The 72,089-nt window shown below is 41.0% G+C and overlaps 1 protein-coding gene across 1 annotated transcript; it reads left to right on the top strand.

Moving 5' to 3' along the window:
* The first annotated feature begins 13,587 nt into the window (after positions 1-13,587).
* Positions 13,588-65,994, top strand: LOC106582302 (ras-related protein Ral-B). Its single transcript, XM_014165252.2, has 5 exons — positions 13,588-13,778; positions 62,726-62,946; positions 63,314-63,522; positions 63,869-64,046; positions 64,241-65,994. Exons 2-5 carry the CDS (start codon positions 62,833-62,835, stop codon positions 64,364-64,366), a joined length of 627 nt encoding a protein of 208 aa, XP_014020727.1. The 5' UTR covers positions 13,588-13,778; positions 62,726-62,832; the 3' UTR covers positions 64,367-65,994.
* Positions 65,995-72,089: the final 6,095 nt, after the last annotated feature.

The raw sequence follows: 72,089 nt of genomic DNA, 5'->3' as shown, positions 1-72,089 counted from the left end.
GCCGTAGTTGAATGGAACAGCACTTCACCATAGTGACTGTGACATAGTGACTCTGCTTTTATAATACATATCTGTTTATTTTACGTGATGATACAAGGCTCATATATCACAAATATTTTTGGACCAATATTTTTTGCACTTTTTTATTAAAAAATTTTGTTTGTTGGAATTGCATTTTGTTACTTTGTATATAGTTATTTGCACAAAAAATGTACCTTTTTTTGAGAAATATTTTTTGACCAATATTTTTTGCACTTTTTTATCAAAAAATGTGTTTGTTGGAATTGCATTTTGTTACTTTGTATATAGTTATTTGCACTAAAAATGTACCTTTTTTTGACCAATAATTTCTGACCAATATTTTTTGCACTTTTTTATTAAAAAAATGTGTTTGTTGGAATTGCATTTTGTTACTTTGTATATAGTTATTTGCACTAAAAATGTGCCTTTTTTTGACAAATATTTTCTGACAAATATTTTTTGCAATTTTTTATAAAAAAAATGTGTTTGTTGGAATTGCATTTTGTTATGTTTTTATATAGTTATTTGCATAAAAATTTATAAAAAATATAAAAAAAACTGCTGCATTTTTATAAAGTGTTTTTTTTTGTGTTAGAATTACATATTGTTATGTTGTATATAGTTATTGGCATAAAAATGTATCACTTCACCAATTCGGTCACTTGGATACATGTGGGCAACTTGTGTGGGACACCTGGGTGACTTCATGCTAAATGTCATGTAGCTCACTCATTCCTGAAGTTATCAGTCTGAAACTTTTCACAACTACAGTTGCCCTCTTGTGTTCTCCAACTAAATTGTCCCCAGCATCCTATCTGACTGTTTGGCATTTGTTGTACATTGAAAGATGATGCTACAACAATCACAAAACATATGCTATTTCTTTCTCTTTTCTTCTACCAGATCTATTGTGTTATATTCTCCTACATTCAAATTAACATTGCCACAAACTTCAGAATATTTCCATTCAAATGATACCAAGAATATGCATATCCTTGCTTCTGGGCCTGAGCTACAGGCAGTTAGATTAGGGTATGTCTTCAGGCGGAAATTGAGAAGAAGGGGGGGATAGCCTCAAGAGGAATGTGATGAAAGAAATAAAAGCTGAAATAAATAATTTTCTCTACTGTTATTCTGACATTTCACATTCTTAAAATAAAGTGGTGATCCTAACTGACCTAAGACAGGGAATTTTTACTAGGATTAAATGTCAGGAATTGTGAAAACTGAGTTTAACTGTATTTGGCTAAGGTGTATGTAAACTTCCGACTTCAACTGTATATTTGTACGGTTCCCCTTTCCCATTTCGTATCATAAAGTGTAATGGATCTATAGTATTGTTCAGTTGGGGGCGGTAATGCAACATATTAGAAGACAACCGCAGTTGAACCTCACGAAGTAGAAGTTTAATTACAACAAGAAATCTTATGATATATCTCTGACTATCTCTGGATAGTGTCAATACAATACTGAGATATTCACAATGAGGCCAGGGCAATGAAACACAGTACAATACAGTAAATGCTACTATTAAACTGTAAGAAAATGATTTCTACTGTATTTTACTGTAATTACAAGGGATTATACCAAGCAGGTTAGCTGTAGGCATTTGCATATTAATTGATACTAGGTGTTTTATATCACTTGCACTTCTAGAGGCCTAAACAAAGGCTTCCCAACTGGATGTGATTATTTTATTTTTATTGATGCAGTTCACAGCAGCACTGACAGATGTGTTGACATGACAACTGCGTCTGAGTTTTGAACAACCCTTCCCCCCCTTTTGTTCCATGCTGGCTGAAGACCTAGCTAGCCATTAACTAGCTAATACCAGACACAGATGAAAGGGGAAACATATAAGTATGTTTGCCATAGATGAAGTGTAACTTTTAATTACGTTTGCTGACACCCTACAGTCAAATTTTGGCACCAGTAGAGTAGCTATCTAGCTATATAAACTACGACCCCTCTGCAAACATGCCTTCTCTGATGTTGCTTACAAGGCAGTACTTATTTAAGTTAGGTAATATAATATCATGTTACCATTGGTGTATTAAAATAAGAGTTAGTGTGATGTTACCCTATCCCCTTAAAAATCCCACCTTCAGAATCCAAGTGTTTGACATGGGGGACGGGATCAGTAACTTTATGATTAAACTTTATCTGGTTTCATCCAAATATTATCCAATTTCAAGAAAAACATGATTTTGACTGTTCATGATCTTTTGTGAACATCTTCTTCGGCGGTGAAGTTTAACGGCGGTCGTCATACTATATTTATGGTGCCACCATCTGTACAGGGGGGAAAAAGGAAACTCCTTAAGGTAAATAAGGAAATGCCATACAAAAAAATGACTTAACAAACCTATATCACACTCCCTCATTTCTTCAATAGCTCCCTCCCCACGCTCTGGGGCCTGAGAGGGTATCACTGCTCGTGACAGAGCCTCATGTAATCCCTTCCTTAAGAAATATTTTAGCCCCAGGAACCGCTCTGCCGCATCCACAATAATGTCCATCTTCATGGACTTTCCCTCCACTTTAGCATGACATTGATCACCATTACTATAAAAATCACAAAGTCCACCTTCTTTACACGTAACCTCCCTGGATCCTGCTGGTGGGAAGCAAATTCTGCAGCCTGCATTGAAGGCCTTCCCAACACCATGGAGTCCTCAAGAGTACATTTCGTTCCCTCCACCCTTTTGACAGCTTTTGCAAATGAAATGCTCTGGATGGCCCTTCTGCTTCTTCTTCTTTGGTATTATGGCAGTCCGCAAACAAATGTTGTAGGTGCATGCCATCACTTACTGTATTGGCTGTGTATCAACCTACTCTTTTGCCTGGACTGCCCTGACTTTGGCAAACTCTGTTAGGGATCTACTACCACACATCACTTAAAGCTGTAATGTAACTTTTTGGTCAACCTGACCAAACTTACATAGAAATGTGGGTTACAGATCTGTCATTCGCAATGAAAGCAAGTCTAAGAAGTGGCAGATCTGTTTTATGTGTGCTATTTCTATACTTCCCGTTCTAAAGTTTAGTTTTTGTGTAATTTACTTTTGGTTTTCTACACCAGCTTCAAACAGCTGAAAATACAATATATTTCACAGCGGTTTAGACGGTGCAATGATACTCTACAGTATACTTTCTTGTTTTATCATAGATACTGAAATATAATTTTTCCAACCAGGAAATGGTGAAGTGATTTCTGCATAGTGAATCTTTAAATTGGTACACGACTTTCGCTAACGGGTGAAACAAATATAGCCACTTACTAGGCATGCCTTACGATATGTTAATAAGACAGCAATTCTTTCTCCTCCCACAATATTTCTCCACAATGCACCATCATTTACAGTATGCTGCAGTAAATATATAGCAAAACAGAAATACAATAATTTATTGTTGAATTGTATTGAAAATAAAATCAGTAATTGCTAATAGTGAATATTTAATTATATATTACAGTAGCAGTTCCACGGTTGTGGGTTTGATTCCCACGGAGGACCAGTACGAAAAAAGTACAACAATTATTTTATAAAGTCAGACAGTTCCCAATGCGCTGGGCATCGTTCCCACTTAGACCATTACAATAGTCCCCCAGTTCAGTCAATAGCTTCTCTGAGCTACTTAATGTCTCCAGCTCTATAGTGCCCTCTAGCTCTGAGGAGGAAGGGAAGCATTTGTTTTTGAATGGCCATAGATTGCTGTCCAGGCTGTTTCTGATGGTGATGCTGGGAGTCAGGGCAGTGCTGGTGGTGGTGGTCACAACAGGCTGGTAGCTGGGGCCTAGGCCAGCACAGCAGTGGTAGATCCTGTGGGGTGTTGGATTGAAGCTGGGTAGCACGGCTAGCTTTACCCAGGACCGGGTGGTGAAGCTGTACTTGTGGTGAAAAAGCATCTGCTAAATGGCATACATTATATTATTATATCATATATTTAGTATAACTTGCTTCAGCAAGCACACTCTAGATCTTTGTTTCATGAGCTGAAATAAAAGATCCCAGAAATGTTCCATACTCACAAAAAGCTTCTTTCTCTCATATTTTGTGCACAAATTTGTTTACATCCCTGTTAGTGAGCATTTATCTTTTGCCAAGATAATCCATCCACCTGACAGGTGTGGCATATCAGGAAGCTGATTAAAACAGGCCACTCTAAAATGTGTAGTTTTGTCACACAGCACAATGCCACAGATGTTTCAAGTTTTGAGAGATCGTGCAATTGGCATGCAGACTGCAGGAATGGCCACCAGAGCGGTTGCCAGAGAATTGAATGTTAATTTCTCTACCATAAGCCACCTCCTACGTCATTTTAGAGAATTTGGCAGTACTTCAAAATGGCCTCACAACCGCTGAACATGTGTAACCACGCCAGACCAGGACCTCCACATCTGGCTTCTGCACCTGCGGGATCGTCTGAGACCAGCCACCCAGACAGCTGATGAAACTGTGATTTTGCACAAGCAAAGAATTTCTGTACAAACTGTCAGAAACCGTCTCAGGGAAGCTCATCTGCATGGTTGTCGTCCTCACCAGGGTCTTGACCTGACTGCAATTCGGCGTCGTAACCGACTTCAGTGGGCAAATGCTCACCTGCGATTGCCAATGGCATGCTGGAGAAGTGTGCTCTTCATATCAACTGTACTGGCTAGATGGCAGACAGTGTTAGGGGTGTGTACGGGGGCGAAGTCAGGTGCAGAAGATCAGAGTGTAGTAAACAGGCACACTTTAATTCCGGTCCAAAAAACAACAGCACATAAAAACATAAACGTGCCAAAAACACGGAATATAACAAAAGTATGGCGCCTGACAATATCCACATAACAATAAACAATTACACACAAAGACATGGAGTGGAACAGAGGACTAAATACATGCAGTGTGATTATGGAATGAAAACCAGGTGTGAATGGAACAAGACAAAACAAATGGACATATGAGAAATGGAGCAGTGATGGCTTGAAAACCGGTGACGTTGATCGCCGAACGCCGCCCGAACAAGGAGAGGAGCCGACTTCGGCGGAAGTTGTGACAGACAGTGTATATGGTGTCGTGTGGGTGAGAGGTTTGCTGATGTCAACGTTGTAAACAGACTGCCCCATGGTGGTGGTGGAGTTATGGTATGGGCAGGAATAAGCTGAGTGGCCTACCAGCTTAGAGGGGCCTGACTTGTATAACACATCCACAGGACGGACAGAGAGGAAGGAAGGAAAAACAAACAATGGTGTTGTTTACATGGACGATACATTGGAAATAATATAAGACAAGTACTGGAAACAATAGAACACAATGAAAAATCTGGGAAACCAGGCCTGCTATTCATAGCTGACTTTGAAAAGGCCTTTGATAAAGTACGACTGGAGTTTATATATAAATGCCTGGAACATTTCAATTTTGGAGAATCTCATAAAATGGGTTAAAGTCATGTATAGTAACCCTAGGTGTAAAATAGTAAATAATGGCTACTTCTCTTAAAACAAGGTTGTCCACTATCGGCATGTCTATTTATTATGGCCATCGAAATATTAGCTATTAAAATCAGATCCAACAATAATATCAAGGGGTTAGAAATCCATGGCTTAAAAACAGGTGTCATTGTACGGTGATGATTCATGTTTTTTATTAAATCCACAATTTGGATCCCTCCACAGCCTCATAGAGGATCTAGATACTTTTTCTAACCTCTCTGGATTACAACCAAATTATGATATTACGTATTGAATCACAAAAAATACAACTTTTACATTACCGTGTAGTTTACCAATAAAATCATCTGATGATGTGGACATACTCGGTATACATATCCCTAAATAAATAAAATATCTCATTCCAATACATTTTAATAGAAAGTTAGCAAAAATAGATAAGATCTTGCTGCCATGGAAAGGAAAATGCCTTTCTATTTGTGGAAATAACAGCCTGATTAACTCAGATTACACCTAGCAAACAGTTATTTAAATTATATGAGAAAAAACGATTCCATTTTATTTGGAACGGCAAGCTAGACAAAATTCAACGGGCATGTTTATATCATGAATATTAATTCGGGGGGCAAAAATGATTAAATATTTAAGCATTAGACCTCTCTTCAGTCATTCAAAAGTTATACTTAAATCCAAACTGATTCCCTAGCAAATTAATAAGAATCTCGCTCCATGTTCAAGAATGGCCTTTTTCCCTTTATTTAGATTACAACCTTGCACTTTCAGTTATTTGAAAAGGAAATCTCCCAAATATCGCTATTTTTAAAACAAGCCATAGAAAGTTGGTTGCAATTTAATTTAATCCACCAGAAAAAAAACAGAACAAATAATACAACAAATATTGTGGTTAAACTCAAATATACTACATAAAAATAAAATTAAAATAAAAAAAATAAAAAAATGAATAATCTTTGTAAATGATATCATAAATAGAACTGGTGGAGTTATGTCACACATGCAGCTAACAAAAATATGTGGACATTTCTGCTCTACCCAAAATTACAACCAACTAATTGCAGCATTACCGCAAAAATGGAAGAGGAATGTGGAAGGGGGAAAGTAAGGAACTTGTCTGTCGGCCCTGTATTAAAGACCATAATTGGTTAAAGAAAATTGTGATAAATAAAAAAGCACACCAGTTTCATTTAAGGGACAAAAAAATTACAGCTGTGCAATATAGATTGTAAAATAGTTGGGAAGAGATTTTCGACGTACTGATTCCATGGCACATGGTTTATGAACTGATACACAAAATGACGCCTGATTCAGAACATATAATTTTTCATTTTACATGATTATACAAAATTCTTGCAACCAATAGAATGTTATATGGGGGATATAACCTTCCCAGCTCTGCAGATTTTGCAACAAAGAGACAGAATCATTAGATCATTTGTTTTGGTACTGTCCATATGTAGCTTGTTTTTGGTTACAGGTCCAGGAATGGCTGAAGAATTGGAACATTTACCTGGAGCTAACTGCAGATAGCACTACTGGGTGATCTAAAAAGTCATAATCATTCAATCAATAATATAATAGTACTTTTATCAAAAATGTTTGTTCTTAATTTACAATCTGAAATTATGAGAATGGAAAGGTTCAGAACTTTTGTGAAACATCACAGCACAGTTTAAAAATATATGGCAAATAGAAATCCAATATGGATGGTGTTAAGTGATATATGGGAGGGGTTGGATGGAGCTGAAGGTTGGGAATAATAACAACTAATAACAACAACATAACTAATGTATAACATACTGTGCCTATAAAACTTATATAGGTTCAGAACTTCTGTGAAAGAAATAGATGGGAGAGGTTGAGGTTAGTGGAGTAAAAACAAACAAAATATAACTATTGTAAAATATTCTGTTCCCGTAAAATGTATATAGTATGTACAGTGAGGGAAAAAAGTATTTGATCCCCTGCTGATTTTGTACGTTTGCCCACTGACAAAGAAATGATCAGTCTATAATTTTAATGGTAGGTTTATTTGAACAGTGAGAGACAGAATAACAAAAAAAAATCCAGAAAGAGACATGTCAAAAATGTCGGCTGTCATTGGGCTGTGACTCTCTTTAGGAAAAATGGTCACTGACTGATAACTGGGGATGAAGAAGACACAACGGAAGTTGTGTATCAGCCACTAGCCACTACTGTATGCATGTCATTGCTGACTAATGATGAAAAAGGTACAGCAGTCACACTTCTGTAAGCCATTTATTATGGGGTTCTGATGTCATTTTCAGAGGGGAATGGAAAAGTTCCCTGGATTATGAACGGCTACTCTGTCGTTAGGTGTGATAAATCCGGTGTGAAGAGACACCTGATATCAGAGACACCTGATATCAGAGACAATGCACTGCAGCCCCAAACAACACCATTGGTCAGGACACAAATAGTCGGCCACCCCCACACTCCATTTTGTCGCCAAAGTATGGCAGTCCTACACAGACACAGTTGCCAGGGCAGCATTTGTTGTTGCTGCTGAAGTATGCTTGTGTCCTTTGGGTGCTTACCTTGACAGCACCCAACTCTGAATTGACCATGGAGCACCTGACTGAGTGGGGAAGTCAGTGGGGAAACCCACCCTCTGCAGGCAATTAAAACATATCAAGGTATCATTTATAACTCCTCTCACTCCTCTTGTGACTCCATACGGGCTTGAGCCTAGCTCTGTTTTGTTGTCTTGCCAAGTCGTATGTTATTCTCAGGCCAAACATAGACAGCACAAACAGATCTGGGACCAACTGAAATCAAGTATGTTTCCATAGTTAGCTGCCCAATAAGACCTTTTCAGTGGTAATTTTTTGCCATGTATCATAGACTTATAAGATAAAACGGGCACCAAAGAATAGTTGATTTTCCAAATTACAATGGACAAACCACTTAGGGTGATTCCTCACGAAACTAGAACAAAACAGGACCATGATTTTTGTAATTTTCACTCAATTGAATCCATAGAAGGGTCTTTTGGAGGAAGGATTGTTGACATATTTGACATTTGTACCTTAAAGCAATTGAGAAATAATTCATTGAAGTTGGACATTTTGGCCTTATCCTGTCCTCCTTTAAGACTCCATAATGTTTCATCTGTATGTGCTACAAAGGACAAATTGGTGTCATATGAAGCTTTACTGCTTGCTCTGTAATATGAGTAGTATTTTGATTTCAATACCAATTTTCTTACATTATTATATACATATTGAAAAATATAAACATGAATATTGAAAATATATTTGTATATATTGTTGAAACTAATATACTCTACTGCCATATCAAAGTTCCAGAGTGGGATCTTTGCTAGTTTTTGAGTTATGATCCCATTTGTAAACATTACAAATGCAGTTAATGTAAAAGTGCATTAAAATTGGTCACCCTCTGCTGGTTTATATTTTTCTATATATGTCAGAAGATTGTTATTGAAAGCAAAATACTACTCATATTACCGAGCAAGCAGTAAAGCTTCATATGACATCAATTTTTCCTTGGTAGGACATATGCTGCGTTTAGATGGTACGAGGTAGACGGTAGGCAGCAAACCAGATGTCATTATTTTGAATGAGAGCATCACGGTCATTGTTGCCAACTAATTCTCAGGGGAAGTTGCTAGAGGCAGGTGGATTTGTTGCTAAAAGTTGCTAAATGACGTTGTGATGTCATTGGGTGATGATGTCATTACGTAATAACGTAAAACTGCATCATTACGTAGAATACACAATAACGTTACTCAAATTGACTGGCCATCTCAGCGAAAAATATGATTTGACAATTGTTAGTTTAGATTTGTTTTTTCTATTATCATATATTTTTATTTGGAAAAGTAATATAAACACAACACATTTTATATGATCAGATGTTTTTAAACACAACACATTGAATTATTAAACAATTACACATTATTGAACAATTACATTTTATTTATTTTCTTTTCAACTAGTAAACCTACACATTCTGAACAATTGTAGTTTTAAGCAGTGTATTGGTAGTTAACATGCTACCTAACTGATCAACAATTATAGGTACAAGCTAATAACAAGCTATATATGCTATCTTATTGAACAAGCAACTTAACTCAAATAATGATGTGTGCGCTAGGCATCTCTCTCCAGTTCTCTCCAGGTTGTTGTGCTGCTTGGCTGGCTAGCTGCTCAATGGTTTCCTCCAGATATTGCCACTGTTCTCGCACACAAGGCAGTACACACTGCCACCACCGCACCAGGTGTATGGAGTTGAGAGTGTGCAGTGACATTCTATTTCTTAACTTTGACTTGACCACACTCATTTGGCTGAACAGCCGTTCAACCTCCGCATTTGAGTGTGGCAAGAAGAGTGCCTGTGTGAAGGCCTGCCCTATACAAGAAAGGCTACGGATATTTACACTTAACAAAAATATAAACGCAACATGCAACAATTTCAAAGATGTTACTGAGTTACAGTTTATATAAGGAAATCAGTCAATTTTAATAAACCCATTAGGCCCTAATCTATGGATTTCACATGACTGGGAATACAGATATGCATCTGTTGGTTACAGATACCTTTTTTTATGTAGGGGCGTAAATCAGAAAACCAGTCGGTATCTGATGTGACCACTATTTGCCTTATGCAATGCGACATCTCCTTCACATAGAGTTGATCAGACTGTTGATTTTGGCCTGTGGAATGTTGTCCCACTCCTCTTCAATGGCTGTGTGATGTTGCTGGATATTGGCGGGAACTGGAACAGGCTGTAGTCCAGAGCATCCCAAACATGCTCAATGTTCTTATGGAAGAACTGGGACATTTTCAGCTTCCAGGAATTGTGTACAGATCCTTGCGACATGGGGCTGTGCATTATCATGTTGAAACATGAGGCGATAGCGGTGCATGAATAGAATGATTATCGGCCTCAGGATCTCATCAAGGTATCTCTCTCTGTTCATTAAAATTGCCATCAATAAAATGCAATTGTGTTCGTTCTCCGTAGTTTATGCCTGACCGTACCATTACACCACCACCATGTGGCACTCTGACCAAAAGGACATGGCAAAATGTTCAACCGTTTAAGGTTTAAGACTTGCTGCCACTCCAATCTGTCCAGCTTATATGGTGCACTACAATCACATAGGAGTTAAATTGGTGCAGCATTCTCACTCACGAGTGCAACAAATATAGCCTCTTACAAGGCAGGCCTTAAAATATGTTAATGAGCCAGAAACAACACTACCATGCACACAGTAGTGGTCAAAAGGTTTTTGGTACTCCAACAATATGGTACGGTACTGTATTCTGTGGGTTGGAATTATAGTACAATTTGAAATGTAGCAATTACTTTCCCTGCCCACAACATTTTCACACAATGTACCAGAATTATAGTATGCTGCAGTAAAATGTTTCAGAGTATTTTATAGTTGATAATACCCAAAATGACTGTATAATTTACATGTTTTCCAACACAGTGTACATTTCCCTACTAAATCAGTACTATAACCTAGTCAGTAAAATCTCAAGATGAAGGACAGGCTACTTACTGTACACATCTCCTTTGCCAACAGGCTACTACATTATAGTAAGTGCATTTTACCGAAGTGAAACCCAGAAACTTTTCACAGATCAAGATGAGATCAAGAGATGATTTGCATTGCCTACTCATTACATTGCAATCATTTTTGCTTTATAATGTCGTCATATATTATGATTTTAAAATAGCTTACTAAACAACACAATTTCAATAGCCTAATAAAAACATATTACATTTTATTTTTATTTTAGGCTACATTTTACATAGCCTAGGCTACTGTAACGTCTGCTTCCAACTCACACTCTCAAACACATAGATCCCCTGAACGCAGCTCACTCTCCAGATCCCAATCACCTGAATTCTGATCACCTGTTCACATACCTGTATGTCATTATCACACACTATTTAGTTCAGTTCTTTGCACCCCATTACTGTGAGGCATGGCTTGTTTTGTGGCACACTGCTTTTGGAGTGCTGGGTTTCCCCTGATGTTCTCCTCCCCTGATGTTCTCCTCCCCTGATGTTCTCCTCCCCTGATGTTCTCCTCCCCTGATGTGCTCCTCCCCTGATGTGCTCCTCCCCTGATGTGCTCCTCCCGTGTATGATAGTTTTGGCCTGCCTCACTAACGACACCTATTCCCTGCCTGTACTTTAGCCTATTGGATTTCCAGTTATCTACCTATTGCCTGATATCCGGGACTACGTTACTAGCCTTTTCCCTGCCTGTACTGTTGCCCTTTTGGACCCCCTGTGTATGACCTTCTGCCTGCTCCTGGACCCAGCTACCTGCCTCCTCCTGTGGTCCTTTACAATAAAAACCTGCTGCGCTTGAAACCAGCTCTCTGTCTCCCCTCGTGTTCATTACAGCTACACAGCTCAAGCTGAACCCACTTACTGCATCGTTGAATAACCTATACATTAATACTTTAGTTTTAAGTTAGATAATAGAGAGCATACTTACGGATTTGATACTTGATATCCCATCTGTTCCTCTTCGTTAGGTTTTGCTGCTCTTCTGTGATCATCCAGGCTTTTAGAACATTTCAGAAGAAGGGGCATGTTGTAGTTTGAGCAGGAAGGGTGGGTGTCTCTCAATTGAAAATGAGAAACCATTGCTCAACACTGAAAAGCATGTGATAGCCTACAATTTACAGTTGCATATAGTCAAATGGACATGTTGCCTGTAAGTGTAATTCACTTTATTACTATATAGGCTATAGAAAAATATGTCCATGACATAAAAGGAAAAAGACAACATAGGCTTTTAGCCAATCCATCTGGACTTTAAACACTTTAAACACTTTGAGAAGCGTGATTATTTACGATACTGAAATATTCCATTCATCATCGGCCTTGACCCTATAAAAAGAACTATATGACAATTATGCTACTCTGATTCATCTTCCTTATCAAATCATCAGTCAATCAAATTTCAGTCGAATATCTTCTGTCATTGTAAAACTATCAAAAATAAATATTTCTAAAATAATTTGTGAAATCTTATCTGTCATCTCCATAACTTGAATTCAAATCAAATTTGATTAGTCACATGCGCCGAATACAACAGTGAAATGCATACTTACAAGCCCCTAACCAACAATGCAGTTTATTTTGCCGCTATAATTTGTGTAAATATGCCAATTAGAGACAAAGTGCTGCTTAATGCAATGTTAAATAATTATAACACATTATTTTCTTGGAGTGATAGAGTGTGATAATTATTTTTTATTATTCCCCATAATAGGTCATGGCATTTTTGTCTAATTTCCTTTGACATGTCAGTCTATTCTACTCTAAGATTCTATTCTATTCTAATATTCTATTCTAAGATTCTATTCTAAGATTCGATCCTATTCTATTCTTATCAACAGGTGGCACTATAATACAAATGTATAGGCCTAGGCCAGGGCTCTCCAACTCTCCTTCAAAACCTAAAGGAGGGTAGCTCTCCAGAAACAGGGTTGGAGAGCCCTTGCCTAGGCAATCTCAGCAGATACATCTACACATCTTATTCAATCATCTACCATATGTAATCCATAAAGAAAGACAGACAAAATATAACCGATCATTTTTGAAGACACAAAAATATATGCAGAATTATTTATACACACAAACAAAGATAACTAATATCAATATTCATACAACAGAGTGCTGTGTGACAATTCAAACGCTTTCAAACACAACACTCACTTCCATAAAATAGATAGATTGGTGAAATTACATTTTTAACCCATAGCCTTGACCCATCCATGTCACGCCCGATCAGAGATAACCGTACTACTTCAAGTAATTAGGGAAGGAAGGATGTATCTAACCTATTGAAACGGGCCCATTTGGAGAACGCCAGCGCCTGGGAGCTAGTTTCCAATAATTACCACAGCCACAAAATTGGGTATATCGTAAAAATTCCAGAAAACTAAAAAACAAATGTCTCAATTTAAGGTTAGGGTTAGGCTTAAGTTTAGCAGTGTAGTTAAGGTTAGGGTTAGGTTTAAAATCTAATCTTAAGAAGATAAATTGTGAAAATAGGCGGGGTTTATGACTTTGTGACTGTGGTAACTACTGACGATGATAGGCTCTCGACATCATATCCTGTCGGGTTTCTTCCTCCGTGCACGTCCGGAAGGTGGGGTTTTGTGTTGTAGCGGACAGTTAGTCGTTCTGTGTTAAATCAGTGGTATTTAGCAGCCCTATGCCTCGGTATGCACCATTAACGCGCTTATCAAGATAGCAGCAAGAAAGGAGAGAGGTCAAAATCCTGCTTTGGTAAGCTTTCATAAATATCTCATAAATATAAATTTATTACAGAATATTTATTTAGCTATAGGCTTTGGCTACTTCTCTCTACTTACAGAGTGAGAGGGAAGGAAGGGAGGGAGGGAAGGAAAGAAAGAAGATCTGCCTAGATTGAAATCTGAAAATCTTTTGATTTACAGACTATATAATACATGTCCGTATTTGTGACTGCTCTTTGAAACGAAGAAAATACAATAATTAAAAATAGTGGTAGGGCCTTTCCCAGTTGCACTGATCCAGCTGAAAGCACACTCCCCGAGGCAGGCGGTAACGGATATGTGGCACGAGTATAATAGACGTCCTTTGGAGACAGTCAAAATGTCCTTGTATTTTGATACATTGTTGCAGTCGGCGGTATTATGGACTAAAGCGAACAATATTGCTATAATATTGCTCTTGTAACAAGGCCTAAACAACGATCATTGATGGGTAGGCTACTCTATCACTGCAATATTTTCTTATGTTTATTTTTTTGTCTGGTAGTCAGCTGTTTTAATAACCTCAACTAACAAATTATATTAATCATAGTCTACAAATGTTATGTTGATTGATGCTTTCCCAGTGACGCTCTCAGTGGCCAATACAGCCTTCATCCTGTAGAGGTCACTGATATATTTTCCTTTATATAGCCTACGGTAACAGATGCAGTAGGCCTATTAACTAGGCTACACATTAGATACAGTAACAGTGTGTTTGGCAATTCTATCTCTGATGACTTCCCCAGTTCATTCTTCATCTCTCCTAGGGTCTACCATGGATGATTTTAACTGACCATGCTGTAGGTAAACACTGTTAACACTTATTTAGGAAAATTCTGACTTCATCTACCCGAGAATCTGTAGAAGTGGACACTTCACAGCTTGTTCCTTATTTGCCTTATGCACGTAAATGCTGTGCTGCCGACATGGTTTGTATCATGTATACATTGATATTACCCATGTCTAATGAGGTGGACACACCCAAGGTAGCTCACATGCATGTGTGTTTAGTGAAATCTGACCAGTCAGCAAAACTCCATTTTGCTCGTCTTGTCTGTACGTTAGGACACACCTATTAATCATGGCTTAGTATCTTGGCTCTCTGAAAAGGAATGATGTGTACTGCCTGGTCAAAATATGTCACCAGGTCAACAGAGCAAGGCTACTTAGGCCCTTTAAGTAATGGCATTTTAATTTGGTACTGAAACCGAGGCAGAGTATTTATGGTCCTAATGGTGAATTATGTTAGGTGTTAAAAGTATGTAGGCTAATAATAACACAGATCCTTCCTGGGTATACTCAACAACAATCATGTCATGTAACCTTTAGGAAGTTTAGAAATTACTTCAATATAGCTTTTTTGTTGTGTTTTGATCAGTGCATGCCTGTTATTTTGCAGCTGCTTGTTACTGTTGTTGTTAGGATTACACCTTTACATGTGGCCTTTATCACATGACATGACAGTCTGAGGGACCGTATGGTGTGGAACACCACACCAGGGTGTGAGAGGGGCACACACACACATATATATATATATATATAAAAACACACACACACACACACACACACACACACACACACACACACACACACACACACACACACACACACACACACCATGATATGGTAATATAAGACGCTGAGCTGTGTAATAGTAACATTACCATACGTGGCTCAAGGTGGAGAAAGTCCTAGTTTAATTTGGTCCCTGAAGGAATACAGCCTGGAAAAACCCAGACATTTTTACTAGGTCTGTTCTCTCATGTGCTAGTGCCACATTGGACTCTGGAGCGCAGCAACCTTAAAGGATACTCCACCCCAAAAACTATATATGTATATATATAAAATCAAGTTTTCAAGATATGTAACTTTTAAAATACAGAAATCATCCCCATGTGATGCGTTTTGCTGACACTATTGCATTTTTTTGTGGTGACTCGCGGAACTCTGGAGATCCTCAAGGTACCCCTGGAGTTACTAAAGAAACCATTGCTAAGCTGAGGCATGGCTTTACGATAGATCTTTTTTGGCTGCCCGTTAGAGTTAATGTAATTCCTGTTCATCTGTTCTGTTGTATTGTCATCACATGTTTAAGTTATGAAGATGAGTCTGTGATGGTAGGAGTGCAATTTTTGGAGAAATTGGACCCCTGCCTTTCAGCCAGCTGATCCATTTTTGGTTTCAGGGTTGGAATTCAGTGCAGTGTAATCGGAGAAGGTAACCCGAAATGGTCCTGTGATAATTGTTTGTGTTTCTGCTGGTCAGAGGGAGCTGGCGCTCTGCGCCAAGCGAATGGAGACGGGATGTGACTTGTTTTGCTCTCAAGAAAAGGGCGCCATTTAAAGGAGTGATTACTGGGGTAGTGGTAAATGTGAAAGCGGACCAACTGAAGGGGAAGATTCCCTGTGTTTGTGATGCTCGTCGTTTGGTGCGACGCAGACAGGGTGTCGTGAGTGGTGAAACAGAAGAGTCAATGTCTGTTCTTTTGAGTTTTGATGTTGGTTCTTTGCCTGACAAAGTGATGTTAGGATATTTCAGCTATCCTGTACGAGCTTTTGTGCCGAACACATTGTTGTTACAGGTGTCAAGCTTATGTGCATGTGACAGCAGTCTGTAGGAAGGAGGTTCCTAGATGTGAAAAAATAAATAATAATAAATCAATATTGATCAGTATAAGGGAGTTATACTCCAGTCTAGTTGGTGGTGGTAATGCAACATTTAATATATTGGATGCCAACCGCCGTTAAACCTCATCGAAGAAGAAGAACATCTTAAGGTTGAACACTGACAGTTTTGTAGCTTCAATGAGGCACGAGTTCCTCAAGAGCCTATGCAAATCTATTACTCTATGTAATCAGCAATATGAATATTATATTAGAATATGTAATATGCATAAATATTCAAGGTACATTTTTAATTAGCAGTGTACAAACTTAACATGATGAACGGGAATTACATTAATGCTAACGGGTGAACAGAAATAACTATCTCAAAGCCACGCCTCAAATAAGCCACACCGCAAATATGAAAGGCTGCCACCTCTACAATATATTATTAAAAAGGTAAAACATTTAATCCTTACAATCACATAAAGGTTCCGGTATGAATCTTTACACAGGCGTTCCTCAAATACCTTTTTCAGAGGGATTCCTCGAGGAACCTTCTCAACTGGAAAGGTTCCGCTGGTGTGGTATTTAAGCTTTGACCAATCCCCAAGGTTTATAAGACCCTGGGTTTAATAATAATTAGGCAAAGACTCATCTTATGCAAAAGGTCCGTACAGTTTATTCAGAGAATGTTCTAAAGTCAAAAAAGGCAAAGACATGTCTTTTTATAACTCTCACCCCCACCTATGCCCACACAGACAAACAAACAGTAGGTGGGATGTATCTTTCCCCACAGTCCACATTCCTTGTTTATCACTACCAGGCTGGCAGTTCTATCCTCCCGAGATTAGAGGGACCTTGACAGGACTCCCTTTCCTGTCGTAAGTTTCTTAGAGTTCCAACCAGGTCAGGTCATGTATAGTTTAATTGTCTTCTGTATTTTCTTAGACACACACACATATTTCTCTCCCTTACTGGTCTCGAACAAACCTTATTGGACTTAAGTTTAACACTCTAATTATTCATTATACATGTTACATAATCTAATAATTACTAATAGTTATGTTTGTCTAATTATTCATAATACATGTAACATAATCTAATAATTACGTTTCAGGGTGGAATTCTTTAGTCATTACCTTAAACATATAAATTCCCTTATCACAACCCAAAAGGTCCTTATAGGCACCTCCTTCGGGCTCCCGAGTAGCGCAGTGGTGTAAGACACTGCATCTCAGTGCAAGAGGTGTCACTGCAGTACCTGGTTCAAATCCAGGCTGCATCACTTCCGGCCGTGATTGGGTGGCACACAATTGGCCCAGCATTGTCCGGGTTTGGCCGGGGTAGACCGTCATTATAAATAACAATTTGTTCTTAACTGACTTGCCTAGAAAAATCCAAAGTAATAGTGTAGGAAATAAAGGAATCACAATGAAATTAATGAAATCAGAATTGTATCTGGCTAGATATTGCATATGTAAACAGGCCTACACTGAACACATATAAACTCAACATTTTTGCCAATTGCACGCTCCCTCAAAACTTGAGACATCTGTGGCATTGTGTTGTGTGACAAAATTGCACATTTTAGGGGCCTTTTATTGTCCCCAGCACCTGTCCCCGGCACCTGTGTAATGATCCTGTTTAATCAGCTACTTGATATGCCACACCTGTCAGGTGGATGGATTATCTTGGCAAAGGAGAAATGCTCACTAACTGGGATGTAAACAAATTTGTGCACAACATTTGAGAGAAATAAGCTTTTTATTCATATGGAACATTTCTGGGATCTTTTATGTCAGCTCATGAAACATGGGATCAATACTTTATATGTTGCGTTTTATATTTTTGTTCAGTATATTAGTACAGGTGGTGTCGTCTTGCGCTTTCCCTTCCTTGTGTTCTCTATGTTTCAGAAAGCACCCAAAATAAGGTTGCATTCTGAGCATTCATCTATCTTTGAAGGCGGAGTGTAGAGGCTGCACTATCAGATCCTCATTTAGGTCCTCTTAACAAGATAACACATCTTTTTACAGCAGGTGTCATGTCTAGTCTTAATTCACATCTTTTGGAGTAACTTCAGACAACCAGTCTGACAAGGCATTCACATTCTCATTCCCACAGCTGGTGTGTTCGTGCTAGGTTTGTTTGTCCCTACCTGAATAAACAGTTTTGTTTACGTCCCATTAAAGTTAAAGGATTATGAATGTCTTATGACAAGGATTATGAATTGGTAATGGCCTTGGGTATGCATGGTTGTCAGAAAGGAATTACTTTTTCAGAAGAGAAACTGTCAAGAATTTGGACTTGACATTCTGCTGCTGTTCTGCTGCTGTTCTATCTCAGAGAAGCCGCTTTATTTCGCTGACTGCTTGTGAAGGACTGGCTGCATCTCTGTTTTTAAGAGGTGGAGAAAGGTCCTGAGAATGGGACTCGACTGGTCCTGAATTCCTTCTCTCCCCCTGACCCCAAGGCACTAACTCAGTTACTGGATGTTTATTTTCACCATCTCTGAGCTGTCTCTTTCGTTTAGAATGTTACTTTCTAATGTAATCCCTATGGTTACTTTCTGTTAAAGCAGAAAGAATATGAGTATTATCTGATATACAAGTAGCAGGAGAGCCAAAACGATACGTTTCCTCCAGGGTGCTTTCTTTCCAGTTTAACCAAACCATGGTTCAGTTAGCTCCGATTCGAGACCAGGAACCTCATGCCCTTTTAACAATCTTCCTAGAGACCTTAGATGGCTTACTCTGGCCTGTTTTCCAAAAAATAATTCAGAATGTAATGTCATCTGAGTTAGAAGACCATCTGCTAATGGTCTAGGCATTGAAGGTTGGGTTATACTGGCACCGATATACAGGTATTTTATGACATCTTGGGATGAGCTCCATTTTTCAGAGACTGATTCAGAAAGAGACCGTTCATTATGCCATCAATCTACTGCTCTGGTCGGAGGGAATGCTGCATATTCTCTCTGCAGGAGTGTCAGCTCCTATCAGTGACCTGGTGATTAATGCCCTGTTGGCTGCCCCTTGTGCCTACTAGAGAGAGGAGAGATAGGGGTCTTGTGGGTACCATCTACACCTGGGTGCAAATACTATTTGAAATTCAAAATACTTTAGCTGTGCTCGATTGGGCTTGAGCTTGGCGAAATGTAACCAAACCCCGCCCGCCTGGTACTCCAGGTAGACTAAAGCAAATGCTCAGTGTTTTTTAATGATTTCAAATATAAATTGACCCCAGGTCTGGGTCTTAGTTGGTACTAGAGGTCCACCTATTATGATTTTTCAACGCCGATACCGATTATTAGAGGACCAAAAAAAGCTGATACCAATTAATCGGCCGATGATTGATTTAATTTATTTATTTGTAATAATGGCAATTACAACAATACTGAATAAAAACTTTTATTTTAACTTAATATAATACATCAATAAAATGAATTTAGCCTCAAATAAATAATGAATCATGTTCAATTTGGTTTAAACAATGTAAAATCAAAGTGTTGGAGAAGAAAGTAAAAGTGCAATATGTGCCATGTAAAAAAGCTAACGTTTAAGTTCCTTGCTCAGAACATGAGAACATATGAAAGCTGGTGGTTCCTTTTTAACATGAGTCTTCAATATTCCCAGGTAAGAAGTTTTAGGTTGTAGTTATTATAGGACTATTTCTCTCTCAACCATTTGTATTTCATATACCTTTGACTATTGGATGTTCTTATAGGCACTATAGTATTGCCAGTGTAACAGTATAGCTTCCGTTCCTCTCCTCGCTCCTACCTGGGCTCGAACCAGGGACACATCGACAACAGCCACCCTCGAAGCATCGTTACCCATCGTTCCACAAAAGCCGCGGCCCTTGCAGAGAAAGGGGAACAATTACTTCAAGGTCTCAGAGCGAGAGACATCACCGACTGAAACGCTATTAGCGCTCACCCCGCTAACTAGCTAGCAATTTCATATCGGTTACACCAGCCTAATCTCGGGAGTTGATAGGCTTGAAGTCATAAACAGCTCAATGCTTGAAGCACAGCTAAGAGCTGCTGGCAAATGCACGAAAGTGCTGTTTGAATGAATGCTTATGAGCCTGCTGCTGCCTACCACCGCTCAGTCAGACTGCTATATCAATTATCAAATCATAGACTTAATTATAACATAATAACACACAGAAATACAAGTCTTAGGTCATTAATATGGTCAAATCCGGAAACGATCATTTAGAAAACAAAACGTTTATTCTTTCAGTGAAATATGGAACCGTTAGGTATTTTATCTAACGGGTGGCAACCCTAAGTCTAAATATTGCTGTTTCATTGCACAACCTTCAATGTTATGTCATAATTATGTACAATTCTGGCAAATTAATTACGGTCTTTGTTAGGCAGAAATGGTCTTCACATAGTTCGCAACAAGCCAGGTGGCCCAAACTGCTGCATATACCCTGACTCTGCTTGCACGGAATGCAATAGAAGTGACACAATTTCCCTAGTTAAAAGAAATCCATGTTAGCAGGCAATATTAACTAAATATGCAGGTTTAAAAATATATACTTCTGTATTGATTTTAAAGAAAGGCATTGATGTTTATGGTTAGGTACACATTGGTGCAACGACAGTGCTTTTTTTGCGAATGCGCTTGTTAAATCACCTGTTTGGTGAAGTAGGATGTGATTCGATTAGAAATTAACAGGCACCGCATCGATTATATGCAACGCAGGACAAGCTAGGTAAACTAGTAATATCATCAACCATGTGTAGTTAACTAATGATGATGTTAAGATAAGTTTAATGCTAGCTAGCAACTTCCCTTGGCTCCTTGCTGCACTCGCGTAACAGGTAGTCAGCCTGCCACGCAGTCTCCTCGTGGAGTGCAATGTTATGAAAACTTGAAGTCAACCCTAATTAATCGGCCATTCCGATTAATCGGTCGACCTCTAGTTGGTACCAGCCCTTCACTCTCTCTGCCGCATAAACATGTCTACTAGCAGAGCCTCTCTAGGGAGGCTGGGCTGAGGCAGACTCTCCTCTCCCCATAATGTACCCCTGTCTGTCACCTAGTCAGCTCCTCCACCTCTCCTCCAGCTCTGCTCAAATTCACCTAGAGCCCAGACCAATCATGGTCGACTGACTTTGATAAGGAAAAAGTAGGCCTACATGAGGAAAAAGGGTTCTTCTAAATTGTCTTTTTGGCCCTGCTTAACTTATCCGCCAGCTACTTTGTAGTTGTTGTATCCATCTTGCCTTCTTTCCCCCTCTCCCTTCTCTCCTTCATTTCATATCTTTCTCTCTCTCTGGGTGAAGCTGAGAATCTCTTTACAAAATGCTTGTTTTCAATTCAATTTCAGTTTTAGGGCTTTATTGGCATGGGAAACGTATGTTTACATTGCCAAAGCAAGTCAAATAGATAAAACAAAAGTGAAATAAATAAACAAACAATTAGCAGTAAACATTACTTACAAAAGTTCCAAAATAATAAAGACATTTCAAATGTCATGTCTGTGTATATATACAGTGTTTTAATGATGTGCATATAGTTAAAGTAAGAAAGGGAAAATAAATAAACAAATATAGGTTGTATTTACAATGGTGTTTGTTCTTCACTGGTTGCCCTTTTCTTGTGGCAACAGTTCTCACATCTTGCTGCTGTGATGGCACACTGTGGTATTTCACCCAATAGATATGGGAGTTTATCAAAATTTGATTTGTTTTCAAATTCTTTGTGGGTCTGTGTAATCTGAGGGAAATATGTGTCTCTAATATGGTCATACATTGGGCAGGAGGTTAGGAAGTGCAGCTCAGTTTCCACCTCATTTTGTGGGCAGTGTGCACATAGCCTGTCTTCTCTTGAGAGCCAGGTCTGCCTTCGGCGGCCTAGATCTTCTGCACAGATTCTGTCAGACCTGGGCCCTGACAGTAAATCTCAGTAAGACAAAAATAATGGTGTTCCAAAAAAGGTCCAGTTCCCAGGACTACGAATACAAATTCCATCTAGACACCGTTGCCCTAGAGCACACAACACTGTGAATGATCTGAGAGACAAGGCAAGAAGGGCCTTCTATGCCAATTAAAGGAACATAAAATTCGACATACCAATTAGGATCTGGCTAAAAATACTTGAATCAGTTATAGAACCCATTGCCCTTTATGGTTGTGAGGTCTGGGGTCCACTCACCAACGTTTGTACAAGGAGGATATTTTTGCAGAATCCTGCATGCAGAGTCTCAATTTGGTGTTTGTCCCATTTTGTGAATTCTTGGTTGGTGAGCGGACCCCAGACCTCACAACCATAAAGGGAAATGGGTTCTATAACTGATTCAAGTATTTTTAGCCAGATCCTAATTGGTATGTCGAATTTTATGTTCCTTTTGATGGCATAGAAGGCTCTTCTTGCCTTGTCTCTCAGATCATTCACAGCGTTGTGTGCTCTAGGGCAACGGTGTCTAGATGGAATTTGTATTCGTAGTCCTAGGAACTGGACCTTTTTTGGAACAACATTATTTTTGTCTTACTGAGATTTACTGTCAGGGCCCAGGTCTGACAGAATCTGTGCAGAAGGTCTAGGTGCTGCTGTAGGCCCTCCTTGGTTGGGGACAGAAGCACCAGATCATCATCAAACAGTAGACATTTGACTTCAGATTCTAGTAGGGTGAGGCCGGGTGCTGCAGACTGTTCTAGTGCCCTCACCTATTCATTGATATGTATGTTGAAGAGGGTGGGGCTTAAGCTGCATCCCTGTCTCACCCACCGGCCCCGTGGAAAGAAATGTGTGGGGGGTTATTGCCAATTTTAACCGCACACTTGTTGTTTGTGTACATGGATTTCATAATGTCGTATATTTTTCCCCCAACACCACTTTCCATCAATTTGTATAGAAGGCCCTCGTGCCAAATTGAGTCGAAAGCTTTTTTGAAATCAACAAAGCATGAGAAGACTTTGCCTTTTCTTTGGTTTGTTTGTTTGTTTGTCGATTAGGGTGTGCAGGGTGAATACGTGGTCTGTTGTACAGTCATTTGGTAAAAAGCCAATTTGACATTTGCTCAGTACATTGTTTTCGCTGAGGAAATGTATGAGTCTGTTGTTAATGATAATACAGAGGATTTTCATAGGGTTGCTGTTGACGCAATTCAATTTCAACACTTTATTGGCATGGGAAACATATGTTTACATTGCCAAAGCAAGTGAAATACATAAACAATAAAAATGGACAGTAAACGCTACACTCACAAAAGTTCCAAAGGAATAGAGACATTTCAAATGTCATATGTCTATATACATATTATGTCTCTCTCTCTCATTTTCTTTCTTTCCTTCCTTCCACGTATATCTCTCTGACTGAAGCCGGGATGTATTCACAAAATGCTTGTTTTCTCACTGCGTGTCCCATCAAGCCCTAGGAGGTGGCTGGTCCCCCTGAGCCAGTGCTCCTAACACAGGACGTTAAGACTAAGCATAGGCTCACTACCATGGGAACAGGGTTCGACAAGAATCAGACGTGTCCTCCTTAGCCCTAAATGGTATGGAATCCAATGTTTGGAGTCTGTTTTTAACCTTTTTTGTGATTATTTTCATTTTAACACCAAGCAATATTACTAAAAAGCAAACGGGGCTGTATTTTGAAGTAGGTTGTTGCAGAACCGTCGTTGTGAAACAAGGCTAGCTGTAGCTCTACCATGCTACACTCTAATTTCTCAATGAACAACAATGTCCCATGGTCTCAAAGCCTAGGCCCACCTTTACATTTTAGTCATTTAGCATAGGCTGTTATCCAGAGTGACTTACAGTCATGAGTGCATACATTTCCATACTGGTCCACCATGGGAATCGAACCACAACCCTGGTGTTGCAAGCACCATGCTCTACTAAGTGAGCCACACGGGAGCCATGCCTCTGTCCTCTGCCATCAGTCTGTCCCTGACTGTGTGCTTTGTTGAGGTAGGCCTCAATCACATTTGTACAGTGAGGGAAAAAAGTATTTGATCCCTGCTGATTTTGTAAGTTTTCCCACTGACAAAGAAATGTTCAGTCTATAATTTTAATGGTAGGTTTATTTGGACAGTGAGAGACAGAATAACCACAAAAAAATCCAGAAAAACACATGTCAAAAATGTTATAAATTGATTTGCATTTTAATGAGGGAAATAAGTATTTGACTCCCTCTCAATCAGAAAGATTTCTGGCTCCCAGGCGTCTTTTATACAGGTAACGAGCTGAGATTAGGAGCACACTCTTAAAGGGAGTGCTCCTAATCTCAGCTTGTTACCTGTATAAAAGACACCTGTCCACAGAAGCAATCAATCAATCAGATTCCAAACTCTCCACCATGGCCAAGACCAAAGAGCTCTCCAAGGATGTCAGGGACAAGATTGTAGACCTACACAAAGCTGGAATGGGCTACAAGACCATCGCCAAGCAGCTTGGTGAGAAGGTGACAACAGTTTTTGCGATTATTCGCAAATGGAAGAAACACAAAAGAACTGTCAATCTCCCTCGGCCTGGGGCTCCATGCAACATCTCACCTCGTGGAGTTGCAATGATCATGAGAACGGTGAGGAATCAGCCAAGAACTACACGGGAGGATCTTGTCAATGATCTTAAGGCAGCTGGGACCATAGTCACCAAGAAAACAATTGGTAACACACTACGCCGTGAAGGACTGAAATCCTGCAGCGCCTGCAAGGTCCCCCTGCTCAAGAAAGCACATATACATGCCTGTCTGAAGTTTGCCAATGAACATCTGAATGATTCAGAGGACAACTGGGTGAAAGTGTTGTGGTCAGATGAGACCAAAATGGAGCTCTTTGGCATCAACTCAACTCGCTGTGTTTGGAGGAGGAGGAATGCTGCCTATGACCCCAAGAACACCATACCCACCGTCAAACATGGAGGTGGAAACATTATGCTTTGGGGGTGTTTTTCTGCTAAGGGGACAGGACAACTTCACCGCATCAAAGGGACGATGGACGGGGCCATGTACCGTCAAATCTTGGGTGAGAACCTCCTTCCCTCAGCCAGGGCATTGAAAATGGCTCGTGGATTGATATTCCAGCATGACAATGACCCAAAACACACGGCCAAGGCAACAAAGGAGTAGCTCAAGAAGAAGCACATTAAGGTCCTGGAGTGGCCTAGCCAGTCTCCAGACCTTAATCCCATAGAAAGTCTGTGGAGGGAGCTGAAGGTTCGAGTTGCCAAACGTCAGCCTCGAAACCTTAATGACTTGGAGAAGATCTGCAAAGAGGAGTGGGACAAAATCCCTCCTGAGATGTGTGCAAACCTGGTGGCCAACTACAAGAAAAGTCTGACCTCTGTGATTGCCAACAAGGGTTTTGCCACCAAGTACGAAGTCATGTTTTGCAGAGGGGTCAAATACTTATTTCCCTCATTAAAATGCAAATCAATTTATAACATTTTTTATATGTGTTTTTCTGGATTTTTTTTAATGTTATTCTGTCTCTCACTGTTCAAATGAACCTACCATTAAAATTATAGACTGATCATTTCTTTGTCAGTGGGCAAACATACAAAATCAGCAGGGGATCAAATACTTTTTTTCCCTCACTGTATGTTAGACTGTCTCTCTTTGTGCCTGCTTTGTATGGTAGTGTCTCTGTGCCTGCCTGTGCTCTATTGAGGTAGTTGGCCTGAATCCCATTTGACTGACTCTGGCTGTGTATCAATGTCTCTGTGCCTGCTTGTGCCGGGGGACGCTGCTCGTGTGCCTCTCAGGCTGATTACAGTACATGCCACTGCAGATGTGTGACATTCTCCCGGTCATGTCGAGCGCCAGCAGCCCCTCTCTATCTTGGTAATGGAACAGTGGTTTATGGTGCCAGAGCTGCACTAGCAGCGTGTTATAAAGCAGTAGTGGGAGATAGAGAGACAGGGGTCTGGAGTCTGCTCAGTGCTATGAGAGCCCAGACAGAGAGACAGGGGTCTGGAGTCTGCTCAGTGCTATGAGAGCCCCGGCTGTGTCAGTGGGATGTGGGCCTGATATGTCTGTTTCCATCACCATTGCTCTCACTGGGATAGTTTGATTTTAAGCCACTATGGCCACATAGCATCTGAGTGAGTGGGATGTGTGGGATAGATTTGAGTGTCACAATCAGATGTGGTCAGAGAGAGAACTGGCATTCATAAAAGGATGCTTCCCCTGTAGATCTTGTAGCACCATAAGGAAATGTAACTTTGTATGTCCTCAGACTTCTAGGACCTATGAGATTAGTCATGTATAACTTACACTACTAACGGAATTATTTATATGTTACAGTATTCTTGTAATAAGATTTATATTGGAAAAACATCCAGCGCCTTGAATGTACGTCTTGGAGAGCATAAATTCACTATTAGATGTCAATATATCACCCTTCGCCAGTTGCGAGACACTTTATAGAACAAAATCATTCTATTAATTAATTGCGTTGCATCAGGATCGAAAAAGTTCAACCACCACGTAGAGGAGGTGACTATGACAACAAATTACTCCAAAGAGAAGCCATATGGATATACACTACCATTCAAAAGTTTGCGGTCCCTTAGAAATGTCCTTGTTTTTGAAAGAAATGTCCTTGTTTTTGAAAGAAAAGCAAAAACATTTGTCAATTTTTAAAATAACATCAAATTGATCAGAAATACAGTGTAGACATTGTTAATGTTGTAAATGACTATTGTAGCTGGAAACGGCAGATTTTTATGGAATATCTACATAGGCGTACAGAGGCCCATTATCAGCAACCATCACTCCTGTGTTCCAATTGCACGTTGTGTTAGCTAATCCAAGTTTATCATTTTAAAAGCCTAATTGATCATTAGAAAACCCATTTGCAATAATGTTAGCACAGCTGAAAACTGTTGTCCTGATTAACGAAGCAATACAACTGGCCTTCTTTAGACTAGTTGAGTATCTGGAGCAACAGCATTTGTGGGTTCGATTACAGGCTCAAAATGGCCAGAAACAAAGTACTTTCTTCTGAAACTCATCAGTCTATTCTTGTTCTGAGAAGGCTATTCCATGCGAGAAATCGCCAAGAAACTGAAGATCTCGTACAACGCTGTGTACTATTCCCTTCACAGAACAGTGCAAACTGTCTCTGACCAGAATAGAAAGAGGGGAGGCCCCGGTGCACAACTGAGCAAGAGGACAATTACATTAGTGTCTAGTTTGAGGAACAAATCAAAATCAAATTTATTTATATAGCCCTTCTTACATCAGCTGATATCTCAAAGTGCTGTACAGAAACCCAGCCTAAAACCCCAAACAGCAAGCAATGCAGGTAGAAGCACGGTGGCTAGGAAAAACTCCCTAGAAAGGCCAAAACCTAGGAAGAAACCTAGAGAGGAACCAGGCTATGAAGGGTGGCCAGTCCTCTTCTGGCTGTGCCGGGTGGAGATTATAACAGCACATGGCCTAGATGTTCAAATGTTCATAAATGACCAGCATGGTCAAATAATAATAATCATAGTAGTCGTCAAGGGTGCAACAAGTCAGTAACACAAGAGTAAGTGTCAGTTGGCTTTTTCATAGCCGATCTTTGAAGGTATCTCTACCGCTCCTGCTGTCTCTAGAGAGTTGAAAACAGCAGGTCTGGGACAGGTAGCACGTCCGGTGAATAGGTCAGGGTTCCAGCAGGTCTGGGACAGCAGGTCTGGGACAGGTAGCACGTCCGGTGAATAGGTCAGGGTTCCAGCAGGTCTGGGACAGCAGGTCTGGGACAGGTAGCACGTCCGGTGAATAGGTCAGGGTTCCAGCAGGTCTGGGACAGCAGGTCTGGGACAGGTAGCATGTCCGGTGAACAGGTCAGGGTTCCATAGCTGCAGGCAGAACAGTTGGAACTGGAGCACGGCCAGGTTAACTGGGGACAGCAAGGAGTCATCAAGCCAGGTAGTCCTGAGGCATGGTCCTAGGGCTCAGGTCCTCCGAGAGAGAGAAAGAAAGAAAGAAAGAGAGAAAGAGAGAATTAGAGAGAGCATATTTAAATTCACACAGGACACCGGAAAAGACAAGAAATACTCCAGATGTGACAGACTGACCCTGGCCCCCCGACACATAAACTACTGCAGCATAAATACCGGAGGCTGAGACAGGAGGGGTCAGGAGACACTGTGGCCCCATCCGATGAAACCCCCGGACAGGGCCAAACAGGTAGGATATAACCCCACCCACTTTGCCAAATCACAGCCTCCACACCACTGGAGGGATATCTCCAACCACCAACATACCATCCCGGGACAAGGCCGAGTATAGCCCACAAAGATCTCCGCCACGGCACAGCCCAAGGGGGGCACCAACCCAGACAGGAAGACCACGTCAGTGACTCAACCCACTCAAGTGACGCACCCCTCCCAGGGACGGCATGGAAGAACACCAGCAAGCCAGTGACTCAGCCCCCGTAATAGGGGTAGAGGCAGAGAATCCCAGTGGAAAGAGGGGAAACCGGCCAGGCAGAGACAGCAAGGGCGGTTCGTTGCTCCAGCCTTTCCGTTCACCTTCACACCCCTGGGCCAGACTACACTTAATCATAGGACCTACTGAAGAGATGTGTCTTCAGTAAAGACTTAAAGGTTGAGACTGAGCCTGCGTTTCTCACATGGGTAGGCAGACTATTCCATAAAAATGGAGCTCTATAGGAGAAAGCCCTGCCTCCAGCTGTTTGCTTAGAAATTCTAGGAACAATTAGGAGGCCCGCGTCTTGTGACCGTAGCGTACGTGTAGGTATGTACGGCAGGACCAAATCGGAAAGATAGGTAGGAGCAAGCCCATGTAATGCTTTGTAGGTTAGCAGTAAAACCTTGACGCCTCACAAGTCCTCAACTGGCAGCTTCATTAAATATTACCCTCAAAACACCAGTCTCAATGTCAACAGTGAAGAGGCGACTCCGGGACGCTGGCCTTCTAGGCATAGTTGCAAAGAAAAAGCCATGTCTCAGACTGGCCAATAAAAATAAGAGATTGGTAAAAGAACACAGACACTGGACAGAGGAACTCTGTCTTTTCTTTTTATTGGCCAGTCTGAGATATGGCTTTTTTATTGCAACTCTGCCTAGAAGGCCAGCTTTCCGGAGTCGCCTCTTCACTGTTGACGTTGAGACTGCTTTTTTGCGGGTACTATTAAATTAATAAACTTTCTCCCCAATTTCGTGGTATTCAATTGGTAGTTACAGTCTTGTGTCATCGCTGCAACTCCCTTATGGACTCGGGAGAGGCGAAGGCCGAGAGCCGTGCATCCTCCGAAACACGACCTAGCCAAGCCGCACTGCTTCTTGACACAATGCCCACTTAACCCGGAAGCCAGCCCCACCAATGTGTCGGAGGAAACACTGTACACCTGGCGACCGTGTCAGCGTGCACTGCGCCCGGCCCGCCACAGTAGTCAATAGTGCGCGATGGGACAAGGACATCCCTGCCGGCCAAACCCTCCCCTAACCCGGATGATGCTGGGCCAATTGTGCGCCGCCCCACGGGTCTCCTGGTCGGAGCCTGGACTCAAACTCAGAATCGCTAGTGGCACAGCTAGCACTGCGATGCAGTGCCTTAGACCATTGTGCCACTTGAGAGGCCCCTGTGACCCCAAACCTTTGAACGGTAGTGTATACATTAAATTCTGTATCTCCACAGTGTTTAACCTCTTACATCTAGACGTTCCGCTAGCGGAACACCTGCTCCAATATCCAATGATAGGCGTGGCGCGAATTACAAATTCCTCAAAAATACAAAAACTTCAATTTTTCAAACATATGACTATTTCACAGCATTTTAACCTGTTGGGGATAGGGGGCAGTATTTGCACGGCTGGATAAAAAACGTACCTGATTTAATCTGGTTACTACTCCTGCCCAGTAACTAGAATATGCATATAATTATTGGCTTTGGATAGAAAACACCCTAAAGTTTCTAAAACTGTTTGAATGGTGTCTGTGAGTATAACAGAACTCCTATGGCAGGCCAAAACCTGAGAAGATTTCAAGCAGGAAGTGGCCTGTCTGAGAAGTAGTGTTTCATCTTGGCTCTTTTTATTGAAGACTCAGGATCTGTGCAATAACGTGACACTTCCTACGTCTTCCATAGGGTCTCAGAGCCCGGGAAAACGTTGAACGATATCGAGGCAGGCTCTGGCTGAAACACTTTATCGCTTTTGGCAAGTGGCCACTCAGAGTACTATGGGCTTAGGCGCGTGCCCGCTTCGACCGAATGGTTTCTTTTCCTTTGTCTGTTTATCTAAACGCAGATTCCCGGTCGGAATATTATCGCTTTTTTATGAGAAAAATGGCATAAAAATTGATTTTAAACAGCGGTTGACATGCTTCGAAGTACGGTAATGGAATATTTAGAATTCTTTTGTCACGAATTGCGCCATGCTCGTCACCCTTATTTAGCCTTTAGGATAGTGTCTAGAACGCATCGAACAAAACGCCGCTGTTTGGATATAACAATGGATTATTTTGGACCAAACCAACATTTGTTATTGAAGTAGAAGTCCTGGGAGTGCATTCTGACGAAGACAACAAAGGTAAGAACATTTTTCTTATAGTAAATCTGACTTTGATGAGTGCTAAACCTGCTGGGTGTCTAAATAGCTAGCCCTGTGATGCCGGGCTATCTACTGAGAATATTGCAAAATGTGCTTTCACCGAAAAGCTATTTTAAAATCGGACATATCGAGTGCATAGAGGAGTTCTGTATCTATAATTCTTAAAATAATTGTTTGAAATCGGACAGTGTGGTTAGATAAAGGAGAGTCTTGTCTTTAACCTCTATGGGCTAGGTGGGACGCTTGCGTCCCACCTACTCAACAGCCAGTTGAATCCTGTGGCGCGTTATTCAAATCCTTAGATATGCTATTACTTCAATTTTTCAAAAATATGACTATTTTACACCATTTTAAAGATAAGACTCTCGTTAATCTAACCACACTGTCCGATTTCAAAAAGGCTTTACAACGAAAGCAAAACATTAGATTATGTCAGCAGAGTACCCAGCCAGAAATAATCAGACACCCATTTTTCAAGCTAGCATATAATGTCACATAAACCCAAACCACAGCTAAATGTAGCACTAACCTTTGATGATCTTCATCAGATGACAACCCTAGGACATTATGTTATACAATACATGCATGTTTTGTTCAATCAAGTTCATATTTATATCAAAAACCAGCTTTTTACATTAGCATGTGACTAGCATGTGACTAGCATTCCCACCGAACACTGTCGGTGAATTTACTAAATTACTCACGATAAACGTTCACAAAAAGCATAACAATTATTTTAAGAATTATAGATACAGAACTCCTCTATGCACTCGATATGTCCGATTTTAAAATAGCTTTTCGGTGAAAACACATTTTACAATATTCTAAGTACATAGCCCAGCAATCACGGGCTAGCTATTTAGACACCCGGCAAGTTTAGCCTTCACCAAAATCAGATTTACTATAACAAAAATGTTGTTACCTTTGTTGTCTTCGTCAGAATGCACTCCCAGGACTGCTACTTCAATAACAAATGTTGGTTTGGTCCCAAATAATCCATCGTTATATCCGAATAGCGGCGTTTTGTTCGTGCGTCCCAGACACTATCCGAAATGGTAAATCAGGGTCGTGCGCATGGCGCAATTCGTGACAAAAAAATTCTAAATATTCCATTACCGTACTTCGAAGCATGTCAACCGCTGTTTAAAATCAATTTTTATGCAATTTATCTCGTAAAAAAGCGATAATATTCCGACCGGGAATCTCCTTTTCGGCAAACAGAGGAAAAATCACAAAGACGGGGGCGGCCAGGGCACACGCCTAAGCCCACAGTCCCTTGATCGGCCACTTGAGAAAGGCGATAATGTTTTTCAGCCTGGGGCTGGGATGACGACATTCAGGTTTTTCCCGGGCTCTGAGCGCCCATGGAAGACGTAGGAAGTGTCACGTTAGAGCAGAGATCCTTTGTAAAAGATAGAGATGGCAAAGAAGTTCAAGAAATGGTCAGACAGGCCACTTCCTGTAAAGGAATCTCTCAGGTTTTGACCTGCCATTTGAGTTCTGTTATACTCACAGACACCATTCAAACAGTTTTAGAAACTTTGGAGTGTTTTCTATCCAAAGCCAATAATGATATGCATATTCTAGTTACTGGGCAGGAGTAGTAACCAGATTAAATCGGGTACGTTTTTTATCCGGCCGTGAAAATACTGCCCCCTAGCCATAACAGGTTAAATTAAGAATTCGATTTCACCTCCTTCCTATAAGCCACATTTAGAATGTTATACAAGAACACTGTCCATATCAGATTTTGCATATTGTTTATGAGTTGGCCCCACATATGTCTGAACGTCTTAGCCCACCACATAGGACATCAATTCACATGAATTGATGTGATGTATTTAGGTGAGACACCTGGGGCGATTGATTTGCCCTTCGTGCCCGCTCCCATACCCTATAATTCTATCTTTTTGTGACTAATTTGTATACAGGTAGACCAGAGGGGCCGAGTCCCTGATTGGCAGATGAGTGGCAACCCTGATTAGATGCGCTTTCTGCCCATCTGTTATTCTTTAAAAATGCTGTTTTGAATTCAAGAAAATTGTACTTACACACTGAAGGCTGTAAAGCCAAAATGTCTGTGTACGCTATCCTCAATGCAGTAAAAAATGTCAAACTTTGATTAATGAAGATTTATGCAACATTTGACTGCGAACCCATTACACCTCTTCGTTTGTCAGATATGATTGTTGCCATCACTCTGATTGCTTTGGTTTGTGTGTTGGATTGGGCCTACTGATTGGGCCTATACATTAGTCCTACAACTGTTAACAGATTAGAGCCATGACTGAGTGTTGGCCTCATGAGAACTAGGAGAGTAGGATGCAGATTCTTTGTTGGAAATCATGGAGAGGGAGCTGTAAATGTGTAGAAGAGCTCAAGAAATGTATCCTGGGTCTCTAATGAAAGGAAAGAGAGAGTGCTAATTGAATACATCCGGACAGACATTAGTATTTGAGTGTTCATTTTTGGAGAATAAAAATTGTAGGCCTATTTTAACAATGAAAAAGCTTTGTCTCAATTCAATTGATACTTGTGAAAATTTTACCTACAAAGATATACCAATTCTTAATTTAATTAAAGCAACTTTTGAATGTAGTTTTTATAACGGTGCGTGGAGCTACTGCTGTGCATTAAGCCCTATTGTTTATTCCCCAGTTCAAATAGCAATTACAGAATCAGACTTTTCTTTCGCTGTTACTGTTGGCCAAATTACCAGAGAAAAGCAAGCAGCCTGTCCGATGTTTACCTCTGCCATGTGGATTTGTGTCATTCTGATTAGCCAACAGTTTAAGCACATTTTTTTTGTTGTTGGGGGAAATCTGAAAAAAAAAGTCATATTATTCGAATAGTAAAATAATTTCAAATGCCCATCCCTACTTGGGAGTATGAGTGTGTGACAGTAGTTTGGGATTGGGTGGGGGTGAGTGTTCGGGAATGTAGGAGGGTGTTAGTCATTGGGAGGTTCCTTGTATCCCCTCTATTAGTAACTCCCTTAATCATTTCCAGATGACTCAGAAGAGCCATTTCTCTAATACTGGCCCCCCAGCTGAAAGACTACTCCTCTCTGATGTCATCACATGGTGTTTTTGCTCTATATATTCCAGAACTTTGTGCATTTACTATATCTTCCTCTAAGAAGGAAGATATAGTAAATTGCCCTGCCTCAGCCCCAGCTAACACACCTGACTCCAATAATCACCTAATCATGATCTTCGGTTTAGAATGCAATTTGATTCATCAGATGTGTTTGCTTGGGATGGAGGGAAAGTGTGACACCAATCAGGCCCTCGGACTGGAGTTGCCCACCGCTGCTCTAAGACATATATGTGCAAGTGTGTTAGATCAGCCCTTATCTATGATCTATTCCCTCAATTTAAATACAAGGGAAGGCACTTCACAAGTGAATTTATGAATGAAGCGAATTAGGGGTGTTAAGAATTCGGAAGAGTGAATCTACTACTAAGCGACTAGGGTGGTTGACTCAGGCTTGAAAGAGAGACAGAGTTTAGCATCCTGCTGCCAAAATGAGTCAGAGTCCTTTGTGTGTCCCTCTGCTGGGGATGGTTAGTATGCATTGTGGGGTGTCGGGCGGCTGAGATTGGGGAGCTGCCTTATATCACAAACTAGCTACAGAATCTGTATTTTAACCGAATGGACCTTACGTACTGTTTCAAACATGATCTTTAAGAAAGTAAACATTGACAAATATGCAATTAAAGCAAAACCCTTTTCTCTCCTACATTATTAATACCTACTCCATGATGATAAACAATGGGTGTATCCCAATAATAGTTTATCTTCTCCTTAGGGCTGACCCCATTTAGTCCACTGGTCGATTTGTTTGGTCGATGGGCTGTTGGTCGACCAGTATTTTGCATGAAAGTGAAAAAAATGTCATGCTCTGATCCTGTCAAAACGTCATAAAATTGCCTACCCGATTACTTCTTATCCGTTGCGCAAATAGCCTACAGCTGTGTTTGTCTGTCCGGAAACTGAGATCCAAGAATATTTTACATAATGTTGCAAATTTGCCAGCATGAGCAGGCTGGACCAAGTTAATAATTGATACAATGTTTCAAGTTCCTTGCAGACAGACCATGCATAGCCAATGTGATTTAAAGGATATATATTTTTATCAGGATATTTTCTACCTGTGGGCTGCAATGTTTTTATTTGTTGGCTTTATGTAGGCTATATTTACATATTGGCAATAGAAGTTACTTTTAGATTTGTATCATTTTCATTTAGATATAACTTTTATTAAGCACATGACATTGATTTTGAGATATGAAGACTTTTATAAATGAAACTCAACTTCCACGAAAATATACATCTGAAAATCTTGTCACTCCAAATGGAACAAATGTTGCCGACCACTGGTGTAACCTACTACCGTTAACTTCAGGAGCTTAACAAGGCTAGCAGCAGTGGGGAGGAGGGTCACAGTTTTTTTTTCTTCTTCTGGTTAGGCTATATGATCTCTGGCTCCCTCTTTTTAGTAATTTGTCTTCATTTTTAATTAAGGACACATGGTGTCTATATTTCGAAAAATACTCGTTTTCAAATTCCATCACTCTTGGTCGACCAATATTTTTTTTTCTTCTTTTGGGAGAGCCCTACTTCTCCTGATGTGTGCACTAATCCACTACTTTATGCAAATCTAAAAGCATGGGCATTTCCACCATATTTCTTATACCAGTCATTCCCTTTCAAATCAGGGAAGTGTACACTTTGGAAGGAAGGGGAGATAATTGGGAAAAAGCCAGAGTCTCTCTGTACAGGGTGCTGCTTATGTAACAGATGGAATCCCCTTTCCCCTAAACACCTGCCTTGTGATATCAACTGTAGTCCACTCTGACTACAATCTATGCAACACTAGTCCATAAGCTATCTACGATACTTATTGTAGAGTAAGACTAGAAGGGAACTTCCTGCGTGTACCATTCACTGTGTTGAAATAGGACAAAAGAGAACAAGAAACTCTCTCATCAGTGAGGTATCATGGTTGACAGTCCTGTGCCCCTAGTGCATGGTATAGTGAACAGGTGATGAGGAACTGGCTAGTCCTGGTACTGTTCTGGAATGATGTGAGCTCACCCAGAGCAAATGCATACTGTAGCTTGGAGTGAGAGACAGGGTTTTCAGAAAGGGAAGGGAAGAGAGGCCTCCTAGCTGGGAGATGTTTTCTGGGCCTGTAATTCCCCACTAGATTTTTCAGGAAGTCCCCAACTGGCCTCTTGAGGTGAAGGCAGGGAGAGTCATCTGGTTTCCTGTAGATTCATTACTCATATCTAGAACAGAAATCTCTTTCTCTCTCATATTTATATAACTGGAATCTAGCCTGCCAACTGCATTCTGAACACTTTACCAGAGCTGATGTTGAAATCGAAGAGCAGTTACAGTATGCTAACAAACTGGTCCCATCACGGCACATGTTCTGAAACTCAGCAGGTTTTATAGCTTCAACTCATTTTTATGTTGAAGGAAGGAAGGAAGGAATGACTGACCCAAAATTTGTTGACGACATCGTAGCATGACACACTGAATGATTAAGTGATCTGATGTTGATCACGTTACATCAAATTAAATCAGTTTGTGTCCCAGTACTATACAAGTATATTTCAGTCAGTGTGCTATTGATGAGTCACAGTGTAAAACTTAATTTGTAATTGGCAGGATATATTCTGTATCACATTAATATGTATCACTATTTTATTTAGGGCTTTATTTTTCGGCTGGCGTCAAGCCAGCACAATTGTCAAATGCACGGTAGTTGGCAATTTCGTCATCTCTCAATCAATCAATAACATTTATTTATAAAGCCCTTCTTACATCAGCTGATGTCACAAAGTGCTGTACAGAAACCCAGCATAATACCCCAAACGGCAAGCCATGTAGGTGTAGAAGCACGGTGGCTAGGAAAAACTCCCTAGAAAGGCCAGAACATAGGAAGAAACCTAGAGAAACCAGGCTATGAAGGGTGGCCAGTCCTCTTCTGGCTGTGCCGGGTGGAGATTATAACAGTACATGGCCAAGATGTTCAAATGTTCATAGATGACCAACAGGGTCAAATAATCATAATCACAGTGGTTGTAGAGGGTGCCTACCTTTTACCTCTTAGCTCATGTTGACCAGTAGTGTGTGCCACAGAAAGTATTTGACTCTAGCCACAAAATGAAGGAAATTAGAAGGGGGGAGGATTTCGGCAAGACCATTTTATTGCCCCCCCCCCCCCCCTTCTAATTTCTATACAACAAGCTTCACGTCAGGATAGGCAACCAAACTTAATATTGTGTGTGTGTGTGTGTGTGTTATATTAAACATAGGAGGGAGTAAAATGTAGGCAAGCAATAAACACTTCAGAACAACTACTAGTCGAATAAGACATGGGAGAGATTACGAATTTTGGCAAAGAGATTTATTTATAGACTAATACACTTGAAACAAATAGCCAACTGAAAACTGTAGACATTACTAGTGCCTCCCCTGCAATGAAACCGACATAAAAAATGAACTGGGGGGGGGATTTTTGGTACAACACCTGTTCTCTTCTATTTTCAAACCCAAGCACCATGATTGGTAATATACCTGTCTTATATGAGCTCGCTTGCGCTGAGGTGGGAGGAGTGGCAATATCTGAGGTGTGTCCTTAAACGTGCTCCAAGGTGCCAATTTCAGTATGCACTGGTGGGGATATTTTAAGACCAACCGAAAACTGGTCTTAATGGTAGTGCATTGGTTATTGCATGGAGTTTTTTCCACGGAAGTGCAGCCTATCCAGCCATGATGCACAAAAAGCACAAGAGATGTGCTTTTTGTGCCCGTAAACCTCGTATTTAGAAACATAAAAAACAAAAATCAATAAAGGGTTTGGCTCCTGAGACTGCTTTGAAAATAAGCTTCATTAAAAGATCAAGTTTGGCAACAGCAAAACAGTGAGCAGACATCACCGTTTTATCTATGTAGGCAATTACATTATTTTAGCCAGCTCCTGTTATTATTTTGGATGTGCGTTTTAAACATTTAAAAAAATAAATACATGAAGGCTATGGAAAGAGAGATTGGATAATCCGGTGATGCTCATATTTAGAAACATTTAAATTATTTTCCTTTAACAATTGCTTGTTTTCTGTTTGTTTGATCAGAAAACAAGCCCTTACAGTAGCCTATAACGATTCAACAGCAATGTGTCTGGTGTCTTTCTTATCCCAGCCATGCATTACCCAAGTATCCTATCCATAAAATATTTCTAAATGGTCTACTCATGAGGCTTTTGCATTATTCCCAATTCACATAGACCTACCTGCAGTACATACTCCATTCAGCTTGTACCCATCCCCATTTCCCAAGAGCGCCTCTTGTCCGGTTAATATTCATTAAAGCCAGTTACACCAATGTTGACTGTCAACACTCCAAACATATATGTAGCAAACACTGGATGTTATTTCATATTTTTTCTTACAGTTGCTATCACTTGTTACTACAGTTTATTAAGTAACATAAAATACTGTACCAGTCCACAATGGACTAGGATGAGAATATTCTGTGCCCCCAGCTGAATTGGAGTTAAATATACAGAACTTGAGACAAACTCGTGCAGTATTAAGCCATGGAATGCCTTGATTGGTTAGTGAGTGTCCAAGCCCTTGTCACACCTAAACCTTGATTATTCATCAAAAACCCACCATTTTGCACCACCACCAGCTATTGTGCTCATAATAACGGCTGTGAAAATAGCTAAAATAATTTCTGACACACCCCCGGACCTATAGTGCTACTGTCAGGTCTTAGATTTACAATTGGGTTAGGTTTGTTAAAATATAGTACTTAATGTTCTATTCGGGTTGACTGGTCCTGTGTGGCTCAGTTGGTAGAGCATGGTGTTTGCAACGCCAGGGTTGTGGGTTTGATTCCCACGGGGGACCAGTACGAAAGAAATGTTTTTATGAAATGTATGCATTCACTACTGTAAGTCGGTCTGGATAAGATCGTCTGCTAAAATGACAAAAAATGTAATAAAAAAAAAAAAAATGACTGCTGTTTAATTTGGATCAAACACCACAGTAGCTTTAGTGTCACTTGCTAGGCTGTACTATGTGTCATGAGTGCAGTAACCAGTAAACCGCATGTTGCCTGACTTTATCCTCACTGATTTAACTTGGCATGTCTCCAGCAGCAGTCACCTGCTCTGCTCCTCCTCTTCCTGCACCCCTCCCCCAGTGTCCTGGGCTGAGCTCCTGTCCTGACATGTGCCTTGATCGGCCCCAGCCCTCCCCCTTATCTCCTGTCTGCTATGGAGAGGGTGTGAGGTCACCCTGGTCAAGCACCTCTCATCCAACCATGCACAGATCCAGAGATAAAGTCAGAACATCTGCCGTCTCAGCCACTGCCTGTCACCAAGGGAGTACCCCAAGGCTCGATCCTAGGCCCCACGCTCTTCTCAATTTACATCAACAACATAGCTCAGGCAGTAGGAAGCTCTCTCATCCATTTATATGCAGAAGATACAGTCTTCTACTCAGCCGGCCCCTCCACAGATTTTGTGTTAAATGCTCTACGACAAAGCTTTCTTAGTGTCCAACAAGCTTTCTCTACCCTTAACCTTGTTCTGAACACCTCAGCACATATCAAAGCTGCAAGCTAAAGTTACATCTAGACTTGGTTTCCTCTATCGTAATCACTCCTCTTTCACCCCAGCTGCCAAACTAACCCTGATTCAGATGACCATCCTACCCATGCTAGATTACGGAGACATAATTTATAGATCGGCAGGTAAGGGTGCTCTCAAGCGGCTAGATGTTGTTTACCATTCAGCCATTAGAAATGCCACCAATGATCCTTATAGGACACATCACTGCACTCTATACTCCTCTGTAAACTGGTCATCTCTGTTTACCCATCGCAAGACCCACTGGTTGATGCTTATTTATAAAATCCTCTTAGGCCTCACTCCCCCCTATCTGAGATATCTACTGCAGCCCTCATCCTCCACATACAACAGCCGTTCTGCCAGTCACATTCTGTTAAATGTCCCCAACGCACACACATCCCTGGGTCGCTCGTCTTTTCAGTTCGCTGCAGCTAGCGACAGGAACGAGCTGCAACAAACACTCAAACTGGACAGTTTTATCTCAATCTCTTCATTCAAAGACTCAATCACGGACACTCTTACTGACACTTGTGGCTGCTTTGCGTGGTGTATTGTTGTCTCTACCTTCTTGCCTTTTGTGCTGTTGACTGTGCCCAACAATGTTTGTACCATGTTTTGTGCTGCTACCATGTTGTGCTGCTACCATGCTGTGTTGTCATGTGTTGCTGCCGTGTTATGTTGTTGTCTTAGGTCTCTCTTTATGTAATGTTGTGTTGTCTCTCTTGTCGTGATGTGTGTTTTGTCCTATATTTATATATTTTTAATCCCAGGGCCGTCTCCGCAGTAGGTCTTTTGCCTTTTCGTAGGCCGCCACTGTAAATAAGAATTTGTTCTTAACTCACTTGCCTAGTTAAATATAGATTAAATAAAAAATAAAAATGGTATACAGTGTAGTACACATGCAAATGAATGCTGACTGAGACATGTTTTATATGCTGATACTACTCTGCATATTACACTAATAAATAGGCCTACAGGGACTGGCTGTGGAAGACTATGGCTAGGCTTGGGATTTTTACATTTTTAACTGATTTATTCACTTTCTGCTTGATTAAAAAGAACTTTGCCTTGGCAGGCTTGATTAATAAGGACTTTCCCCATTGTGAGGTGTGTCGTCAACTGACATGACTGTAAATCCTGTGTACATTAGTGTGCAGGCCCATCTTGTCTCAATATATCAGATTCATTAATCATTACATCACCCTGCTTTGAATGTATGAAACCCCTGTCGCTGTTGAAGAGTGAACATGTGTGTCTCACTGTCTGGTAGGCTATTCCAGCTGTCATGGAGGAAGACAGTGTAGTAGAGAACATGGGCTGCCTGGCTCTTCCATGCTGCTATATGGACTCACTGTGCTATCTGTTGTATGTATGTGATGTGGAAGGGGGAAGGCAGTGGAGAACATTGGGAAGTAACAAAGAGCTCTTATAGGACCAGGGCACTAATAATAATAATAATAATAATAATAATAATAATAATAATCAATAATTTTGCTCTTTTATTTAGCCATCTTATATATAAAACTTTATTTGTTCATCAAATTGTGAATAACTCACCACAGGTTAATAACCTCTTACATCTAGACGTTCCGCTAGCGGAACACCTGCTCCAATATCCAATGATAGGCGTGGCGCGAATTACAAATTCCTCAAAAATACAAAAACTTCAATTTTTCAAACATATGACTATTTCACAGCATTTTAAAGACAAGACTCTCCTTTATCTAACCACACTGTCCGATTTCAAAAAGGCTTTACAACGAAAGCAAAACATTAGATTATGTCAGCAGAGTACCAAGCCAGAAATAATCAGACACCCATTTTTCAAGCTAGCATATAATGTCACAAAAACCCAGAAGACAGCTAAATGCAGCACTAACCTTTGATGATCTTCATCAGATGACACACCTAGGACATTATGTTATACAATACATGCATGTTTTGTTCAATCAAGTTCATATTTATATCAAAAACCAGCTTTTTACATTAGCATGTGACGTTCAGAACTAGCATACCCCCCGCAAACTTCCGGGGAATTTGCTAACAATTTACTAAATTACTCACGATAAACGTTCACAAAAAGCATAATTATTTTAAGAATTATAGATACAGAACTCCTCTATGCACTCGATATGTCCGATTTTAAAATAGCTTTTTGGTGAAAGCACATTTTGCAATATTCTAAGTACATAGCCCAGGCATCACGGGCTAGCTATTTAGACACCCGGCAAGTTTAGCACTCACCAATATCAGATTTACTATTATAAAAGTTTGATTACCTTTTGTTGTCTTCGTCAGAATGCACTCCCAGGACTGCTACTTCAATAACAAATGTTGGTTTGGTCCAAAATAATCCATCGTTATATCCGAATAGCGGCGTTTTGTTTGTGCGTCCCAAACACTATCCGAATGGTAAAGAAGGGTCGCGCGCATGGCGCAATTCGTGACCAAAAAAATCTAAATATTCCATTACCGTACTTCGAAGCATGTCAACCGCTGTTTAAAATCCATTTTTATGCCATTTTTCTCGTAAAAAAGCGATAATATTCCGACCGGGAATGTCCATTTAGCTAAACAGAGGAAAGAAAACAAAGCTTTCGGTCGACGCGGGCACGAGCCTGAGTCTCACAGTACTGTAACCAGCCACTACCCAAACGCGCTACTTTGTTTCAGCCAGAGCCTGCAAAGCCACGATTCAGCATTTTGCCGCCTTCTGAGAACCTATGGCAGCCGTAGGAAGTGTCACGGGACAGCTAAGATCCTCACTCTTCAATAAACAGAGACAAGAAGAACGACACCTTGTCAGACAGGCCACTTCCTGCATGAAATCTTCTCAGGTTTTTGCCTGCCATATGAGTTCTGTTATACTCACAGACACCATTCAAACAGTTTTAGAAACTTTAGGGTGTTTTCTATCCAAAGCCAATAATTATATGCATATTCTAGTTACTGGGCAGGAGTAGTAACCAGAATAAATCGGGTACGTTTTTTATCCAGCCGTGAAAATACTGCCCCCTAGCCATAACAGGTTAATGAGAAGGGTGTGCTTGAAAGGATGCACATAACTCTGCAGTTTTGGGTTGTATTGGAGAGAGTCTCAGTCTTGAATAATGTTCCACACAGTCTGCCTTTATTTAGTTTTAATGCTAGTGAGGGCCGAGAATCCACTCTCACATAGGTACGTGGTTGCAAAGAGAATCAGTGTCTTAACAGTGCGATTTGCCAAGGCAGCCCAATCCAGAAATCTAGCAGTGGCTTCTGATTAAATTCAATTTTCACAGAACCGCTTGTTGACATTTCGATGAGGCACTCTTGTTCAGATATCGGTAAGTGAACTGGAGACAGGGCATGAAAGGGATAACAAATCCAGTTGTTTGAGTCATCCGTTTCGGGAAAGTACCTGCGTAATTGTGCATCCAACTCACTCAGGTGCTTCGCTATATCACATTTGACATTGTCCGTAAGCTTGTTCATTTGCACACACAAAAATCATACAATGATGGAAAGACCTGTGTGTTGTCCTTGTTAATGCAGACAGAGAAGAGCTCGAACTTCTTAATCATAGCCTCAATTTTGTCCCGCACATTGAATATAGTTGCGGAGAGTCCCTGTAATCCTAGATTCAGATCACCCAGATAGGCCAGTCATGTGAGAAACTTGTCATCATGCAAGCAGTCAGACAAGTGAAACCCATAGAATTCACTGGCTTGTATGCGAAGCAGTAATTGTTTGAAAACATCTCCTGCCATGCCACTGATGCATCGTGAAACAGTGTTGTTTGATGAAGGCGTTGTCTGTATAGTTTTTGGGGCCTTTTCCCCCAGCCATATCCGGCAGCTGGAAAAATTAAGTCCTCCCCAATAGTATGGGGTTTGCCTGTCCTAGACACTCGGTAGCTTACCATATAAGACTCTTCTAGCCCCTTCTTATTAATGGTATCTGTTGCTTTTATACATGTCTTACTACTCGAAAGTTGTCTTCATTATCGCTCCAAAAACTCCCGTGGCTTATTTTTCAAATTGGCATGTTTCGTTTCTAAATTCCTGCGCAAGAGTGAAGGTTTCATCGAGTTGTGAGATAGTACTTTTGCACAGACAGTGGTTGCTTCTTTAAAAGTTGCGTCATGCTGCAGCACACCTTGCGGGCTGCTGCAGCATTCTGTGGCAGCCATAATTGTCAGCCATTCTGTTCATGCGAGTTAGAGCTAGTTTGACCACCAGAGGGCATCTTTGAGAAGCATTTGATAGTCTTCTATATTGGCATTACAAGAGAATTTAAAACCTTTTTTGTAATAACATAGTGTATGGGATTGATTTTAAGAAATTTGGCTTGATTAATATTATGGTGTTTCTATTCCGAGAAAAATGAAACCCTCAGGGTTTCTGTTAGGATGGAATGGAAAATATGACGCTGTACAGTGTGACGGTCGGGAGTAGGCTACAGCATAAGAGGATTGGGGGATTCTAAATTGTTTGCCTTCATTAGACAACTTTGTTCCAATATTTCTGTAAATCAGTGATACTTATTACCATAGTAATTTGCTATGGATCCATGACTAAATCAACATCTGCATTTTGAAAAAGTATTCAGTACTGTGCAGTATATGCTTTTACATTTGGATAATAAAGCATTTTGAAGATAAATAAATAAATAAATATTTTACCAGGTAAGTTGACTGAGAACACATTCTCATTTACAGCAATGACCTGGGGAATAGTTTCAGCGGAATGAATGAGCCAATTGTAAGCTGGGGATGATTAGGTGGCTGTGATGGTATGAGGGCCAGATTGGGAATTTAGCCAGGACACCAGGGTTAACACCCCTACTTTTACAATAAGTGCAATGGGATCTTTTAATGACCTCAGAGTGTCAGGACAACCATTTAACGTCCCATCGAAAAGACTGCACCCTACACAAGGTAGTGTCCCCAATCACTGCCCTGGGGCATTGGGATATGTTTTAGAGCAGAGGAAAGAGTGCCTCCTACTGGCCCTCCAACACCACTTCCAGCAGCATCTGGTCTCCCATCCAGGGACTGACCAAGACCAACCCTGCTTAGCTTCAGAAGCAAGCCAGCAGTGGGATGCAGGGTGGTATGCTGCTGGCTTTTGCCACCTGCATTTGTTTATTAGGCTACTGTGCAGTCTGACAAGTAAACAGCCTACAATACATACTGTAGTAAACATGGGAAAGTGCCTAATTCCTTACATAAGGGAGAGCAGGCCATGTCTGTACTACAAAATGCAGGCACGTGGGAGACTGGGGTTCAATTCCCTGACGTGGAGGAAGGAGTAGGCTGTCCTTGTAAATAATAAACTGTTCTTAACTGCTTTCATAGTTGTGATGTCGTCACTATTATTCTACAATGTAGAAAATAGTAAAAATAAAGAAAAATCCTGGAATGAGTCGGTGTGTCCAAACTTTTGACTGGTACTTGCTTAATTCATTTGATTAATATTATGGTGTTTCTATTCCATGAAAAACCCTCTGGGTTTCTGTTAGGATGGAACGGAAAATATGGCGCTGTACAACGTGACGGTCGGCAGTGCAGTACTGGGCTATTTTGCTAAAGAATCCCTGTGTCGTGCGGGCAGGGCACGCGGGAAGACCGGGATTCAATTCCCCGACGGGGAGGAAGGAGTAGGCTGTCCTTGTAAATAAGAATATGTTCTTAACTGACTTGCCTAGTTAAATTCAATCTGGAGTGCCTGCGCTCATAAATTCAGAGCATTGTCAGTTTGTAAATTCAGACCGTTTCACTCTCGGAGTGCACACTGGACGTTCGGTCGAGGAGTAGTGTTGATTTGAGCATTCTGGCCTTACAACTGCAGTCAAGCACCCAAGCTAACGTTGGCTAGCTTGCTAGCTACTTCCAGACACAAATGAGACCACTCTGACCATTTTACTCGCCCTAGCACAGCTGGTTAGGCAGTTTTCGTGTTAACCAGAACGTTTGTGACGTTTACTGACACCGGCCATATTCAACGGGTGTTGAGCACTCATAAATTCATTATTCTGCACTCTGGTACACTGAGACGAGAGTGCTCTGAAATTGGAGTAGATAGCCAGAGCGAATTTACAAAAGCACCCAAATGTCCATTGAGAACGCACAAAGACTATACCATTTAGCTAAACTAAGAATGACGGGAATAATCAAGTCAATAAACGTTGGCTAGTTAGCCTATAGTTAATATACTGTCAAGTTTGATGCATAACTACTAACGTTAGGTAGATAGCTAACATACCAGTACATACTGCTGTAATGATATGCTATGTGGTTTGTAAGGACAGCGTAGCTAACATTGTCAGCCAACATAACATGTAAGGTAACTTGTTTCAAAAGTCATTACTTTATTACATTGAGTAGCAAGCTACCGTGAGGACGCGCTCTATCAACTCTGCGGCTTGAGCATGCTTTTGGTGCACAGTCGATAGCGTGCTGACTTCGGGCAAGAAAGTTGAGGGTTCGAAACCTGCTCCCTGTGTCACAGTATCCAACGAAGGTGGCGCCCCTCCTCGGTCGGGCGGCGCTCGGCGATCGTCGTCGCCGGCCTATTAGCTGCCACCGATTTATGTTTCTGTGTCTTTTGGTTTTGTCTGTGTATCCCGCACCTGTTTCGTGTCTGTCATTAGTGGGGGGTTATTTAGTGTGTATTTTCAGTTTGGGTTCTCGTGCGGGATTGTTTTATGTCAACTCTGGACAGTTGTGAGTGCTGCGCTCGTTGCTAATTATATTTACCGGGCTGCGCCCCGTGCGTCTTTTGTTTTGGGAACGTGTTTTCCCGAGTTGAATTTATGTGCGCCCTGTGCCTTTCGGCTTCTTGTGTTGTTCCCGTATTTTCTATTAAAACCCACTATTACTCCGGACCTCTGTCTCCTACACCTGACTCTGCCTCTCTACTGATCCTGGTAATCGTGACACCCTGCTTGTTTCATTTGAAGTCATGCACAGTTATCAGTTTATTATTTGGTTTATATTTCCCATTAATTGTCAGTTAGAGACACAGTAGTGCATTGGGACCCAAAAGCATAATCAGCGCTCTAACTCCTCCTCGGTCGTTAGGGCAAATCTGGTCTGTGATAGGAGAGGGGTTTTTCACAACTAGCTCGGCTATTTAGACTATTCTTTAGTAAGGTTGAATAGTCTATTGTTCAGGTATTAGCGCCCCTCCCCAACTTGCAACAAATTGTTGTTTCTCCCATCTTGTCCTTGCCCTCTTCCACGCGTCATTCTCCACCTGAGTAGCTCGCTTGTGCCTGTGCTGGCAGGATATGGCAGCATCTTCGGTTGTGCGTCAAGAATTCTTCATAGCAAGTTTGTATGAAGGTCTGGTTATTCACGGGAAAATTGTTATATGCTATGTAAGTACATTTGTGTCTTTTTTTCGAGAGCAAAACATTTTTATTTTCAATCAAAAATAATTGTTCTGAAAGGAAAAACGAGGCTTCAAAGTAAAAAAAATATATATTGCAATCAAATATTTTGTAATAGAGTGCAAAATGTTATGCATTTTATTCCCCCAAATTTTTTGGAGAACCAAAAATGTATTTGAAAACTAAACTCAAATTAATTTTGCTATCAACCACTTTCCATTTTGGCAATTTTTTGCGTGTCGGTTTGGCTACAACCAATACTGTTGAGCCTTTCTTACCAACACAAAGGAAGTCATAGCGGACACCTATGAAGAACTGTGTGATGATGGCATCTCAGGTAAGCAGCACTGGGCATTCTTCCGTACAACTTCTACATAGCTAGTAGTTAGCTCTTACGATTCAGTGTCGGTTCATAACATTCTACTATATTACTTACATACATACCGTAGAATGATAAATCATGCAATTAATATTCTCAAGCTAACCTAAAACATTTTAGCTACGAATGTCTGTTCTCACCATTTTCAGTTGAATTCATCCAACTTTCTTGCAACTCATAAGCAGGCCATGTCCTATTTGTTTCATAGTCGATATATAATCCTATTTCATGACAGTGTGACGGTTAGCTTTTTTTACAGAAGGATGAGAGCACACAATATGTCTGTCAGGGAATGCTATTCTGATATGTCAGATATAGAGTTAGACCAGAAAGTCAGAGCCATTAAGGCAAAGATGCCCCATGCAGGCTTTAGAATGGTCAAATGAGGTATCCAAGCCATGGGCCATTGTGTACAATGGCGAAGAGTTAGGGAGTCTTTGCAGCGTGTAGATGGTGCAGGTATCATTGCCAGAATGATCCAGCTTCGTTGCATTGCTCGGCAAAAATACTCTGTTCCTGCTCCCCTGCCTCTCGTCCACATTGATACAAGGTACTAAGATGTATAATGTCTCCATAAAATCTAAGTTATTTAAACTTTTTTATTTGTACTTATTCGTAGACAAATTTTCAATGATGTATTGGAGTTGATCTTCATCAACTGGTAATACATAAATAATGAAGCAGGTTAATAGGTTAAACATTTCACTTTTAATTCCAATGCTTTTTTTCAAGATACAACGTTGTCATCTTTGGTGGTATAGATAGATTTTCAAGGAAGGTAAGTATATCATTTTGTATGCATATTGTATATTTCCCATCACCTAATGAACAACCACAATACCAGGCTGGTGTTAAGCGTAGGCTAACTCTTGTATAGATGTTCCATCTGGACACTGCGGCCAATAACAAAGCAGCAACTGCTTTTGGATACTTTATGGATGGAGTCAGCAGCAATGGATGGCCTTCAAGGTAAATATTGATATAGTAGAATTATAAAAATAATTACTTGTATTATGCATATTGTAACATCTTGTGAGGAGTTACTTTCTGTATAAAAACTACAAATACCTAGGTGTCTGGTTAGACTGTAAACTCTCCTTCCAGACTCATATTAAGCATCTCCAATCCAAAATTAAATCTAGAATCAGCTTCCTATTTTGCAATAAAGCATCCTTCACTCGTGCTGCCAAACATGCCCTCGTAAAACTGACTATCCTACTGATCCTTGACTTCGGCAATGTCATTTACAAAATAGTCTCCAACATTCTACTCAGCAAAATGGATGCAGTCTATCACAGTGCCATCCGTTTTTTCACCAAAGCCCCATATACTACCCACCACTGTGACCTGTATGCTCTCGTTGGCCCTGCCCTCGCTTCATATTCGTCGCCAAACCCACTGGCTCCAGGTCATCTATAAGTCTTTGCTAGGTAAAGCCCCGCCTTATCTCAGCTCACTGGTCACCATAGCAGCACCTACCCATAGCACACGCTCCAGCAGGTATATTTCACTGGTGACCCCCAAAGCCAATTCCGCCTTTCCTTCCAGTTCTCTGCTGCCAATGACTGGAACGAATTGCAAAAATCACTGAAGCTGGAGACTCATATCTCCCTCACTTAACTTTAAGCATCAGCTATCAGAGCAGCTTACAGATCATTGCACCTGTACATAGCCCATCTGTAAATAGCCCATCCAACTACCTCATCCCCAGTATCTCTACTTGCACATTCATTTGCTGCACATCTATCACTCCAGTGTTTATTTGCTAAATTTTTATTATTTTGCCACTACTGCCTATTTATTGCCTTACCTCCCTAATCTTACTTAATTTGCTAACGCTGTATATAGACTTTTCTATTGTATTATTGACTGTACGTTTGTTTATTCCATGTGTAACTCTGTTGTTGTTTGTGTTTCACTGCTTTGCTTTATCTTGACCAGGTCACAGTTGTAATTGAGAACTTGTTCTCTAATGGCTTACCTGGTTAAATAAAAGTTAAATAAAAAAATACAAAATAAAAAAACATTGAAATACAGATAGAGATGTAGTAGTCCCAGAGTTAATGATCCAAGGTCAGTTTTTGCATTTCACCTCCTGATGATTATGATGACTGACCGTGTTTAGAATAAAAAAAACAAAGCTTAATCATGCGCTCTATCTCTATCCATCTGTCTCTCGTCTACAGGTGTGTTTTGATATGAGAGAGGAAGCCAGTCCCGTCATAGCCACCTCACCCATAAGATTCGGGACGACTGGGAGCCCAAGGCTGATTAGGAGACACCGCTAGAGACACTATGGAATTGTGATGAACTGAGAGAATATTAGGGTAGCACTGTAATTCATTAATCATATGCTGTCTTCCCTGCTCCTCTGTTTTACCTCTTTCCTTTTCTGTCTTCTACACTCTCCCCACCTCTTTCTTCCTCTTTTTTTATAATGCACATCATATGTGCATTGAAGTACAGATTGAACTTGTATTTAGAATATTACAATTATAATATTTATAATGTATGTATTTATAACACCTGGATAATGAACTTTCAATAAAGCTTTTCACATTCTCCACTGGTTGAAATTAAGTATCTCATTGGAATACTACACCTATCCTGTGTCCTCAGATAAATGCAGATGAAGGGAGGTAGGTATGCATAGGTGTAGTGTACATTTTGTTTTACAAATCAGCCTTTACTTAAATCATGTTTCTAGTCTATTGCATAGTTACAATGTGGAATCATTGATTCCCAGGAGCAGGAGTGGTGAACAATGTTGAAGTGTATAATTGTAATACATACATGCAGACACAGCATCATTCAAAGAATGGAGTTTGATACACCTGGTTAAGGAGGACTGAAAAAGAATGTCTCAGAGATTCATACCTGAACAGCACCTTTTATTTGCCAAAGAAAAGTACATGATCAGTGAATATATTCAATGTACAGGCTACAATGTGGGCATCTCATTCGTGGTAATAACTACAGTACATGTATATAGGACTTGCATACTTGGCACAATAAAGTTATTGTATTCTACTCTATCCATAGGCTTCATTAATGCCATTTCAGATTTGAAGTCGATACAACAACTATGATAGCTGAGGTTCATCGATAGGTTCTGAACTAATATTCATACCAACATTTTTAGGGTCCATACACAGATCAGCTACATACTGTAGCTAGCTACACATCCATAGGCATACAGTTATTCTTATTCTCCACTACACAATAAGCAAATAAATAGTTAGCTAGCTATGTTACTTCAGCTGCATTGCATGGCAAAAATAAGCAAGGCATGCTAACACAACTGTACATTCAATTTGCAGTAAATGCTTTAGCTAGCTAGATTCTTTTCATCCACTGTTTCACAAGACGACAGCCTGGTTTGCTGGTTTTCTCAGGAATTAAACAACACGAATTACAAATTCATACTCATGTCATAACACTAGCTGGCTAATGTTAGCTAGTCAGCTAACTTGCTAAATAGTGATTTTCGTAAATTAACTTTATGACAAAAACATATGCACAATCGTTTGTCCCTACATTAACTAACACATTCCTCTCAATTGTAAATGTTTTGCTTGACTCATTATGACGTTATAACTACTTACATTTGCTCCCACCGTAATGTTTTGTCAGCCATCTTTGCTGAAGAATGTCACCAGGGACTGGTGGCCCGCGTCAAATTAGTCAGTGGAACCACTCGATATGATTGGTCATATAAAAACCTTGGGACCCAAATGCATAATGAGTGCTCTAACTCCCCCTTGAGGTGGTCTGGAGCAATGAAGCTGTGACGCTGGTTACCTCTAAGTCCCGCGGTGTAAGCTTGCAACTTTTAAAGGAGGGACCACTGTATAACACACTGGCTGAGGAACAGCACTACTCCCAATATAAGTGAACCCCAAATCAATGTAGTTCTCATCATATTTGCGCCTCTTCGATGGTCCAATGTCCCTGTCTGTTATCCGGTGCTTTCCCGGGTAAGGGGGCAGTAGCTCTTCGGCTGCATCAGATCCACAACTGTCAGTGTCCATGCTAGGTGGGCTAACAACAAATGTAGAATTACTGATGCTATCATTGGATGTGCTCGTGGAAGCAGAACAACTTGTGTCGTTGACAGGTGCCAGTGTAGTACTGCTGGTAGTAGCAGCTGGACGCGGCCCTTACTTTTTTTTAACCATTTATACATTTTCAAACAAACGGAATGAGCAGCAGCTACGTTTGGCTACATACGAACCGTTAGTGGAATTCCCGTGAGAGAATAACGGTTAATGTGATTTAGATGTTCATTTTTTGACTAGGCTACCTGTATTTGACATTGAGTTGTTATTTTGCTGAACACTAGATGGTTTGGTTTTATTTTTGGCAGTTAAATGAGGATACTCATTTTTTAAAAATGTTTATCACATTTTTATTTGGTGTATCCCTGACGGCATTACGCGTACCCCTGGGGGTATTTGCGCAGCCTCAAGCTGTCAGACACAGATGGACCAGTCAGATAGGCCTAGTACATCCTTACAGCCCTGTACTGTACTAGGCTGTATATATAGGTCAGGTAGAAGGCAGTGATTCCTGCTGGGGCCTGGCACGAGGGACCGACCTCCATTTAAACTTAGCTGAGACTTTCACTGACTGGCCGTGAAGTTAGAGGAAATGAAGAAGGGATCCCATGACTCGGACTCATTCACAAGCGAATCAGGGTTTGTTCTACAATGACATTATCCGTAATGATACTGTTAAAGTACTGTAATGTAGTGTAGATTAGGCAGTAGCATTGTATTGGTACAACATTTTAAACTGAGACCTAACTGAAAGTGAATGTGTGACAAACTAGGTTGAGTTGTAGTGTAACAGTTCCGCTTCTCTTGCCCTGTCTCATTGTGTGTTGGATGGAAGTTAGTAACACATGTACCTCCTGTTTAAAAGTGCTGAGTTCTGCAGTCAGCCAGAAGGGCCTGATGACTGCTGCCAGCCGGTGTGTCCTTCCTGTCAGTTCAGGGCTGCCTTTGTCAGTTGGCCTCCACGTTGCCATGGTTACTAGAAACAAAGACAAGAAGATACACTGGCGTAAAATATGTTACATCCCGTAAATGTAATAATGGCACTGGAGGAGATGGCTGCCGCTTTACAGTCTCCTAACCAATTGTGCTATTGTGTGTTTTTTTGCATTATTTGTAACTTATTTTGTACATGTTTCTGCCACCGTCTCTTAAGACCGAAAAGAGCTTCTAGATATCAGGACAGCGATTACTCACCTCATACTGGAAGAATATTTTTTCTTTAACGAGTCGGGGGTGAAGGATTTACTTCAGACACCCGACAAGGCCCAAATCCCTGTGAATCAGATGACATGGAGATATCGGGGACATACATCGGCGTGCCTTGTAAGGATCTGATGGCGAGTGGGTAATCTGCCTCTACCATCTGTACTATTAGCCAATGTACAATCATTGGATAACAAAATAGACAAACTACAATCACAAATATCCTACCAATGGGACATTAAAAACTGTAATATATGTTTCACAGAGTCGTGGCTGAACGACGACATGAATAACATACAGCTGGCGGGTTTTACGCTGCATCGGCAGGATAGAACAGCCGCCTCCGGTAAGGCAAGGGGTGGTGGTCTGTGTATGTTTATAAACAGCTGGTGCATGAAATCTAATAGTAAGGAAGTCTCAAGGTTTTGCTCGCCTGAGATAGAGTATCTAATGATAAACTGTAGGCCACACTATTTACCAAGCAAGTTGTCTATATTCTTCGTAGCTGTCTATTTACCACCACAAACCGATGCTGGCACTGAGACCGCACTCAATGAGCTGTATACGGCTATAAGCAAACAGAAAAATGCTCATCCAGAGGCGGCGCTCATAGTGGCCGGGGACTTTAATGCAGGGAAACTCATCCGTTTTACCTAATTTCTACCAGCATGTTAAATGTGCAACCAGAGGGAAAAAAACTCTAGACCACCTTTACTCCACACACAGAAACGTGTACAAAGCTCTCCCTCGCTCTCCATTTGGCAAATCTGACCATAATTCTATCCTGATTCCTGCTTACAAGCAAAAAAAACTCAAGCAGGAAGCACCAGTGACACGGTCAGATGACACAGATGCTAAGCTACAGGACTGTTTTGCTAGCACAGACTGGAATATGTTACGGGATTCTTCCGATGGCATTGAGGAGTACACCACATCAGTCACTGGCATCATCAATAAGTGCATTGATGACGTCGTCCCCACAGTGACTGTACGCACATACCCCAACCAGACAAATAACATTTTATTTGAAAATAACTCTACTTCTGCCCTAGCCCCCGAGTCAGTGGAGTTTTATCTTGACATTAGGCCGACATGTCCCAGCAGTATAGCCTAGGCCCAGCTGACCGTAGCCCGTAGCTGACTGTGACGCCCCACAGCAATACATCTGCTATAATCTATTTATTATGGAGCCTGTGTGTGTCAGTATTTCTCATGTATCACTTTGGTAATAATCAACTAACCTAATGAAGTTATTAGTTTTCCTCTGTAGATAAATTATTACTTAACTGTGGCCAAGTGTGCATTAAAACACTTGAGTGTCCAGATGCATGTTAATCAATATACGCAACAGTAATGAAACATTTGTTTTGTGTCATTTTCACCATTTGGATTTAAAATTCTCTATCCCGGATCCCATTCATTTGACTGGCAGCTAGTCAAACAGTAATATGCACAGTTTAGTGAAATAGTGTTTTGTGTTTGTTTATGTTACGCTGACATGTTTGCTGGAGACATTCACATGAAGCTGGGAAAGTTGTGACTGAAGTCCCCCGAGGCAGGACAGAAAAGAGAGGGAAAGTCAGAAAAGAGAGGGAAAGAGAGGGGGATGGGGAGGGGTAAAGATATGTCAAAGTGGGTTGGGTGACATGCAGAGGCTTCGGAAATAGACTTAAGACTGGCTTACTGCTCTGCCTTAACAGTGAACAGCTGTTTCTTATCTTTGTGTGCTGACTGTATGATAAATTGATTCCTGTTGATCTTTTCTTCTGTCTGTCATGTGCGTGTAGTGTGCTCAGTTTTTGAATGGAAATGTCTGTCTTCAGGGCTCAGACACACCAATAGCATTTGCTGGCCGAGAGTATTTAGCACCTCTGAACATAATTTGCTAACCGAGTGGGCACCGATTTTACATGTAGAATCATGTTTGGCAGTCAGAAGTCTGCAGCGGGTGGTCCCTAAAACACAGAGCGCTGAACAATCGGCAGAAGAACACTAGATCCACATTCGGTGCGATGTGTGTGAGCCTTTACTCAGAAACCAAGCCGAAGTAGCAAAGTGTCATGACATGCCTCCACATTACCCATAAGCACTCAATTATGTTGCGCCGGATGTCATGTATTTCAATGGGGATGTCCACAACCGAGTGGAATCTCCATGCCCCCTTGCGTTTGAAGGATCCATTGCGAGACGGACTCCATATATATTCAAAATTTTTTTTGACTTTACGTTGTCTTCAGACCAGCAAGAGTCTGTTACCAAACCACAGAAGAAGATGTTTTCGGTGAAGGCTTAATGGGATAGCTAGCAACTTGTTAACAATTACCCATTGCTATAAGTGAGTACTATATTAATAGTAATATTAAATAATACACTTTGGCTGCTATGCCAATTATATTATAACTGTTGCCTCACTTTTTTTTCTCCCTAATATCCAATTGGTAGTTACAGTCTTGTCCCATCACTGCAACTCCTGTACGGACTCATTAGAGGCTAAGGTTGAGAGCCTTGTGTCCTCCGAAACACGACCATGCCAAGCTGCACTGCTTCTTGACACACTGCTCGCTTAACCCAGAAGCCAGCCGCACCAATGTGTCAGAGGAAACGGCGTACAACTGGCGACCGAAGTCAGCTTGCAGGCGCCCAGCCCGCTACAAGGAGTCGTTAGAGCGCGATGGGACAAGGACATCCAGGCCGGCCAAACCTTCCCCTAACCTGGACGACACTGGGCCAATTGTGCACTGCCTCATGGGTCTCCCGGTCATGGCTGGCTGTGACACAGCCTGGGATCGAACCCAGGGCTGTATTGATGCCTCAAGCACTGTGATGCAGTGCCTTAGACCTCTGCGCCACTCAGGAGGCCGTGATGTTAGTTTTTGATGATAATTATTAGATATAGGTCGTTAGCTACAGTGGTATCTTCAACCTAGGCTAGCTTTTAGGTAGCTAGCTGCTCTGCAGTGCAAGCTAGCTTGACTTGCTGTAAAGTTAGAGAAACAAGTTGAGGAAAAATTAACAAAACATGTTTTATTATCACCTGAAACAATCTATTATATATCATGTCTTGAATAAAAAGATCATATTTTGCAATCTCCCAAAATAAATGCGATCTCTGACGAGAGATGGGCTCACCTCCATCTTGCGTACGGCCTAATGAAATACGTCACAATGTAAACCGGGCATCAATTTTACAGCAGTTATAGTTCATGTGTTTACCTGTACACCCAGAACAATTTGTTTTGTATAATTGTGTCAGATGCTCGATTAAATTCTTCGGGAAGATGTGTTAGAAAATGTACTAATGAGACTAGTGAAGTCTCCACCCCTCTAAACGGAAACATTTCTGCCAGTTTGGGGCAAGTCTATTGCAAATCAATGGGCTAAATGTCCCCTTGAAATGATCAGTGACAAAATCAGCGTACTGGAACCAAGTTCCTCATTAGTCATTGCATCCCACAGTCTGTCGACAGATGCTACAACCATTTATGTTATGTGTATGTGTCAACAAGACATTACCTGTACTGGGGTGGGGTGGAGGTTGTCATGTTAACCAGCTAAGCTTGGCTGTGGCCATGCCCCTAAGGGAGGGAGGGGTAGAGTGGAGAGAGAAAGTGGTGTGTCAGTAGGCTATCCTACACAGAAGCAGGACGGACAGGGCTTGGTCCCTTCCTTGACAAAGCCTTCACAACAGTGTGAAGGGAGTTGTTACAGTATATTACAGGATGCAGTTAATTTTCCAGCTCCAATTTATCATCATTACAGTGACTCTGTATATAGCCGCGGGAAGAAGTTTTGGGGTGGGGGGTGGGGGTGCTGTGTTTGTTTTGCTCTAAAATGCTATTTGGAGAACAGCAAAAACACAACCAAAAAATGTCCCCCAGACAGTATCACAGCAGTATTAGGTTTACAGTATATTAGGTTTAAAGGTCTGTGGAATGGTGTGTACAATATACTACTCAACCTCGTCATACATAGGCTACATTGACTCATTTAGCCTGCTTGTGGAACAGTGCATACAGTGCAACATGAAATAGATGCATAATACTCTCTATCAAGGCCGACTTCAAATACCGACGTCAATGTAAAAGTAACCAGAGCATAAAACAGCTGACTGCAAATGCAAACTATGCCAGATAAATCCTACACATGCATTGAAATAAGGCATACATCAAAAGAATTGACTAAGGCCTACAATTGACAACGACAAGACAAATGAACTCGACCAAGGAATGAAGACAATTCTACACGTTAAGGCCGCACCCGTGATTCAGTACCGCTGAATGGACAGCACCTCGGTACAGGTAGGCATAGTGGAGCTCCGTGGAATGTGGCTGAATGGACAGTGTCTCTGTCTAGTAGCCAGCTAGAATTAGGCTATTCAGTTTGTGGGCAATTAGACATTTTATGGGCACAGTTTAGTAGCCTACAATGCTTTATATGAAAATCCTAACTGCACACATATCTTTAGAAATTGTAGGATCAATTGTAAGTTGCAGACCCCCTGCTATATGAAGTCACCCTTGTGGAACGGTGCATACAGTGTAATTGTCTCGTGCGCTTCCCACCAAAATTGTTGCTCTGCATTGAGAGATGTTCATTATAATGTGTGCATCCAGTTCATTTTTGTATTTTCCTGTCTGCATTATTCACTAGAAAATGGAAACATTCTGCGAATATTGAAGCATTGTATCAACAAGGTGTTTCTGAGAATATTGAAACATTGTATAAAGGAGCAAGGCGGCTCAGAGAACATTGAAACGTTTGTATCAACAAGACCACTCCAAGAATATTAATATTGCAACATAGTAGCCAACGCAGAGGCAGCTTGTCTCTTTCTGATATTATTGTGTTGCCTACACAGCATCTGGGTGCTCACTATATACAAAAAACAGCCCTACATCCACACTCTAGCTAAATTATGTTTAATTACGTTTTGCCAGCAAGATTGATCTGTTAGAATCTCATTTTAATTCAGGAAGATGGACAAGCGAGACTAAGAGGTGGAAATGCATTATACCAGATGCAGGTATACTACAGTGGCTAGAAAAAGTATGTGAACCTTTTGAAATACCTGGAATTCTGCATAAATTAGTCATAAAATCTGATCTTCATCTAGGTCACACCAATGGACAAACAGTCTGCTTAAACTAATAACACAGAAACAATTATACGTTTTCATGTCTTTATTGAACACACCGTGTAAACATTCACAGTACAGGGTGGATAAAGTATGTGAAACCTTGGATTTATAACTGGTTGACCCTCCTTTGGCAACAATTACCTCAACAAAACGTTTTCTGTAGTTGGGGATCAGACCTGCACAACAGTCAGTTTGGACCATTCCTCTTTACAAAACTGTTTCAGTTTCAGTTCAGCAATATTCTTGGGATTTCTGGTGTGAACTGCTCTCTTGAGGTCATGCCACAGCATCTCAATCGGGTTGAGGTCAGGACTCTGACTGGGCCACTTAGGAAGGCGTATTTTCTTCTGTTGTTGATTTACTTCTGTGTTTGGGGTGGTTGTCCTGTTGCGCTTCAAAAAGCAGACAGATAGCCCAACATTCTCCTGCAAAATGACTTGATAAACTTGGGAATTCATTTTTCCGTTGATGGTAGCAAGCTGTCCAGGACCTGAGGCAGCAAAGCAGCCCCAAACCAAGATTCTCCCTACACCATACTTTACAGTTGGGATAAGGTTTTGATGTTGGCGTATTGTGCCTTTTTCTCTCCACATGTTCCACAGTGTTGTGTGTTCCTTCCAAACAACTCAACTGTAGTTTCATCTGTCTACTGAATATTTGGCAGTAGCGCTGTGGAACATCCAGGTGCACTTTTGCAAACTTCAGACGTGCAGCAATGTTTTCTTTTAGACAGCAGTGGCTTCTTCCGTGGTGTCCTCCCATGAACACCATTCTTGTTTCATGTTTTACGTATCGTAGACTCGTCAACAGAGATGTTAGCGTGTTCCAGAGATTTCTGTAAGTCTTTAGCTGACACTCTAGGATTCTTCTTAACTTCATTGAGCATTCTGCGCTGTGCTCTTGCAGCCATAATTGCAGGACGGACACTCCTAGGGAGAGTAGCAACAGTGCCGATCTTTCTCCATTTACAGACTATTTTTCTTACCGTGGACTGATGAGCATCAAGGCTTTTAGAGATACTTTTGTAACCCTTTCCAGCTTTATGCAAGTCAACAATTCTTAATCTTAGGTCTTTTGAGATCTTTTTTGTTCTAGGCATGGTTCACATCAGGCAATGCTTCTTGTGAATAGCAAACTCAAATTTTGTGAGAGTTCTTTATAGGGCAAGGCAGCTCTAACCAACATCTCCAATCTCGTCTCATTGATTGGACTCCTGGTTAGCTGACTCCAATTAGCTTTTGGAGAAGTCATTAGCCTAGGGGTTCACATACTTTTTCCAACCTACACTGTGAATGTTTAAATGATGTATTCAATATAGACAAGAAAAATACAATAATGTGTGTTATTAGTTTAAGCAAACTGTTTGTCTATTGTTGTGACTTAGATGAAGATCAGGTCAGATGACCAATTTATGCAGAAATCAAATAAAATTGTATTAGTCACATGCGCCGAATACAACAGGTGTAGAGCTTACAGTGAAATGCTTACTTAGGAGCCCCTAACCAACAATGCAGTTTCAAAAAAATAAAAGTAACAAATAATTAAAGAGCAGCAGTAAACTAACAATAGCGAGACTATATACAGGGGGGTACCAATACAGAGTCAATGTGCGGGGGCACCAGTTAGTTGAGGAAGTATGTACATGTAGGTAGAGTTAAAGTGACAATGCATAGATGACAACAGAGAGTAGCAGTGTTTTAAAGAGGGGGTGAGGGGGGCACTGCAAATAGTCTGGGTAGCCAGTTGACTAGATGTTCAGGAGTCTTATGGCTTGGGGTAGAAGCTGTTTAGAAGTATCTTGGACCTAGACTTGGCGCTCCAGTACCACTTGCCGTGAGGTAGCAGAGAGTACAGTCTATGACTAGGGTGGCTGGAGTCTGTCAATTTTAGGGCCTTCCTCTGACACCGCCTGGTATAGAGGTCCTGGATGGCAAGAAGCTTGGCCCCAGTGATGTACTGGGCCATACGCACTATCCTCTATTGTGCCTTGCGGTCGGATGCCGAGCAGTTGCCATACCAGGCAGTGATGCAACCAGTCAGGATGCTCTCAATGGTGCAGCTGTAGAACCTTTTGAGGATCTGAGGACCCATGCCAAATCTTTTCAGTCTCTTGAGGTGGAATAGATTTTGTTGTGCCCTCTTCACGACTGTCTTGGTGTGCTTGGACCATGTGAGTTTGTTGGTGATGTGGACACGAAGGAACTTGAAGCTCTCAACCTGCTCCACTGCAGCCCCGTCAATGAGAATGGGGGCGTGCTCGGTCCTCTTTTTCCTGTAGTCCACAATCATCTCCTTTGTCTTGATCACGTTGAGGGAGAGGTTGTTGTTCTGGCACCACATGTTCAGGTCTCTGACCACCTCCCTATAGGCTGTCTCTTCATTGTCGGTGATCAGGGCAACCACTGTTGTGTCATCGGCAAATGTATTGATGGTGTTGGAGTCGTGGGTGACCGTGCATTCATGAGTGAACAGGGAGTACAGGAGGGGACTGAGCACATACCCCTGGGGGCCCCTGTGTTGAGGATCAGCGTGGCGGATGTGTTGTTACCTACCCTTACCACCTGGGGGCGGCCCCTCAGGAAGTCCAGGATCCAGTTGCAGGGGGAGGTGTTTAGTCCCAGGTTCCTTAGCTTATTGATGAGCTTTGAGGGCACTATGGTGTTGAACGCTGAGCTGTAGTCAATGAATTGCATTCTCACATAGGTGTTCCTTTTGTCAAGGTGGGAAAGGGCAGTGTGGAGTGCAATAGAGATGGCATCATCTGTGGATCTGTTGGGGCTGTATGCAAATCCAGGTAATTCCAAAGGGTTCACACTTGCCACTGTACATGTAGGGATGCTGACGTAGGCCTACAGAAAGAAGTTAAAAATATTAGGTAATCATTCATTATTTGCATTCTCAATTATCATTCTGTCACTGCATGGGAATACACATTTGTTATAGCCTAAAATTGTTATTGTCTTTGAAGCCAAAAACAAGACATGTATTTTGAGGAAATGTTCTAAATAGCAAGTTGTTCAGTTTATTTTCATACCGATAGGCTTAGGTGAAACCAAAATTGCAGTAGCCCATTGGGTGAATAAATTAAAATAACAATTAGGCTCACAGCTATCACAACCTATATTTTAATAGCAAATTAAAGGCGTGTGGTTTTGAATGGCCACCAAAAAGGTGGGCTCCCCACTTCCCAATTAAATTAACCCCTGGCTATCAGATTACAACAAGGTTTACTAGGCCAAGTTCAAATGCTGACATCAAATTCAAAGCAATTGTCACACTGCCTAAACCTCTGACCAGCAAATCAAATGGCACTGTCTCTGCCCTCTAAAAGTGACAGAAAAGGGGCACAGGCTGGCAGCAATGCTCAACATGGTCCTAAAGTCAGCCAATACGGTAAACAGCCATTGAATTTTAATCGTGATTGAAAAAAATGTTGTCTACTTTTTGTTGTTGTTGCCTACCCACATAATGCCCCTACTGGGGGAGGAGGGTGGGGGAGCTGAGAAAATGTGTTGTTGGGGGGGGTGGGGCTATGATGCTGTATGAGGGTAGTTGTTGAAACATTTGGAGATTACTTCACTTGTGCTTGGTCAATGTGTGTTGGAGAGTTGCCTAAAAAAAAGTTAAATCTACTGTTTCCATGACTCTTTCTATTGATAACTCCCAGTTTGACACTGCTATAAGAATTTCTGGAACTGTTCTCACTGAAGCTCAAAGGCCATGATTGTTAAAATATATGGCAGACGATATGTTATTAAACAGCCTTGTCAAGGGATATCAAGTTGGCCAGAGCATATTATAATTTCACCCACTGAACTAGTTTGACATAATGTCTCTTGGCACTAAAAGTCACCTGACAGCAACTGCACAGTGTTCTGTGTATGCAAAGCTATTTCCCTGCCCTGAACGTGTCTGTCTCTTTCTGAGGTTTTCTATGAGTTAGGCTGTCCTTAAGAGGGATTTATCGTATTTCAAAATGACACCCAACAGTAGTAGGCATGATGGCTTGATATCATCATACAGATTTTCATATCATCATATTGTCTTTCATCCCGGGATTTACAGTATTACCAGCATAGCACACAAGGGGGTGCTAAAAAGGCAAGAAATGCCCATTGGGCCTAGATTACCAGAATGCTAACACAATTAGAACAAACTAATAGCGAAATCACAAATGCTAACGAGCAAAAGCGAAATAAACTAAATTGCAAAGACAGGCAAATCCAGCTTATAAAGTTATACAAGCATAGCCAGTAGCTACCGTCATTTTTGGATAGTGTGGACATTTACAAGTGAAAGTGAATGAGCGAAATTGTGCAAATGAACAAAGTTGTGATGCAAGCTTTTCTGAAGGAAGAGCAACATGTGCAGAGGGGAGAAGAATGGCGGAGAATAAAACACTAGTAGGAAGCACAGGGGAAAAATTGCAACTGTACATATAACTCATCTAGAGCTCCTTCACTTCTGCCAGAAAGCCATTCTAATATTTCTAATGGCAAACATTTAGTAGGAAATTGCATAAAAGTGTAACTTCATCACCTCATGTGCACTGCACAACAGAGACACGCCGATAGATATAGAAGGTTATGGACTCACCGGCTCCCGCTTTCTCTTGTTGTGCTATTTACAAACACGTGACTGGCTCAACTGTTCTACGGAACTACAGTAAGCTTCATAATGTAAAATAATGTGACAGGTGAAATGAAGAACGTAATCTACTTTCTCTGTTAACGTATTGCACCAGTTGACTGCGGGTATTAACTTAAAAAGTAGCTACGAATATTTCCATTTATTGGAGAACTTCAGAGAAATAGTTTTGATGGTATTGAAAAACCGTCCTGTGTCTTTTTCCAGATTCCACAGTATACGGAATATACAATATACCGCCCAAGCCTTGTAGACTGTTGACTGGGCCTTGTGTGTAGTACTGTGTGTAATATCAATATTGTTTGTTTTTATGTGTTTTACTCACTGTCTAACTGTTGTGCCCTCTGTGTCCACAGGTGGTGTCAGTGAGTGTTTTGAGCATAGTGACGGTGTGTGTGTGTGTGTGTGTGTGTGACGGTGTGTGTGTGTGTGAGACGGTGTGTGTGTGAGACAGAGACCAGCGATGGCTGCCAGTAAGAATAAGACCCAGAGTTCTCTGGCCCTGCACAAGGTCATCATGGTGGGCAGTGGTGGTGTGGGCAAGTCTGCACTCACACTGCAGTTCATGTACGACGAGGTGAGAACATGCGCACACACACACTTAGCTCAACTCATTGCATAGCTACAGCAGTATTGACACGGTTCATGCTCACACAAACTGAGCATTCCATGTTTGCTAGCCTGTCACACATCATTGTTACATTGTGTTGAACCCTGTTATCTAACTTGACAAGAATTAAATAAAAGTTCACATTACCCAAAGTTCAACTGTTTCCCGTTAAGTTCTGTGACACAATGACTGTGTGGTTGAGGTGTTCGTCTTGGTCCTCTGTCCAGTTTGTGGAGGACTACGAGACACCAAGGCAGACGGCTACATACTATCTGCCTAACGTAGTCTTGTCTGCTGGAGACATTATGACGGTTCTGTGGTTTCCTCCTCCTAGTTCGTAGAGGACTACGAGCCCACTAAGGCAGACAGCTACAGGAAGAAGGTAGTGCTGGATGGAGAGGAGGTCCAGATCGATATCCTGGACACGGCTGGACAGGAGGACTATGCTGCTATCAGAGACAACTACTTCAGGAGTGGAGAGGGCTTCCTGCTAGTCTTCTCCATCACAGAACACGAGTCTTTCACAGCCACTGCAGAGTTCAGGTTGGTGATCCTTCATTAGTTAGCATGTATGGCAGTGATGACAGTCATATGGCGGTGAGTCAGATTGGAGAGTCACAATGACAGTAACGATAGAAGACCCAAGCCGTGATTAGTGTGTGTGTGTGTGTGTGTGTGTGTGTGTGTGTGTGTGTACGTGTGTGTGTGTGTGTGTGTGTGTGTGTGGCTGTGTGTGGCTGTGTGTGTGTGTGTGTGTGTGTGGCTGTGTGTGTGTTTCTATGATTTCCTGCTTGCAAGAAGAGGTGCATGCATCTAGGACCTGTGTACCTTAAATGCTTGTTTGTGGATGTACAATCCTAATAAGTCTTTATAATGTGTGTTTTTTTAGAGAGCAGATCCTGCGTGTGAAAGCGGAAGAGGATAAGATTCCTCTGTTGGTGGTGGGGAACAAGTCTGACTTGGAGGACCGCAGACAGGTGTCTGTAGACGAGGCCCGAGCCAAGGCAGAGGAGTGGGGGGTGCAGTACGTGGAGACATCAGCCAAGACGCGAGCCAACGTCGACAAGGTACAGTCACTGTGTGTGTTTGTGTGTATGGGTGGGTGGGTGGGTGTGTTTATAATTACATATTGCAGACAATTCTCTTCTATATGTCATTTTCAAGGTGGTCAAGTGATTCAGAAATAGTGGTGGACTATCACTTGAGTAATTGTCTGTTTAGGTAAGTGTGTGTGGTAACATGGTTCCTTTTCATTCTCAAGGTATTCTTTGACCTGATGCGGGAGGTGCGGGGAAAGAAGATGTCGGAAAACAAGGACAAAAACAGCAAGGGGAAGCACAAGAATAAGAACAAGAAGAGTTTCAAAGAGCGATGCTGTTTACTCTGAATGCAACATGGACCTTTACAACACAAAACACCACGATCTATCGTTACGCTGAGGAACCAACTTGATCAGAATCACAGAGCATCCATCCTCGCGTTGAGTTGAAATATGTGTCTGTTAGTTTTGAATCTGGCCACATTAGTGTTGTTTAGCAGGTGTGGGGTCAGTTCTATTTAAACTGTCAATTCCAGAAGTTAACTAATATTCCAATTGCAATTTTGCTCATTGCTTTTCAATACAGAAAATTGGAATTTCAGTTTACTTGTTGAAGTGAAATGGACATTCTTTCCAACCCAGGGGTTTACCACATTCTCAACCACTGTTTTTGCATCTAAAACTTAAGCTTTGATAGATATTCTGACTGTTTATTGTTTTTAATGGAAGGTGACCACTGTTCTACGACTTGGACTGCAATGCTTGACGTCTCCCCTGATAACAACAACCCAATTACCAAACTGCCCCAAACATTATTTTAGTCTAGAACGTGCATGGGGATTTTAATCCAGAATGGGAATGGATCTGTGAATAGGTTCAGTCAAGGACAGAAATGTAGCGAAACTCTATTCAATACTTTTCATTGATGTCTGTATATGTGGTATGAACATCAGACTAAGCTTTGTTTGTTAATTAACAAAACAATGATATTTACTAGTTAGTAAGAGTTGGGGACTAGGACTGAACATGTCATTGTTTCCTCTACAATAGGATAAAGCAATTGTCAATCAAGAAGGCTCATCGTCTTAGGATTCAAAGCACATGTGATATTATTAGGGCCAGTCAGTTTACATTGTCAGGAAAAACTCCTGTCCCTGATCTAAGTATGATGGATTTTGAAGTGTGAAGTTGTAAGAGTTTACTAACCAGAGGTCCTGTGGTAATGAACAGGCAGTGTTTCTGGAGCCCCCTGCTGGCATTCCTTGGTAAATAAAGGAACTGAAAATGGAACTGCCGCCACATCCATTAGTCCTTTAGATATGGGTCAGTTGGCACCATAACCATCAGCCAGTCACCTTCTGCTTTGGGTTATTAATATTTGTACTTATTTGGGGTTTTATTCAAATGCTTTTTTGTAGAAAGTGCACTACATTGTTTCCAATACCTTAAAAAAAATAACTGTTCAGAGTTCCCATGCTAGAGAATGCAAAAGCAGTTTGTGCCATCAACATAAGGATAACATGATATCGCCTACCAACTAATCACTACTCTCTATATAGATAATGTTTGTTAATTAACTGAGTGAATGTATGTGCATCAGACAACAGTTGATACTTCTGGTTCCTTTGTGTCCGTGTGAATGAACCCTGGGTCATGTTATTTGGCACCAAATGGAAGAAAATTGACTGAAACAGGAAGGGACTTTTTTGTTGTTGCTGAAAAACATTGTGCCCTAATGAACGCCACTCTGGTGAGGGACACAGTTTGTTTGCTGTTATTGTTGGATCAGTCACTGTTCTGCCCTACAACAGTAAAGTAATATTTCCAACAACTGTCCTAACTGTTCTGCTCTTTTATAAAAATGTGTGTCCTCTTCTGTTGTTTTAAAGCTAGTCTACTATTGCTAGGTTTTTCACTGTCTTCTGAACAAAAAAAGACTTCAAAATGTTGCCAAATAAATGCTTTTTTCTTTGTAATATTGGTGTGGTCTTCTTAAAGTAAAATTGTCAATACAGTGTGTAAAATGTATTTCATTCAACCAAATGGGAGTAGACAATATTTCCTTTTGATGTACTTTTTTTTAATGTATATTTGGAAATGCATACTAGTATTCCAGTACTTGATAAACCTCTCAACTGTGTTTCTGATTGCATACATGTGCCGTTATTTCGATGGATACATGTCACGTGTTATGATGATGCAAAAAACAGGGCTCTACAACCCTGTTCCTATGGACCTGCAGTCCTGTAAGATTTCACTCCAACCCTAATCTAGCAGACTTGATTCGAATAATTAGCTGGTTGATAAACTGAATCTGGTTAGTTACAACTGGGATTGGATTGAAAACCTACAGGAGGGTAGCGCTCCAGGAACGGGGGCCAGAGAGCCCTGGCATGATCCGGTACTTTGGTGACTAAGAAAGTATTTTTTTTTTTACTTCCACTTTGGGCTGGATGTGTCAATGTGCAGTTCATACTTGCTTAATTTATGAGCAGAATTACTGTTGTACCTCAATTGGCCATGAAATCCTTACTTTAAAAGTGACTGTTTTCTTAAAGCTGTGCCGTGCCATTTTCCCTACATTCCCTCCCAAGCCAACAAGCTTGAGCCAATGAGCTTCTTCTTCGCATTTGAGTGACAGCTTTTTTAAGCCCAGTGTTACCCAATGAAGTTGTAGGGCGGGCTCAACGGCTCAGTGGACAAAGCAGAGAGCCCATTGACATGGTGGACATTTCTGCACATATGTGACGTAGGACGCAATTGTCGGGGACCACTTTTATCTCGTGAGTGCTACTTTCATAACTACTGGCTAAAAAGTATACAAGAGTACCAAATAATCTCTTTAATGGCTGAAAATATTATAGCCATTAAGCATTTATGTTATAATGTTAGTATATACTTGCTTGTTTCATTACAGTCATAAAGCATACAGATGTTACTAAGATATTGCCCAGGAGTGTAGAGAAAGAGTTATTAGGTCCCTTGGCTTGACAGCTCAATACCCCTAAGACTGCAAGCCACTCATTGCCTTACAGCTCTATATCAATAGACTTGCGTGGACTATCAAGCTAGCTATCTAGATTTTGATGGTTATATTGTTAAGATTTTCAGGTGAATTTTTTTATTAACTAATACTTATATTTATTTGGATTTAGCTGGCTTTAGACTGGCATGGGTTGTCTTGCTAGCTAGCTTGCATATAGATATCAATTTTAATGATCATGTTGGTAAATAAAAGTGCATTCTTTTCGGGAGACGTTTTAACAAACATTTAATCAGATACGGTATCTTCTCAATTTTACCAATATTTCGGGAGCGGGTGGATCTTTTTTCTTTCTCTTTCCGGCTAGTTAGCTCGCTCCCTGATAAACTCCGTTCTGGTTTTGGGCATATTCGAACATGTGAAGGAGGAGAGGATTGGGGAAAATAGCGGGTGCTTGGGCTGCTCGGATGATCTGTTAACAGGATATTTCATCTCAACCTCACATGTAAGCCATGCACATGTGGATAATATTGTAACAACTGAGCATATTTCCATGAAACGTTGAACACCAGAAGGTTAACTGGTTAGGCGTTATACCGCTCCTTCTTGCCTTCCACGTTCACATTGCCGACTCAAAAAAGTGACCGGACGGGGTAACAACTCGTGGACTAGCTAGCTGGTTTGAAAACATGAGTTTTGCTAGCTACATCCGGAATTTCAAACATAATAAATACTGGACTTTGAACCCCAAAACTTCTTAGCTAGACTTTGGTAATTTTCCTAAACATATCATGAGAATAAAATTGCAACGTACACAGATTTATTGTTAGTAAGAGAGGAAGAGGTGGTTATATACACACTGAGTATACAAAACATTAAGAACACCTGCTCTTTCCATGACAAAGACTGACCAGGTGAAAGCTTTGATCTTTATTGATGTCTACTACCATTTTTAAGCCTTGAGACAACTGAGACATGGATTGTGTTTGTGTGCCATTCAGAGGGTGAATGGGTAAGACAAAAGATAAGTACCTTTGAACCGGGTATGATAGTAGGTGCCAGGCACACCAGTTTGAGTGTGTCAAGAACTGCAACGTTGCTGGGTTTTTCACGCTCAACAGTTTCCCGTGTGTATCAAGAATGGTCCACCACCCAAATTAAATCCAGCCAACTTGACACAACTGTGGGAAACATTGGAGTCAACATGGGCCAGCATCCCTGTGGAAAGCTTTCGACACCTTGTAGAGTCCATGACCCGACGGATTGAGGCTGTTCTGAGGGCAAAAGTGGAGTGGGGTGCAATTCAATATTAGGAAGGTGTTCTGAGTTACAGTTCATATAAAGAAATCAGCCAATTGAAATAAATTCATTAGGCCCTAATCTATTGATTTCACATGACTGGGCAGGGACGCAGCCATGGGTGGGCCTGGGAGGGCATAGGTAACCCACTGGGTTGCCAGGCCCAGCCTATCAGAATGAGTTTTTCCCCACAAAAGGGCTTTATTACAGACAGAAATGCTCCTCAGTTTCATCAGCTGTCCGGCTGGCTGGTCTCAGACTATCCAGCTGGTGTGGAGGTCCTGGGCTGGCGTGGTTACAAGTGGTCTGCGCTTGTGAGGCCGGTTGACATACTGCCAGATTCTCTAAAATGAAGTTGGAGGCAGCTTAGGTTAGGGAAATTAACATTCAATTCTCTGGCAACAGCTCTGGTGGACATTCCTGCAGTCAGCATGCCAATTGTACGCTCCCTCAGAACTTGACACATCTGTGGCATTGTGTTGTGACAAAACTGCACTTTTTATAGTGACCTTTTATTGTCCCCAGCACAAGGTGCACCTGTATAATGATCATGCTGTCTAATCAGTTTCTCGATATGCCACACCTGTCAGGTGGATGGATTATCTTGGCAAAGCAGAAATGTTAATTAACAGGAATGTAAACAAATGTGTGCACAAAATGTGAAAGAAATCAGGTTTTTGTGCTTATGGAAATTCTGGGATCTTTTATTTCAGTTCATGAAACATGGGACCAACACACTACATGTTACATTTATAATTTTGTTCAGGTTAGTTTAGTTAAAAATGTGACCTATTTATGAGGGCTATACATCCAATAGCGCTCTTTTCTACTCTATGAAAACTGACATCCAGATTCATCCTGCTGTTCAGCAGGGATGGGCAAAATAAAACAATACCATGAAGATCAATGTACAGTATCAAAATAAACAAAATAAATATTGTATTTTCTGATTTAGGTTTTCCGAACAGCAACACCATTCTCAGTAACAGTTACAAAAATGTTTTACTTGCTATGGCTGTGATGTTGTTTAACTACCTTAGTTGAGCAAGTCACTCTGGATAAGCGTGTCTGCTAAATGACCGAAATATACATTTATATGTGAATAAGAACATACCAAAATAAACTGCAAAATACACTGGGTATTATTATTGGCCTTGTTTTCTGGGCAGAGTTCATTAGAATTATACTCAGCATGCTTTGCAGTTGTACATTTTTACATTCACATTTTAGTCATTTAGCAAATGCTCTTACATTTAAAGCGATTGAAGGGAGTTTGGGTGAGTTAGAAGGGGAGTTTTGTGATTTGGTGGTTAAAACTGTAGAGAAGAGGTTCCCACTTACAATTAGTGCATTCATCTTAAGCTAGCTAGGTGAAACAACATCGCATCAAGTACATTTTCCCCCAACAAAGTATTTATCAAAGTATGTTACATTTATATATAGTTAATTTAGCAGATGCTCTTATCACACCATAGTGCGATCAGACTGCTGATACCAATGTAGGGTGAAAGGGAGGCCACAAAATGTAAACATCTTGATAAAATGGTATAGAAAGGTATTTTGAAAATACTAATTACAGTGCTTTGAAAATACAAAAAACTAAATACATTGGAGTGAAAATACATTTCCCAGAAGCAATTCATATCCACATTTCAAATACCTGTAACAGAAATACTGCCCATCACTGGTAATGTGAATGCTGGTATTACCAGTAGACTAATGTTTATTTTTATTTAACCTCTATTTTACCAAGTAAGTTGACTGAGAATGCATTTTCCTATTGTCTGGTGGCTGATTAGTTAAGGTGGCTCTAGGCTTATTACCCTCCCTGACATCCAGCTCTGATACATATTTTTCTTGTGCCCCTCTTAAGCACACAGATTAGGTGTTATGTTAAACTCAAAGCTTACTTATTTAGAAATGTATGGAAAGGGCAAACTGAGGAAGGCTAATGACCAATGCAGTGTCATCAGCACACTCCAAAGCCTTTTATCATTCCGCAGAGTGGCTCGTCCTCTATAACCCTCGTTATATTTGAGCTAATGTTGGGGATGAGTTATGGTCAGTGATAAAGCACCCTCAGTCCTTTTACTACACAGAAAGAGAAACAGACTCAGTGTAATTGCTCTGGAACAAAACATAAATATAATGGACATAAAATAACATATTATTAGGGCACTGCGCTATCGACCTACTATAGGATGTTGGGGGGGGTATAGTTGTTGGCCACAAGGTGGCGGTCACACCATTAATAACTTTACATGTCTGTTTGTATTCAATGTTCTCTTCCAGTCCTGATAATAGGATGGACGTGTCCATACTGCTGATTCACTTTTTTCATATAGCCAGTAAATTATGTTTGATTGCACAGTACAAGAGACTCTTGTCAGTAAGGCAAATTTCTATTTGAGTAATTGTCTCTTTGTAGATGACTGATGATGGATGGTGGATCCCCAAATCTGCTACGCAAACAAACCCCACATTGTGTAAAGGCCTGGATCCACATAGTGAGATGGGAGAGACTAAAGGAGTTATGAGCGAAGTGGCGGTGGCAGAGGTTTAAGTAAGTGAGGCTTTATATACAGACGTAGGATCTTCATTTTATCACCCTGTTGCAGGAGAACGTTCCTGTAATGCAGGAAATTAAAAACTGGTAGTGTATTTGAGTTTAAAAAAGGCTTCAGAAGTTTGTAATTTTCACTTTGAAATTTCAGATGAGATTTTTCCTTATGAAAAATGTATGAACCTCTACAGAAATGTCCATAAATTAAAATCTACATAATAATTCACATTTCCTTTTGCTGCAGGATTATTTTCCTACTCTAGCAAATTGGTTCAAATTAAGATCCTACACCTTGCTTGAGAGTAGGCCTATCATTTTAGTACCTTATATGGCTGGTTTAATAGACCCAGATAGTCCCGGAGTTTGGTGCAAGGACAACAACCTCTTCCTCAAAGTCAGCAAGACAAAGGAGCTGATCATGGACTACAGGAAACGGTGGGCCGAGCATGCCCCCATTCACATCAATGGAGCTGTAGCGGAGCAGGTCGAGAGCTTCAAGTTCCTCAGTGTCCACATCACTAAGGATCTATCATGGTCCAAACACACCGACACAGTCATGAAGAGGGCACAACAACGCCTCTTACCCCAGAGGAGGCTAAAAAATGTGGCATTGGCCCTCAGATCCTCAAAAAGTTATAAAGCTGCACCATTGAGAGCATCTTGACTGGCTGCATCACTGCTTGGATATGGCAACTGCTTGGCATCTGACCGCAAGGCGCTACAGAGTGCAGTGTGTATGGCCCATTACATCCCTGGGGCAAAGCTCCCTGCCATCCAGGACCTCTATACCAGGCGGTGTCAGAGGAAGGTCCTAAAAATGGTAAAAGACTCCAGCCACCCAAGTCATAGACTCTTCTCTCATGACAAGCAGTACCGATGCACCAAGTCTGGAACCAACAGGACCCTGAACAGCTTCTACCCCCAAGCCATAAGACTGATAAATAGTTAGTTAAATATTAAACCAAATAGTTACCTGAACTAACTTTTTGACTCATCACATACACTGCTGCTACTGTTTACTATCTGTCACTTTATTCCTAGGTATATGTACACGTCTACCTCAATTACCTTGTACCCCTGCACATCAACTCGGTAATGGTACCTCTTGTACATTATCGTCATGCATTGTGTATCTATTATTACGTGTTTTACTTTATTATTTCTCTATTTTCTTTCTTTCTGCATTGTTGGGAAGGGCCGTAAGTTAGCATTTCACTATTAGTCCA

This window comes from Salmo salar, chromosome ssa21 (genome assembly GCF_905237065.1).
Source record: "Salmo salar chromosome ssa21, Ssal_v3.1, whole genome shotgun sequence".
NCBI lineage: Eukaryota > Metazoa > Chordata > Actinopteri > Salmoniformes > Salmonidae > Salmo > Salmo salar.
This window is presented reverse-complemented; position numbering and strand designations above follow the sequence as displayed.

What these genes read in the sequence shown, in the direction of transcription:
- LOC106582302 (XM_014165252.2), top strand. Translation starts at nt 62,833, where the DNA reads ATGGCTGCCAGTAAGAATAAGACCCAGAGTTCTCTGGCCCTGCACAAG. An exon ending in TGCAGTTCATGTACGACGAG is followed by an intron (nt 62,947 to 63,313) that starts GTGAGAACATGC and finishes TCCTCCTCCTAG; the next exon opens with TTCGTAGAGGACTACGAGCC. An exon ending in CGCGAGCCAACGTCGACAAG is followed by an intron (nt 64,047 to 64,240) that starts GTACAGTCACTG and finishes TTCATTCTCAAG; the next exon opens with GTATTCTTTGACCTGATGCG.